General features: G+C 33.8%; 5 protein-coding genes across 7 annotated transcripts; 4 read left to right on the forward strand and 1 right to left on the reverse strand.

The window, feature by feature from the left end:
* Window positions 1-9944: 9944 nt before the first annotated feature.
* On the forward strand, window positions 9945-13487 carry LOC128167792 (uncharacterized). Its single transcript, XM_052833704.1, has 3 exons — window positions 9945-10500; window positions 12155-12307; window positions 12433-13487. The coding sequence occupies exons 1-3, from the start codon at window positions 10278-10280 to the stop codon at window positions 12963-12965; spliced, it is 909 nt and encodes a 302-aa protein (XP_052689664.1). The 5' UTR covers window positions 9945-10277; the 3' UTR covers window positions 12966-13487.
* Window positions 13488-20613: 7126 nt separating this feature from the next.
* LOC128167905 (receptor-type tyrosine-protein phosphatase epsilon-like) lies at window positions 20614-26932 on the forward strand. The gene is made up of 11 exons (XM_052833889.1): window positions 20614-20739; window positions 21041-21119; window positions 23167-23434; window positions 23569-23656; window positions 24282-24358; window positions 24701-24737; window positions 25276-25376; window positions 25811-25930; window positions 26152-26300; window positions 26423-26558; window positions 26650-26932. The coding sequence occupies exons 1-11, from the start codon at window positions 20697-20699 to the stop codon at window positions 26740-26742; spliced, it is 1191 nt and encodes a 396-aa protein (XP_052689849.1). The 5' UTR covers window positions 20614-20696; the 3' UTR covers window positions 26743-26932.
* Window positions 26933-32056: 5124 nt separating this feature from the next.
* LOC128167900 (receptor-type tyrosine-protein phosphatase mu-like) lies at window positions 32057-38158 on the forward strand. Of its 2 annotated transcripts, none has more exons than XM_052833883.1 (12): window positions 32057-32183; window positions 33058-33261; window positions 33473-33664; window positions 34494-35143; window positions 35824-35911; window positions 36051-36127; window positions 36322-36358; window positions 36482-36582; window positions 36740-36856; window positions 37023-37168; window positions 37435-37570; window positions 37728-38158. In XM_052833883.1, the coding sequence occupies exons 2-12, from the start codon at window positions 33246-33248 to the stop codon at window positions 37797-37799; spliced, it is 1632 nt and encodes a 543-aa protein (XP_052689843.1). In that variant the 5' UTR covers window positions 32057-32183; window positions 33058-33245; the 3' UTR covers window positions 37800-38158. The 2 variants fall into 2 exon arrangements, with proteins under 2 accessions (XP_052689843.1, XP_052689842.1); XM_052833882.1 differs by lacking the exon at window positions 32057-32183 and adding an exon at window positions 32603-32885.
* Window positions 38159-39751: 1593 nt separating this feature from the next.
* LOC128167902 (receptor-type tyrosine-protein phosphatase epsilon-like) lies at window positions 39752-44606 on the forward strand. 2 transcript variants are annotated; one of them, XM_052833886.1, is made up of 10 exons: window positions 39755-40551; window positions 40694-41082; window positions 41716-41803; window positions 42313-42389; window positions 42590-42626; window positions 42737-42837; window positions 43281-43397; window positions 43550-43692; window positions 43949-44084; window positions 44308-44602. In XM_052833886.1, the coding sequence occupies exons 1-10, from the start codon at window positions 40449-40451 to the stop codon at window positions 44386-44388; spliced, it is 1272 nt and encodes a 423-aa protein (XP_052689846.1). In that variant the 5' UTR covers window positions 39755-40448; the 3' UTR covers window positions 44389-44602. The 2 variants fall into 2 exon arrangements, with proteins under 2 accessions (XP_052689847.1, XP_052689846.1); XM_052833887.1 differs by lacking the exon at window positions 43281-43397 and having other exon boundaries at window positions 39752-40551; window positions 44308-44606.
* Window positions 44607-57345: 12739 nt separating this feature from the next.
* LOC128166027 (protein NYNRIN-like) lies at window positions 57346-58545 on the reverse strand. Its single transcript, XM_052830941.1, has one exon. The coding sequence runs from the start codon at window positions 58543-58545 to the stop codon at window positions 57346-57348; it is 1200 nt and encodes a 399-aa protein (XP_052686901.1).
* Window positions 58546-65058: the final 6513 nt, after the last annotated feature.

Here is a 65058-nt window from a genome sequence, read left to right on the forward strand (position 1 = left end):
AGCTGAAAGCTCGTGAGCTATTCTGATCACATTTTGTCTGTCGTCCGTCTGTCTGTCCGTCTGTCCGTCTGTAAACTTTTCACATTTTCAACATCTTCTCAAGAACCACTTGGCCAATTTCAACCAAACTTTGCACAAAGCATCCTTAGCCTAAGGGAATTCAAAGTTGTGAAAATTAAGGATCACGCCCTTTTGCAAAAGGAGATAATTAGGAATTTATGAAATTTTTCGAGAAATTTTCAAAAATCTTCTTCTCATGAACCATTAGACCAGGAAAGCTGAAACTTGTGTGAAAGCATCCTCAGCTAGTGTAGATACAAAATTGTGAAAATCATGACCCCCAGTGGTAGGGTGGGGCCACTATGGGGGGTCGAATTTTAACATAGGAATATATAGAGTAAATCTTTAAAAATCTTCTTCTCAGAAACTAATCGGCCAGGAAAGCTGACAATTGTGTGGAAGCATCCTAAGGTAGTGTAGATTTAAAGTTGTAAAAATCATGACCCCCGCGGGTATGGTAGGGCCACAATGGGGGATCGAAGTTTTACATAGGAATATATAGAGTAAATCTTTAAAAATCTTCTTCTCATGAACCATAAGACCATGAAAGCTGAAACTTGTGTGAAAGCATCCTCAGCTAGTGTTGATACAACGTTGTGAAAATCATGACGCCCGCGAGTAGGGTGGGGCCACAATGGGGGGGGGGTCGAATTTTTACATAGGAATATATAGAGTAAATCTTTAAAAATATTCTTCTCAGAAACTAATCAGCCAGTAAAGCTGAAACTTGTGTGAAGGCATCCTCAGGTAGTGTTAATTCAAAGTTGTGAAAATTATGACCCCCGTTGGTAGGGTGATGCCACAATGGGTGATCGAAGTTTTACATAGGAATATATAGAGTAAATCTTTAAAAATCTTCTTCTCAGAAACGAATCAGCCAGCAAAGCTGAAACTTGTGTGAAGGCATCCTCAGGTAGTGTAAATTCAAAGTTGTGAAAATTATGACCCCCGAGGGTAGGGTGGGGCCACAATAGGGGATCGAGGTTTTACATAGGAATATATAGAGTAAATCTTTTAAAATCTTCTTCTCAGAAACTAATCAGCCAGCAAAGCTGAAACTTGTGTGAAAGCATCCTCAGGTAGTGTAAATTCAAAGTTGTGAAAATCATGACGCCCGCGGGTAGGGTGGGGCCACAATGGGGGGTCGAGATTTTACATAGGAATATACAGAGTAAATATATAAAAATCTTCTTCTCATGAACGATAAGAACAGAAAAACTGAAACTTGTGTGACAGCATCCTCAGCTAGTGTAGATACAAAGTTGTGAAAATCATGACGCCCGCGGGTAGGATGGGGCCACAATGGGGGGTCGAAATTTTACATAGGAATATATAGAGTAAATCTTTAAAAATCTTCTTCTCAGAAACTAATCAGCCAGCAAAGCTGAAACTTGTGTGGAAGCATCCCCAGGTAGTGTAGATTCAAAGTTGTGAAAATCATGACCCCCGGGGGTAGGTTTGGGCCACAATGGGGGTTCAAAGTTTAACATAGGAATATATAGAGTAAATCTTTAAAAATCTTTTACTCAGAAACTAATCAGCCAGCAAAGCTGAAACTTGTGTGAAAGCATCCTCAGGTAGTGTAGATTCAAAGTTGTGAAAAACATGATCCCCAGGGGTAGGGTGGGGCCACAATAGGGGATCAAAGTTTAACAAATGAATATATAGGGTAAATCTTTAAAAATCAGAATGATTCTTTATGATTGTAAAGACTTAGGCCCCAGGACAATTCTTTGGCCTCACAAGAAGGTTCAGAGTTTGATGTAGGTTTATATCCCGTATATAAACTATTGTTAAGGATCTTTTTGAGAACTGCAATACTCAACATATGATATGACTATAAAATCATCCTGTTAGAAAAGGGACTAATGATTATAAACATAAGAATATCCAGGGGAAAATGGATTTTATTTATACAGGATCTACATGTATTATTGTACATTGTCCAGATAGTTTGTATTATGACTCCATTAAGCTGATTTATCATACCTATTGTTCATCAGGTGAGCGATGTGGCCCATGGGCCTCTTAATATGTTTCTTATCTGTAGAATACATTTTATGTACCATATAAAAACATTCCCACTCACTGTTTTAAATGTTCAGTGTAAACATGCACCTTACTCAAGATATTAGTATGCCATTATTTGAAATGAAATATAGAACTGAATTCATTATCTCTGAACTTGAAATCCTAATATTGATTCTGTGTAAATGAAAAACAACAAACAAACCAACTAACAACAAACAAACCAAAATTCAATTTATATTTAACGGCACATGTAGTTTCAGGATTTAACATATTCCTGTAAAACGCAGAATGCATAAATTGGTCTCTGTGGCTCCAGTTGTTAAGATATAGCAAATGTAGTAATATATGCATGTACTGTGAAGTCATAAAATACGTCAGAAAATACCAATAATGTTATATAAAATAATGAACTCAATGTCTACCCAAGATATACGAGTATATTTACATTCACCTTCTTTCCCTCTATCAAATTGCATTGGTTGATTTGAGTGATAATTACGCATAACACAGAAGACCTAGTGCGTATGAATAGATTCAGTATTCCTTCAGTATTTCTCGAAGAACATGAACTGACTCTTCTCGCCACTTCAAACCGGATCACGACCTGATATTATACTTCCGCTGATTAATAGTTCATTGATGTAAATATATTTTGACGGTTAAATGAATTCAATTGATTAATTTCTTAGTATACCAAAAGAATATTCATTCAATTACATAAAGAAAAATAAAATTGGGTTATTAGAATTTAAAACGCTGTGCACTATTTTTGTCAGCATAATTCGGCTGTTCCAATGGCTCTTCCGTTAATTTCGTATAACTCGTTGAATAAGACAGAGCTTTTCAAAAATAAATCATATCTTATTATAAACAAATTATCTTAACGCGCTAGCGCGCGTTATTCAATTGGTATGCACACACCGTTGCAGTTATGAGACCACATCTTTCAAAAAATAATGATTCAATGCTTATATTTACTTTTTTTTAACATTTATTTCATTCCCGAAAATATGATTTATTTTTGAAAAGCTCTGTCTTATTCAACGAGTTATACGAAATTAACGGAAGAGCCATTGGAACAGCCGAATTATGCTGACAAAAATAGTGCACAGCGTTTTAAATTTTAGAAAAATAATGATTCAATGCTTAAATAACCTAGATTGGGGCAGTTTACGCTTTATAATCTGCGAAGCATATGCCAATAATGCACTGGTCGACATGTAACATTTCGCGAATAGAAAGGAATGTCGCAATAAAACCAACTGAATTTTATTAATTAAAGTTGTGTTTATATTGCCATATTTTAGGAACCATAAAAGGGTTATGTTATTATCATCCTTATTCACATCATACATAATTTATTAAATATATTAAATAAAAGCTGCTTTGTCCGATTTTCTGGCGATTACAGTATCAAATTTTTCGTACAGAACAATTATCTTAATATAAAAGACTGTCGCTTATTTACACCATTAACAAAGATGAAAATATTCGAAGTAAATTAATATAATTTATGTATGTTACATGTAACACACGAAAACACTGAAAGCTCGCGCGTTATGAGCGTGTTAACAAAAGGGAACTGTTTGGTTTCGTTCCCCGATTGCATGGGTTTATTAAGTCCGTATTTTGCATCGATTATAAACGCAAGCGTTTGTAAATTATAAATAAACTGATATGGTAGGCAGCTATTTGTAATTGCAACCTAATGTTTATGTGATTCTTAAGACGCAAGGAATCAACTTTGATCGACTATGATGCTTTTGAGCATAAAGAATACTATCAAAAGTGAAAAAAATAAAGGAAATGACGAAGAAAGGACATACTGCAAACAAAACAAGAGTTTCTCGAACATCAGAAGAAAATACCCATTGAGTTTCTCTGAAATTAAGAATGTGTTCCTCTTGCAATAATAAACCCTTGTACAATGTAACAAACATTATATATTGTATACATTGTATACTCAGAGCCTTTTTGGTATATTCAGTATCTTGCATACAAACTGTTAATATACGGACAGAAAAAGACAGACATACTCCGTCATTCTATTTAACGTCAATCTGACCAGACCTATAAAACCAATACATGTATATAATGAAAACTTTGGACAGGTTACGTACATATTATCTATGTATGTAATCTGTCCAAGGTTTTCATTACCATCACTTTTTGAAGATTTTTCATACAAAAATATACATACCTGTTCATATAGTACAACTGAAATTGAAAAAACCCACCAAAGATTTGTTCGATAACATTGATCTCATTTGACCTATAAGCAGAAGAAACTATAGCTGTAGATACTGCAGAGGATTTCTTGCAGAGGTGTATAATGGTAAATTCTGACGTCAATCTAATAGGACGTCGACGTTCTCGAACACCCTGCACATTTTTATCAAACTACATGTGTCATTGGACTCTTTAAGACTGTTTGCTATTTGCAATGCAAAATCGCCGCCGACTTTTTGGCTTCTTTTTTCATCCTAACAAAATATTTGTCCGTTTATATAGGAGGTTGGATCATGCGATCAAAAGTCTTAAAGTTGTTCTCTTAAGTATTTTTAGAACAAAAACTTGGCGTCTATATGCTTCTTTTTGTGCTACAGTGCATTTAACATGACCTTTCTGCACGGATGATGCAGCTTGTAGATATCATAAATCGCTTTTTCCTCTATCTTTTTATTATCGGAATGAACCATGGCATCAAATACAGTATATTTTATTTAAAATAAATAAAATGAAAAAAACTATAAAGAAAATGTTCTTAAGTAAAATTTTAGATATGGCATGAAATAAGCTAATTTTAGACAACAATTTAAGCAATTCCCTCTTGACTTTTATGAAATATTAGTAAATATGCCAATATATGTGGTTAGAAATATTAAAAAAAAATTGTTCAAAGATATTTTGGAACAAAATAAAGATATCTTAATGCACAGACTATCTGAGAGTTTGTTCTGCACTAAAAATTAGGAAACTACAACTATGTATTAAAAACATCTTCCCGAAAATTTTCCGCTACAAAATATATATAGTTCCTTAATAAACTCTATATTATGTACTTTTCCCTTAATTTACTGAATAATTTTTTTTTTGGCTTTTTAAAATGTAAAATTATGAGTATAATTAATAAATGATGGAGAATTTTTAGGTTAGATGTGACCCAAACTGCCTACCAGAAAAAGAGGAAATATGTTTTTTTTTTCTTCACTTATTTCCTTTGTCATTGTTGCACCCGAATGTGCATAAGACTGAAGGTAGGCTAAAGGATATTCACTCCTCTTTTTTGAGCTTTTCTACTCCTCTTTTTGAGCTTTTCCACTCACTTTTACTAGGTAATGTAAGTTTCATGTCCTCGAGTCCTTTTTATAAAATGAAGACTGATAACTTAATCTGAACTAATCTAATCTAAACTTAAACTGAAAAAAATTCTGCATGCTAAGTTTAGGAACAAAAAGGTTAAATTCCGTTGACGCCATGACAACAATCGTCTGTTTTACAATTATCTGTAAATGTAAGTAAAACCAAACCAGTAGTATTTAGGATATCTGGAAGGCTAAACCACAAGTCTTTTTTTAAGTGAGTCTCTGAATGATTTTGTTTTCATGAACTTCTAAATATTTCATAACGAGCATCATTGCTGTCTCTGCTTGCATCACATTCTCCCTATCTTCACTGACTGTAGGACCACATTACTTTGCAGCATTAAATGAGATACATGGTTGTACTTTGTATTCTACTTACTCAAGCGTCTTTTCCCTACATTTAATTAAGAATGAACTGTTTAAACTTTGACCTTTTGACATTCGACATTGTTCATCCACATGTCATTTTCAACCAATGTTTTGTGTAAAGCTGAGGTAACTAATAGCTGTTAATTTATATAAATGTTGGGAAATAATAGACACGGATGGAACATTTGTTTATCTTTGACCCTTTGACTCACAAATTGAAACAGGTCATGACAGGTGAACTTTCATATTTAGTGACTCGATGAATTTTATATATAAGACAGTATCTAGTCTATCGATGAATGATGATCGATAGACTTTGCAAAATAAAGAGCGTTAGCCTTTCTCTTTCAAATAAGGTCACAATAACATAGCCACAGGCATCTCTCTCTCTCTCTCTCTCTCTCTCTCTCTCTCAATATTTTCTTAAACTAATTAACCGTTTATCTCATGTTATAAATTGAGCTCGTTTAATTACTTTATCTTTTTATATCATATCAAATGGGCGCATTTTAATCGTGCATAAAGATTTTGAAAGGGCCGATGGTAACAATGTGACTCAATTTCCAGACAAATTGTTAGTCACTGAACATTGAGTTTTTGTGTGTGCTTGCATGCAAAACATGTATACCATTATTGTGAACTGGCATGCGATGGTTTGCATGACTTGATTTTAAATTTTGATTTCTAAAGAAATATCTCGCGTTATTAAGTTACTGAAAAAATACTGAAGGATATTTTTACGCAACAAATAACTTCTGACACTGCTCAATCGTTCACTCTCCATCGTATCTCTACTTGCATTACTTAACTAGTTAATGGTTATGAACGAATCGAACGTAAACATTCTAATTGTAAAAAGTTTGAAAGCATATAATTATAATATAACTCAGGTAGTAGAAATTTGATCTCTCCAGGTTTGTTACCTGGGTGTGTCTGGATTTATGTTCACCGGAATTTGACCTCTATTAGTGCCTTTTCTTCATGACCTCTAAAATCCACCCTTCTTTGTACGGACATCTCAAATACGCTCTTTTTGCTTTGTTTTCATAATCATTTTGTCATGGATGAAAATGTGCATTAAGTGTATCGTAGTGACTCTCCGGTAAAGCAACCGCGTTACATCTCAATTTTAAGAACAATAAAAGAAAGTTTTTAGCGATGATGACGAGCGGATTTTTTTCCGTATTCAATGTTTGAAAACATAATTGGATACATTTGCATGACTTTATCTATAAAAATGTGTATGTTACAAAAGAATAAAATTGCCTGCACTTTTGTTTACAATGAGGGTGGGGTACAAAATGACACATTAATCCACGCATCGCTCTCTATGCATCTTGTAGGTTATCAAGCAAAACTTCAAAATAAAAATTTCTCTTTCTCGCAGTTTCTTGAACAGTCTATGAATCTTTTAATTAAAACCATTAGGAGCTTTGTGACAGTCGGACAGTCAGCCTGGACGTTAATGTGTTGTACGAAGCCCACTAAACGCCATGTGAACACGAATGGTGATGGTCATTATTTAACCGAGCTGTAATGATGGTGCAAAGATGTCCCGAATCCCCGTTATGATAAATGATCAAGGGCGACACCAGAAGAAGGTGTGATCTTTGTATGCAACGAGCTGTCATCTTAATTTGTATATTAGTCTTATATGTGGCAAAATATAGCACCAATTAAAAGCACGCCTCACTGGTTTGGGGAAATGTCAAGAATTTTGAACAAAATTAAAACTAAAAATTTCAGGTGACCCTATTGTCCTTGACCATGGGATAGATAACAATTAAAGACTGGATGTATGTAATAATTATTATACACAAAGACTGGATGTGTGTAATAATTATTATATACAAAGACTGGATGTATGTAATAATTATTATACACAAAGACTGGATGTATGTAATAATTATTATACACAAAGACTGGATGTATGTAATAATTATTATACACAAGCATGAACGCCACGATTTCTGTAATATCTATACAACTATCGACGCAATTTATTCAAAAATACAACTTTAAATAATTTTTAAAAAAATAAAGAAGCACTTTACCTATAATTTAAGTAGAAAAAGTACACTTTATGGATGTTTAAAGTTCAAAAGGCAAATTAGCACGTTTGAACTTTGATTTAAAACTCAAAAGAGAAATCTGACAAAGAAACCAAATTACATGTATATATGTACTTTTTACAGGATAATACAGAAATTCGCCTGTCTAGTCATAGAATAATTATTGCATAATGCTGTTCAATCATTCACCCCTACCCATATATATAATATGCATATATTTGTTTTAAATAACCCGTCTCTTGGTTTATACTCGGAGTTATTTATAAAGCTGACATATTCGTTCCTCAATACGATCTCGGAATTCAGGCTGGTCGAAATAGAATCCAGCCTAGAAATACAATACAAATATGTAAATGAAGCGATAATCACTGGTCTGATACAGTGTTAGTACAGAACGTCTCCATTTGACACCCCGCCCGAGGCACCCCCAGAACTTCGCACCTCTCGCATTCACGACACGAGGCTAAATGGACTGCTTTCTTTCAAAGTTCATGGAGTTTCTTTCAAATTCCACTTCGGTCATAAGTAAATTATTGCATCACTAGATCTAAAATAAACCACTTCAGGCTGATGTCATCTTGCAATGTTAAATCCATTCCGTCTGATTTCTCTCTCTTCTTTGAAATCCCTAATTACAAAGAGAGAAAACGGTGTCAAGTTGTAGGTGTGATTTGGCGTACATGGGGTTACACAGCCTTTTTGTGGCGGACTGTTACAGCGAGTTAGTAAGTTAAATAATGACCGAGGCCAACATCACAAACATATGTCTCCCCCGGGCCCGCCAGGGGTCACCCGCTTATCTCCGATACCGTAGTTAGCGTTTTTTATCACTGCATATATATTAGCTGCTGCGAATCTTCTATAAATTACTTTAATTATATAGAGATCAAACATACATGTAGTTTACATTTCCTCAAATGTCCGAATCTATCGTAAATTTATTTTGAATAAAGTAGATAAGAAAATTATGACTTAAGTAGGAGAATAGAACTACATAGGCCATGTATAAGTGAATGGTCTATGATCAACTTAACTTAATTTGTGTGTAAGTATTTAAGTATCACAGTGTATATTAATATAGACATTTATGGGAGCTGTCCACCTGTGTTATCTTGACATAAGCTCTACTAATAATGTTGTAAAGTTATTAAACATGGAACCCTAATTTCTAACTTATCTTTATGATATTTACTGGCCGTTTATCAACTTACCTTTCTATGGCGGGCTGAGTATTTATGGCTCCAGATAAGCTAGTAATTGGATTAAAGGTTTTATAGAGACAATAAGGTTTTTGTCGTAACAAGATGCGTGAGGGGTAAAAACAAAACTGCTATACATTAAGAGGAGGAACGTCACACACAAATCATTTTCACTATATACATGTAGTTGTTCAGACTTTTTTATGCATGCAATTTTGTAAAAAAAAAAATGAACGTAACCATGTTGGTTTAATTTCTAGTGTTCGGAGTTAATCTGATTCCGGATTAGGTAGATTGCGCAATGTTGAACCAAAAAGGTGATAATTTTGTTAATCCATTCTGTGGGCGATAGATAACATTGACCCACTAATTACAAAGGATTTTCTCTTATATAGTCTGCCTTAAGGCTAATCTGCAGCATGGTTTTTTTTTATCAATTGAATCCTCCAACTGTCATTCCCTAATACAATTTGATGGCATATTATAATATTTCAACAATGTTAAAAATTCAACATAGATATACCCGATCCTTTTCTTTCCTGCTAACACACCTTTTTTCAGTGGCATGTGATATATATGACGGAATTTTTATACATTTTTTACGCAAGTGTGGGAAATATAGCTTCATATAGAATATTTCGAGTATCTAAAAAATGTCATTCAATGAAATATGATATATATGACAAAGTCCCCGTATTTGTTGAGGCATCAACGGAGGGAGGTCGTGGGTGTCGACAGAGGTCCGTACACGTAGTAATAACAATGGATACCATGGTTCATTGAATCCCTTTATAGAATCGAGAGTCAGGTATATCGTAAAGCGACCCGAGTGAAGGATAAAAAAAAAACCGTTCCGGTTGGTGACCATTCAACAAAACTAGATTCGATGTGACGTAGCTCACTAGAGGCCGTTTAATTTATAAACAAGAAGGGCGTGACTTTCACCTGGAGCCAGTGTGTGTACAGAAGATAGTAGGACTGATAGCGAGGCATAGACTGGCCACATTATCTTCTGTCGGACTGCCTAACACAACGTCTGCCGTTTTCGGATAATTATCGTCCGCCATTGCCACATATGATCGGCTAAGGAATTTTAATTCCCAATACTGATCAGATACAGGGCTGGCTTTGTAAATGTGTGCATCCTTGACTTTGAGAAAACCCGTGATCGTTTGAACAAAATGGCTTGGCCAGGTGTGTTGAAAGTGGCATTTGTTCTGACTTTGCTGGCCTTGTTTTTCATTACCGTCGGGTACCTTTTACCGTGGTGGTTCGTGGGAACCAACTTTTACCTGGGAGTGTTTTACGGTCTGGTCTGTAACCCAGGGGATATATCTAGTGGAAACTGTACTGTCTTTTCATACTATGACCTACAACGGGAAAATGCGGATGCAGCTGCTATAAGTAAGTATCAGGTACATGCATGTGTATATTCTAAAGGTAGGCAGAAACGCGAGCATGCCATATAACATGTATTATATATTTTCTCTAATACTGGCTTTTCGTGTATGAAAACATAGCTTTTATTATCATTTTTTTATTTCAAGAAATTATATCGCTCTGCAGGTAAATGTACATAACAAGGAAGAAGTTTCAATAATTTACTCTGTGTTGTTCCTGTAGACCTTTATCATCAATTCAAACTGACGGATACTCTGACTGCAGTGAATACATACAGTGTAAATCATATCTGTAGATGTTTGTTATGATATAACAATATAATATATTCTCCCAGTCTCCTGCCAATTCAGTCTTTTTTGTGATCGCTCCCTGCTGATTTACATACGTTGTCAGTGAATCAGTGGGAGGGCTTGTCTTCTAATGTAAAAAGTGAATTTTGTTGGACAGCACCCAGGTGTGAAATTATATGCAAACTTTCAGTTTCAGTAAAGTTATTCAATGACAAAACTTCTTGACTTTGAAATATTACGTTGGTCGCCACGTTTCCTCTAGCAGTCTTCATACCCCTATGGTACATGTGGCTAGTGGGATTTTACATGTACCTGTGTGTGGACAAGACCCCTCCCCTTACTGCAGTCACCCCTTCCCTCCCTGCAACTATACTACGCGCTATTTTTGAAGATCTGTCATATCGTACCTTAAAGAACGTAGGTGTCATCGACAGGCAATCATATTATAAATATGTAAAGTTTGCTTGATATCAGATCAACAAAAAAATACCATAGCTTTGATGAATATTTAATACCAACACCTAGTCAGTGATAACTCCGAACAGCCCCCCTTCCTCCAGGTCCAGAGAATTAATCCCTATACTAAAGTTAACAATCCTTATTTCTATACTGTGAGACATTTTGATGGACGAATAAGAACAACCTTCCTGTTAGTATGATTTTGTGCATGTATTTAATGAAATTGTAAATTATCTACGTACATTGTATTGCATGTGTGCATGTGTGTGTTTAGGTGGGTTACTATAGCTTATCATAGCGCGAAAGGAAAGCTCTTTTTGCTAAAACAAGGACCTCTGTTTTATATGCACCGACCCGATTTTGCTGAACAAAAATTTTATGATAAGATCGGCCCCATACGTATTTCAATTATTCATGTTTTTGTCAACAAGAGAAACATTTACATACCTGACATGTGTATGAAAACCACACACTAGCCCTTTAACGATAATGAAGTCCTAAAACGACGCTTAAAGCGTTGTTCCAAAACAGTTGTTGATGTGGAAGTTCCTAAATTCTAGACGACAAAATAAATACATGTAGTACCTATATTGATATACCTGACAATGCAATGCATAATGACATTTCATATGCACAGGTTCAATGCATTTGTATACAAAACCTTTGGAGACTTCATAACTGAATGCTTGTACCTAGCATCATTAAACTATTTTTGACAAACGATCTGAAATATGGTTAACATGCAATCTAGATTTTGATAATAATATGAATTGATTAGAAAATGAAAGGATGTGGAAATGTACAAAAACTGTTAATTCGTATATGGTATGTAATAATTAAGTCAATAACATTGCCACATAACATACTAATTTCATTTTTATTTAACTTTGGTTACATTTTTCTTTCAGTTGTCAATAATTTCTTCCTCATCATACAAGTCATCACCTCAGTCGTGGTAGGTCTGACTCTATTTGCCAGCCTCATTCTTATCGTCGGCGCATGCGGGAACGTGAAGAGCAAATGTCCATACGTACTAGCCGCCATCTTTCAATTTTTTGGAGGTATGTAATGTTACGTTTTTTCCTATCCGAAAGATGATTTTCGGTATGATTTCACATTTATTAATGAAACCAATGAGCAGTCGTACAAATAAAGATCTAAAACAAAACTTCATGCTTTTTTGCAGCCCTGGTTGCTGGCTTGACTGCCGGTGCCTTCGCCTATGTCTATGTCGTGATTGTTGTCGTGTCGGAGTCCCACAAGGCGATTGATGGCAAAGTCTTCCCATACTCCATCCTTTCGTTCGGACTCGGTGGGTTTATTCTATTCATCGCTTTCATCTGCCTGGCTATCGCTACATGCACGTGGAGAAACATGGATGACGATGACGACGATGATATGAGTCCGCCCTATCCGATGGCGGAGTACGGGAAGAATGGCTACGGCAACAGTGCCTACACGAGCGACAGTCGGCGCAACGACTATGTAGTCCCCGGAAATGCTCAGAAATATGGCTACGATTCTAGAAACGAATATAGTAGTAACTCTAAAAATGACTACAGCAAATCTAGAAATGACTATTCAGGATCTAGGTATGACTATTCAGGATCAAGGAATGACTATTCAGGATCAAAGAATGGTTACCAATCTAAGCAGGATTATCCATACAGGAATGACAATATGTACAGGCCGTACAATAACTCCGGGTCTCGGTACTGAGACCCAGGGGGCCGGGAGAGACAGAACCCGCGGGAGCGGCGATTGAAATTACCAATTAGCGACATCTGGCGTTAGCGTTCGCAATCTGTACATATATAATAGAACGGGTAAATATAGTATGGAGACTTTCTATACAAGATCAGGAAGTTTTACATATCTGATGTCAACAGCGCATATAAGAAATGAATGCAAGCCAGTCGAACAATAGAATTGAATGTCAGATGAATAGCTGAATAAGAGAGTTGTGTGCTTCTATACCATTTCGATATTGAATATCATTTTACTTATTTGCGAGTGACAAACATACTGTAAACTGTAATCATAAATAGAAATAACACCCAATCACACAGGACAAATTAAATGTTGGCTTGAAAGCGGACGCTAATATAACGCTCTGTGTCCGATGTGTGTTATTTTTGCAACAGAAAAATGACTTAATTTTTTTTATTTTATAATTATATATTTTGAGACGTTTTGTACATTTATTTGATACATACATTTATTAAATGAAATATATTTGAATGGTTAAGAAATATTTTTTACACATTTACATTACAAGGGATTTGAATGTATTTAATTCCCCGTGTATAATCCTTTGCATATAATCACCAAAATACAGCCCACGGGAGCCTGCCTGGTATACCGATACTGAGGAAGCTTTGGCCCCGAGTTATCGTACGTAACACCACACGAACTTATCATTTATCTAGAAAGTACACAAAGAAATATGCAAGTCCCACATCTTATCTGTGACACATTGGACGAAAGTGCCCAAAGTGGGCGGTGTATCTTAAATTCTATCATTTATTTAACCATTTAGATAAATATTACACCCCATCGACCAGAAAAGAATATGGAATGAAAAGGACCGCTCATAAAAGAACCCTAAAGTCTACAATTTTAGCCATGCTTTTTAAAAAAGTAAAGTCCTCACTTAGGACAGGCAATTCGCCAAAGATACTATCATATAAATAGCCCAATTTCGAACCCGAAAACAAACATTTACTAAATAAGAAAACCGAAAGCTATATGACGTCATCAAATATACTGGGATTTTTGCTAGAGGATTTATTTGATTTTGCGAAGAGATATAATTTTTTCATGATTTCCTTTTGACGTTATAATGAAAAGTCTTATTCCAACAAAAATCTAGTACAGTATGTACACACAGATACAGTCCGTCCATCATAAAGTTACATCCAGTACTTTGGTTATGAAATATTAATATTATCATATATGCTTGATTTTGTTGTGTTGCGTATAGAAAGTGTCATATGGTGCATTTTGAATTGATTTGTATATTCATATCTTTATGTTAAGTGAACTTTGTCGAGGTTTGACGGAGACGAGTGTGTAAAAACTTCACCTGTTCCTTTACAACATCCAATATTGATTATCGCACAGACTGTGCATTTTATGAGAGCCCTTTGTTCGTGTGATATTAGCATCAGAAGGAACGGATGTCGTAATGAACAATTGATCCAACTGGCAGAGATAAATGATGGCTTCATCTTTAGATCGAAGCCAATCTTTGCCTAATTAATAAAACATTGTAGACGATATGCTTGACTGTTGATCATCAGGCGAGGTACAACTCCGATGTGTTTTTTTTATCATTAGTTACATGTTCTCATAAATATAATTACATGTAATAAAATCTTTAATGTGAGTCAGTAAGGGAGTTTACGTAAACAAGGCAGTGTGTGGCACTGTCCTCATACAATGCTTTAAAAAACGGTTTCTAAAATATACAAAGTTAATCGAGTAAGGTAACGGGTTCAAATGACTGATTTACAGTTCAATAGCCAAATATGGGGATGGGAGTACAAGAAAAAGAAGGAGCTTTATATTGGCATTTATACTACATTCATGCATACTAAAAACTAGATAATGATGTCCGTATTTTCCGGAGGGGAGTTGATGATTTGGTCTTCTGTGTTAATTAAGGAATAAAGAATCATTCTATAGTATTATGAGGTGATGATTTTGGTCGGGCGTAGTCAAATCCAATAAAGTCTCGTATGACAGATTTTACCACGCTCCGACCGAAATCATCACCTTATAATATTTATAATGATTTCTTCTTACTTATTTTTATATTATTTCCAATTTGTACAGTTTTAAATAACATTTATAAATTACTGTTTTTTTTTTTCATGTAGCACATGCTATGTGTTACTACGCGGTGCAGCCAATACCGCCTATCGGTTATGCTATAATGTGTCGCTCAGCTTTTTATGAAATTATTGGGTTATAGGCTTCAAAATTGATTCGTAATGTTATCCCAAAGACAGTTGAAAATGTAAATATTCGTATATATCACTCAAACCGATCAATGCAATTTAATAAGGGAGAAAGAATGTGAATGTAAATATATGATGGATTTAAAAAATACAACATAACGTTTTAACCTTTGCAGTTTTTAACTCATACACTGATCAACAGTAAAAAGAAATTATTCTCTGCATTTGTAGATTTCAAACAAGCTTTTGATACAGTATGCAGGATGGGCTCTGGTACAAACTTCTTAAAAGTGGAATAAATGGTAAATGTTTTACATACATAAAAATATGTACAAAGGTATAAAATAAAAATATGCATTAATTGTTTCCATCTAATCTTTTTACTTGTAATGTCGGTGTCGACAAGGAGAAAATTTATCTCCATTCTTGTTTTCCTTGTATATTAATGATCTAGAAGATTATTTGTTCAATAAAAACGAAACTGGCCTGTCTACAGTTACTGAGGGAATTGATAATTATGATCCTGGATGAACAGACGGACGGACAGACTGATCACTGTAGGGCGCCCGGAGAGCAGGGTCCTAATAAATGGTACATACAATTGTTTATCCTGTTTTATGCAGACGATACTGTGATTTTAGCTGAGTCTGCAAACGATTTACAGTTTGCCCTTAATAAATTATATAAATATTGTGATATACGGAAACTCACTGTGAATATTAGTAAAACAAAAATTGTTTTATTCTGTAAAGGTCGTCAACCCAAATGTCTTTTCTTATAATGGTTTACCTATTGAAATAGTTAAGAAATTTAATTATCTTAATGTAATTTTTCAAGAACAGGTACATTTAACAAAGCAAAAAAATAAAAAACCAAAAAAAAATACAAACCCCCCCCAAAAAAACCCCACCACCCCCCCCCCCCAAAAAAAAACAAAAAAAAAAAAAAAAAAACCGGCTAAGTGAGCAAGCACAGAAATCAATGTAGGAAGATAAGAACTTTTAATAATTACCTATTGATTGTCAATTAGATTTATTTGATAAAGTTGTTGTAGTACCAGTTTTATTGTATGCATGTGAAGTTTGGGGTTATGACTATATTGAGATTATTGAACGTGTCCATTTAAAATATTTGAAACATATACTTAATCTGAAAAGTTGTACACCTAGTTACATGGTATATGGTGAAACTGGACGATTTCCTCTGTATATAACCATTTTTACTAGAATGATTTCATTCTGGGCCAACATTATCAATAGCAGTGAAAACAAATTAAGCAAAATTACATACATGTATGTATGCGTACTTTTCTGAGAAGGGACAGATGTTATCCGTGGCTATGCTCTTTAAAAAATATTTTAGATTAATGCAGACTTTCAAATGTATGGTGTGATCATGAATCATACCATTATAACTTCAGTTGACTTAAGACAACTATTAACCAGTATGAAGTCGAACACATGTAGTGACTATAAAAGTAATATCTAAGTCAAAGTTTAAAAAAGCTTGCTTTACTGGTGGCTTCAAATGTCAGTACATAATGAACACGATGTTAAGATTATTACAAAATTTTGGAGTAATCAAATTAAAACGCAAATAAATTTTTTTTAGTAATGTCGTCTTCCCAAACCTTTGCATAGAAATCGTAAAAGTAGGGGTCACATCTTAAAAATTTGAGATATAGCAAGAAATAAGCTAATTATGGGCCAAAATTACAGTAAATTTTGTCGTATCTTCGATAAGATATTAGCTAAATATGCCAAAATATATCGATAGAAATATCAAAATATTGTTCAAATATGTTTTTCACACCATCAGGAATATATCGTAATACACAAACTATCTAGAAGTTTGGTCTGCGCTGAAAATTAGGAAGCCAAAGTAACAGTACTCTTAAACTATTGAGTTATGAAAATTGTTCATTTCCTTCTTGAAAACCTTCCGCCACAAAATATAGTCCCTTACTTAACTCTGTAAAAATGTAATTTTATTTAATTTATTTAAACAATTTTATTTAAAAAAGATTATTTGGCATTGTAAAACATAAATATACTAGTAGAATTAATATGTAATGCAGAATTTTCAGATTAGAGGTGATCCAAAATGGCAACCTAAAACCTCTTTAATATTTTTAAGGTTGAGAACTCTACGGAACCATTTGGATTGACGGTCTCATAAACAGGATTTCCCCGTAAATTTATTGTTATAAGATTTCCCACCGGTATTTGTGTTATTTAATAATTGAACTTTGTATTTTAGTTTCACGTGTACTTAAGCTTAATTTTTCTCCTTGACTGAATGACAACACTTTCCTTTATTTAGTGAAAAAAATGTACTTTAGATAAGGGTATTTATAAAAACATATATTTTTATACGAGAATATATAATACTGGGTATTTCTTGTGACTTCATCTTCCAAGATATGTGTATCAGCCTCCTGTGATATGTGCAGACTGTTTACATACAAACAGGAAAAGCCCGGTTTGAGGATAGGACAGTTTGATATACTGAGAAAATGAATTATCAGATTTTCTTTTGCCATGTCAGCTTTTGAGATAGGCAACAAATGAAATTTCCTGTGAATATTCTGTCAAGACAAGAACTAGACTGATTTTATAGATTTTTCCCCTTATAATGTTACATAGCGAGAAGAGTTATAGCCGTGATGCCTTAACTTATGACCGTTTTTGTTCAAGTTATCTAACTATAAAAAACTTCATGTAATTTTAAACTAGTTTACTACATAAAAGAAGTTAGAAAAACACAACATAAATAACCAACGATTCGCGTATGAACGATGTAAAATATTTCATTACTTTAATTTAATCTTCATTCACCGTTACCATTCAACTAGATCTAGTCCAACTATTATGACCAGCAGCAGAGACGATTTTTATTTAAGCCTGTCTCACACAGAACACGGTTGGGCACACGGTTCCAATACGGTAAACTCGGTTATACACGGGTTGACTGGTACGAGTATTGAGCTCCAGCCGTGCCTGGGGATGAGTTGGTACGATTTAGACTCGAATGTAGCACGAGTATGTACGAACAAAGCACGGATATACTCGGTCAAGCAAGGTTTGTCTCGGTTTGAACACAATTTGCAAACGATTTTCATACAATTGTTGTACGGTTCCAAGTACGGTCTAGTACGGTCTGTTACGGCCTAATACAATTGCACACGACTTTTACTCGATTAACTGGACATTTACAGGGTTTACATACGGTCCCATCGACTTTTGTTCGAGTTATGCTCGAATTATCACACATTTGTGTATGTTTTGATATAAATTGACTCGTTTTGATGGCTTGGCTTCATAAATTTTCGAATTTTCAACAGAGATGTTATAAAAATGGCAGATGACAGAATAAGGGAATAAGAAATCATGATGAGACTGATAGACATTGAGATTATTTTGGCCAGAAGGCGCGAGGGGAGACAAGAACAAGCCAACAAAAGGAGAAGAAGAAGGAGGCAAGTTTGGACAAGAGAATGACTCAACAGAAGGGTCTTGGTGGCCCTTTTTGTATTCTCTCTGGGAGAATCTTCCATGGTGGGGATTCTTTTGGGGACCTTCTTCTTCTTTGGAGGCATTATGCAGCAAGTACTCTGTTGTTTCAAGGTGTCAGCAGGTAGTTGTGTTTTCTGTTGTGTTCGAGTGCTGTATGATCATACACGAGCTTTGTACAGATGTAGAGACCGTGTCTGGTCGTACTTGACCATGTATAATTCGTACTTGAACCGTATTGGTCGTATGGCGATCGTATGAAACTGTATTGGTCGTATGAAACCGTGTGTACACTCGTGTGAATCGTACGGTTGTATATACGGTCTCGTACGGTCTCACACGGTCTTGTACGATCGCTAATATGATCATACACGGACATGGCCAACCGTATAAGCCGTGTGTTCTGTGTGAGACAGGCTTTACCGAGTTACTAGTAATCCATGTTCACTAGATCTATGCATGTATTACCAACAGAGTCCCTCCCTAATATCAAACTCCTGCCCCTGAGGCAATAAGTTTCCCAATTTTGGTAGAGGTCTCTTAGCTTGTCCTGACCATGCACTTAAGCCTGCTAGATGCAAAGTTGAAAAAAAAAGACTTTTAAAGAATACACATGTGTCTTTTATAAAGTCGTTCGGGTTTTATTGGATTTGAACACGTGTCCGACTGTAATGATCACCCCATAAAAGTCAAAGAATGATTATTTATTCCTTAAATATTTACATTCAAATCGTTATTTCTGGGCCCCATTGTGCAATAACCATGTTGTTTTCATACTCAATATTATGCAGCTTAATTGAAACACCATCTTTTACTTGCTCATTTAATAGTACAGACAACAAAACAAGTTTGACGCGGATGACTTTGAAATATTTTTAAACTCGTATTTGGATTTGAACATCAATTTTCATTTGACTCATCTGCTTCGGTAACCTCTCTGATCTTTAGTTTAAACAATATTTATTCATTATAGATTCAAATACATAAACATGATGTTAATTACAATTGTAAGATCGGGAAACAAGCCACGGGCTTATATTAATCCCTCTCTTGCATACACTGCAGAAATGTGAGGTGTAAAATGAGATGTGAGTACAAGGAACAAAATAGGAAAATGTGTCAAAAATCAAAGTTGGAAACTTTTATGAGGTATGGAAAAAGTCAACAAAATAAAATATCACATGAAAAAAATATTTACAATATATTGGTTGGTTGAACATCAGAACAGAAATCTAGTATACATAATCACGTGTGAATGTGTCCACATGCATCTGCAAAGATTCTCTGTAAAATATAGATATATTTATTACTACATAATTCGATACATCGTTATTTTTTTATACACTAAGTTATTTTTTTCCAATTCAAAACAGCATAAACGGGAAATAACACCAAACAATCACAAATTAATTGTTAATTCAAACAGAAGAAAATTTACACATGTTTATTTACGCTCTCCCCATTTAAAAAACAACAAAACTCATAAATCGATCAAATTGGAAATAAGCAAAATTAAATTATCAACTTACATGCAAAACTTATTTATATCTCAAAAAGGCAAGAGTACTACATCTTAAATGTTGAAAGAGCACACACTTGTGAATCATGTATGGTGTATAGTATTCATGCAACATAACATGTTTTCAAAGTTGGGTTAATAACTGCACGAGGATCTCTTGTTGTTTGGTTAATTACATACAGTGTGTAGTTTAATTACTATTATTATAGACTGTTTTTAACTGGGTTTGTTTTAATAAACTCTCGCCTCAACCATCTTGTGATGCATGATACTCAACATTCGTGAATACATATAATAAACAAAAATATTATGCCACATTATGTTCCCTGATTTGAAAACAGGAAATAAATATAACATTTTATTGCTCACTTCCCATTCCCAACATTTAGATCAGAAAAATTCCAAATCTTCCTGTTTCGTTGCTTTAGGAGCTGTGTGCATTGTCTTTACGGAGCAAATGGGTGACACGGGTACTAAGCAGCCAGACGCTAAAGCTCAAGGTAATGACAAAAGAATTTTTACTCTTCTGAATCTGTAATTTATTAAGACCGTGAACACGGCGACAGCTTGTGTCGGAATACATACCGATAGACACATTGTGCACAAGTGTAAAAAATTAAAGCAGCTCAAAAACATTGTTTACATTTTCTTTCTTGTAAATTATTGGTTTTTTCATAAAACATGGATTTAATTGTTCGCTTCTATACCAAAAACATATACATGTATGTGCCAACTGAATTATCCTTTTATTTCCTTTCAAAACAAAACAAGCTTTCCAAGATAATTATTTTGTTCTTAAAGAAGATCAACCCATGCTCCTGGCCGCGCTGTTTGCCGTCATCATCCTGCTGTTGATTCTGATCATACTGTTCATCAGAAGGTAGGTCTAATAATTACTGTACTTGTTGATTCTGATCATACTGTTCATCAGAAGGTAAGTCTAATAATTACTGTACTTGTTGATTCTGATCATACTGTTCATCAGAAGGTAAGTCTAATAATTACTGTACTTGTTGATTCTGATCGCACTGTTCATCAGAAGGTAAGTCTAAAACTAACTGTACTTGTTGATTCTGATCATACCGTTCATAAGAAAGGTAAGTCTAATAATTACTGTACTTGTTGATTCTGATCATACCGTTCATAAGAAAGGTAAGTCTAATAATTACTGTACTTGTTGATTCTGATCATACTGTTCATCACAAGGTAAGTCTAAAAATAACTGTACTTGTTGATTCTGATCATACATGTACAGTTCATCAGAAGGTAAGTCCAATAATTACTGTACTTGTTGATTCTGATCATACTGTTAATCAGAAGGTAAGTCTAGTAAAAACCGTATTCATTGATTCTGATCATACTTGTAAAAATAGATAAGTCCAATAATTGCTCGCTCTATTGATTGTAATAATAGTTTCATCAGAGGGTAAGTCTAGTAATGAATTAAACTGTTGGTTCTGATCACATTGTTCATCAGAAGGTAAGCGGAAACTTTACCCGTACTATTTATTCTGAGCATTCTGTTCATCAGAAAGTCTTGTAGTTAGTCTAGCAGTTCACTGTGACAAGTCTTAACCGTGTAATGTTGATCTGATCAGGATCAGAATATTTACCAAAGTTGGCTTTGTTGTGTATAAGAGATGGAAAAACAAAATTTTCTACTATTGTTACTGATTATTCTATTATATCATATGGACTCGATGATATATAATAGATATATAATTACATGTACTTTGGTATATCGGTTTATGAGAACTTCTTATTTTGCTACTTGTTGACAAACCAATTGATATTTAATTTTAAAATATTGTGAAACACTATCTATACTACTATATTAAAATAATAGACTCGAAGTTTTGGTCTTTAATACCGAGAAATAGGAAGAATACTGTCTTTTGGTTTATATATTTTAAACATCATTGGTACTTGAAGATTACCAGTTTGTTTTTATTTTTTCTCAATCAAGCTTCGCCAATAAATAATCAACGAAAATTCCTTTAAAAAATCCGGAAATCATCAGGATTTTTTGGATTTTACATTCTTGCGCATATGCTTTACATTCACGCTAAATCACGGGAGGCTCTTTAGTTTATGTTTCCACAGTATCACATTTGCATGGATAAACTCAGAAACGATAAAACAAAATTAATACGTTTACATTTTCATTGAAAATTTGCTATATCCCGAGAGTTCCGAAGTTCAACATGTGTGTAAATTCAAAGCGAGTAAAAACGTTGGTGAAAAAGTGTCGAATCCTTCATTAATATGGATTAAATTTTTAGATGAAAGGTATTTACTGCCTCAGAATGGTTTGTTATGTATATTTTGACTGTTATTTGCAATGCAGCCTCATTAATTTTCTCCAAAATCGTTTCGGGGCGAATCTGCAGTTTTCTGCTACATATATATGGTATATATATGGTATATGGGAGACATTTTATCTCTGGTGGCCTGTTCCGAGACAGTTAGATTATTCTAACTAATCAGAGTGTAGTGAAATTAACATTATAGCATTATTGTAGGCTTAAAGCTTGGTTATGTAGATCAACAATGCGGTGTGTCGATGTATCTATTCCGTGAATGTCCGATATCAGATTCAATGTGTCAACCCGCGCATGCACGGGTCAAAGTCTAGTGTCAATGAAAATGACTTTGATATCGACCTCGAAACTTGACCAAGCATTCTCTAGCTTACCTATAACGTCCGAGTTTTTTGACCTACTGACCTAATTTTGTTTTTTAAAAAACTTTAAAAAAACATTAAACATAAACTTTTCCAAGCATTTTCTGATAGAGAAAGCCAAAACATTTTTTAGAACCCCTCCTCCCCTCCCACCCCCCAAAATCAAACAATCAAAGAAAACCGAAAGGTTATAATTAAAACGCTGGCATGATTAAAATGTTTTCATAGATTTTGAATTTTACAGATGCATAAAATGCCACAAGAAGAGAGCAGCGGCTGTTCGATACGTAAATCCAGCTCTGTCTTCTTCCGACACACAGAATCCTCTCATTGATGAGCGCGTCACCATAGTGCTCGAAGAAATCGACCACAACAATGTGACTCCGCAGGATGAAACACCGGAAGTGGTTGTTGAATACAGTAATCTTAAGTCGTACCGTGTATCCCTCGACCAGTTTATCAGAGAGGTGGACAATAAACGTGAGAAAGATGGATTCCGAGAGGAGTTCAAGGTATTAAATGCTGATCAGTCATTTCTTTTTTACACCTACAATGAATATCTTTATTTTCGATAACTGCTAACATTGAATTTTTATATTTTCAAGATAATGATGCTAGTTTTCGCTTTCAATTGTTAATTTCATAGGAAATTCCAAATGGATTGTTGGAACTTCACTTTGCTGCTTTGAAAAAAGAAAACAAATCAAGAAATCGGTACAAAAAGGTGTACCCTTGTAAGTGTAGGATATGACGTTTACATAAGTGAGTAATTTTAAAGGCTCTGGCGACGGCACTTGATAATTCAAAATGGAGATAGGAGACGGTAATTAGTCTCATACCAGTAGAATCGGAGGAAACTATAGTCTTTATATGTCCTAACTAGGTTTCCAGACTTTCTTTTGGTTATGGTTTGATGATAATTTGGATTTGTTTGAAATTGATGTGGACTGTTCCAAAGGTCAAAAGTCTAAAAAAATATATCTTAATTTCAACGTTAAATAAATGTTGCTAATAATAAAAGTTAATTGTGATAACTCAAACTCTATTTTAATATTGGGAAGAGCTGGTCATTTATCATTTGTGCGAGTATAGCGGTTATTTATTTAAAAAAAAACCCACAGATACACGCTTAACTGAAAGTGCAATGTTAAAAAGTATTAGGTTTGTTTAAGTTACAACAACAAAAAACTTATTTACTTTAAATTAAGCACGTACTAGTCATTTTACGATTAAACTTTTAAAAAATTTAACATAGTATCAGTTACAATGCGTAAACATTTTCACATCTGTCAGTCCTAAAACTTCCTTGATTTTTCAAAAATTATTCCCTGGCCTTATTGAACCTTTCCTATTTGGCAGACGACTATTGCCGTGTTGTCTTGGATACCGATGATAACACCGGAGGGACTGACTACGTCAACGCCTGTTTTGTGCACGTGAGTACTACGTACCGAATAAGTTCCTTGTATACTCTCATAGAAAACAGGAAATAAAAGGCTCATTATAAAACCTGTGTACAAACATAATGACTGCTATTAATTAGCGTTAGTGGAAAATAAGTAAACAAGGAAACCCTTGAATAGTTCAAAGAGCACGTGCATATACAGAGTGAAACAAAAGAGAGTAGCAACAAAGGAATGAAAACAGAAAAAAACCATGATAATAGCAAAAGTAACGCACTTCAGCGCCATTAAAACGATTCTAATATCTGAGATTTAAAAAAATAGAAAATAAATGCAAACATTATTCTAAGTTTCGATTGTTTTCACATTTTTAAGGGCTTCAATTTTGACAAAGAGTACATTGCTGCACAAGGTATCGTAACTTATACCCCCTTTAACCACTAACAAAGTCAAACTATAGTCATATAAACGTTTGATTAAATATCAAATAACATAGACCGTAACAACAAACAACTCAATTTTGCATGGCACCAAATAACAACTACTGATATTGTGCTCATACACTTAAAGATACTTATAATATTTTAGAATCATCATAAGATGCTTGTTGTAAATAAGTACCCCGTTTAGTTAACAAAAACAAAAACGTGTAAGAGAGTATCTTTTGTTTTTACTTATTATCTTCTTAAAATAGCATCTCTTATGATTATATACCCAATCATAATGTCAGAAAAAGATGAACAATGTATTTAAAAACAGATGTTAATTTGTTGTAGAAAACTTGGCAATTATTCATCATTTACATTTTTTATAATTTTAAGATCACTATCAGTATAAATTATGTTTGATGAATTGAAATAAACAAATTGGCAAAACTGATACAAAATGTCTGATGCTGTGGAAAAATTCTTATGTAATTTGAAACTTTATGGAGATTTTCTCATGATTAGGTCCATTCACGAACGAAACTCTCCTGGACTTTTGGCGACTGATCTGGCAGAATAGATGTACACGTGTTGTCATGCTAACGAATCTGTTTGAAGGGGATCGGGTTCGTTTTGCTTTGTAGAATTTTATTCATACTAAAAGTTTACGTTTTAGCTAAGGGCACTCAGTGCAATTTAACCATTTTTCTCACAGAAAACAGTTGATATGAATACATTGACGTACACATTTTGACACAGTACACATGGAAATTATGCAACGTTTTAGATATTATCAGAGAATTGGTTAAAAGAGGCCAGTGATTATCGACACTTTCTCGCATTTTGAAAAGAGAAAGAAAATTAGTTGTTATTACGTTTCAAATTTAGCTAAATCTCTGCTATATCTAGTTTCTACATCGAGTTTATCTAAAAATAAAATTATTTTAAAAAGGAAATTGAATATATTTCACTATAGTAAAACATTGATTCAAGAAGTGATACATGTATTTCTGATTCAAGTCCATATATTAACCGAAAGTTTTTCGACCACATTTGGTAGATGAAGTGTCTCCAGTACTGGCCTGAAAACGAAGACATGCGCTTTGGACCTTTCCTGGTCAGACCAGAAATGCAGGACGTGTTTGAACAGTACACTGTCAGAAGACTCGTGGTGGAGAAGGTAAAGTGACCATCTTTATTCCGCTTTTGAACTAAAAAGGTGAATCTTGAATGTGTTTCTTGTGAATGTCTGCAAGTGTGTTGACATCGTTTTAATTGTCTCCAATTAGACTAACCAACCCTGTGTGTTGTTATTACTGCACTAATGAACAGTAAGTTAAATATTGTAGGCATCACGTATGTACATGTAGATAAGTGATTCAAAATGTATCTGCATTTCAGGGAGACGAGAAAAAACGGGTGACCCAGTATCACTTTACAGCCTGGCCGGACTGTCGGGTTCCGGAAGATATGGACACGCTGTTGGAGTTCCGGAATATTGTCATCAAAGACATCGCACCGGAAGAAGGACCGATCGTTGTCCACTGCAGGTGACCTATTATGAAAACACCATCCGAAAAAAAAAATCAAAAAAGAAATAAGAAAAATATTCATATATGACTTATTAAAGAGAAAAAGATAATACAGTGGTATAATTGTATTTTTGTTCTAGTGCCGGAATTGGTCGCACCGGGACATTTATTGCTCTAGACTACCTGCTGAAGGAAGTGATGACAAAAGATAGTATTGACGTCATCAATTGTGTATCAAAACTGCGTCAGCAGAGGGCGTTTTCGATTCAGACAGACGTAAGAGAGTCGTTTTTAGTTTCCAATATCTTATTTTTGCTCTTTACTATGTTTATTTTGGTTTAATTAATTAAATACTTTTTTCCAACAGATGCAGTATGCGTTCCTACAAGAAGCGATTGTTCACGCTCTCACCCACCATGATTATCTTACTGGGCCCTTCCTTGAGGTGGATGGAATGTGACTAACGAGAATAATCTAGGTCTAACTCTTAATTTTCAAACGGGAATGATACCAACTACCAAAGGGTTCTCCCGATCATTAAGAAGATATTAATTAATCAGATCAACACTTATTGATTAAAATTAAAAGATATGATATTTTTGCCTGCTAATGAGCGTTAAAAAGGCAGAAAAAATGCAGATTAAAAGGTAAACATCAGGCTCCATCGTCACCAAAATTGTCAAATTCCTCAACTCATTCCTCAACTCAAATCCTTTAAAGAAAAGTGCATAAATTTGAGGTCAAACCTCAGATTTGAGGCTGAGTATTGACTTGAGGAAAGTTGGTGACGGTGGGGCCTGATCTTTATAATAAAAATCCAAATCATAAATTTATACAAACGTCACTGACATGTTCGGATCCGGGATAACCGCTGGCCAGTATTCTGATACTTTAATTAAAGTTATATAACAAACATGTTCTGCCGTACAGTGCCATATAAAAGTCAAAGTCTAAAGTGTAGAGAATCAGTGGAATCAAATGCGACACCCTACAAGCACCTTACTGAACAAGTATAATGATAACTGTAAGATCGTTTGTATATTAGACGACATTGTACATAATTACGCTTTTTTATACATGTATATTTTTGCTATATGTTGCACTTTGTTGGTTTTTTGTTGTTGTGAAAATATACATTGTTTCTCGCTTCATTATGTTGTAATATAGTTATTTTTTCTTAAATTTAACTTTCTTTTGTGCAAAATGTTTTATCTAATAAGTCAAGTCATATTTTGTTGTAATTTGATTTGTGTTAAAGTAGGTTATTATCTTCGTTAGAAAATGATATATTTAGCATTTGTGTTGTAGATAGTGTAAATAATGATTTTATTTTGTACTTGTGGGTTAAGGTTTTCATAATTCATAGCTGTTACGATCATGAAACCATACAATAGAAGAATGCTGGAACGGACTGGAATTTGTAGTTGTGTGCATACATGTATATAACTTTCAAGTTATTTTTTTAATTTTGTTAAGAATATATTGTTTTATTTTTTTAAGCAAGAAAACTAATATTATCTTACATGAAATGAAGAATTTTGAATAATAATATGGAATACTCAGTATTAAAAATATGTTTTAAACACTATCCCATAACTGCCTCCAGCCCTCTTCCCCAGTTTTGCGCATTTCAAGTTTACATTTTGTTTCATAATTATGCATATATCGTATAAGATATATCATGATTGCTAAAATGAAAAAGAAAGAAAGAAAAAGCTGCTAAATCTGACACTTTCTGTGTTATTCTAAATGCTGCTAGTAATTACGGATCAAATCTTCTGTTTTCTTAATAAAAACTAATTTTTGAAAATTCTTTTTGTCATTTTCTAATCTTATATGCATACTATACCATGTAGAGATAATAATTTATAGCATAGTGGGGAAACTCAGCACCTTGGTCCTAAGATAGCTTCGTGAACATGCCTGCAGATGGTTAATTATATCACAGTCGTATATATGTCATTTATATGAAATTACAGTACTACAATCTTATAATTTTATGTGTAAAATTAATTTTACATTTAATCAAAATGTTAGTTTATCAGATTTAGCTGGGGATAGCACAACTCCGATTGATATATGTAATTTAAAAAAAAATATTAATCATATTAATAACTCTGAAATAAGTCTGACAATGATGAATACAGATCAGACTATGGGATAAACCATCTATTCATTATACTTTTATTAAAAGCATATAAATGGTAAAAGAAGTGTATAATTATTAAAATCAAAATTAATATAGAGTCAGTTTGAAGTAGCAAAAGTTATTTGGACTGAGTGGAAAAAAAATTAATCTTTGTATAAATTTTGAACTTTTTCTGAAGAATTCAAAATTGCTTTGTCATTTGGTTTATCATGAACATATTTCGAATTAAAAAAAGTGCGATATATTCCAATAAGGAAGTGAAGTTAATTTCAAATTTAATTAATTAACGTTCATTTTGGTTCATATAATTCAATTCAATTTATTCTCTCAAACCATATAGTACAATGGTACATGAGGCTTAATTTTTTCAATGTTTTGATGTTCGTTGTCATCAGCAATTCCCTAAATTTTAATGTACTTGGTTTTTGAAAATACCTAGTACGTAGAAATTGCTTATGAAAAGTTAAGAAAAATTTGCACCAAGAATAAAATGATATTCGCCCGCTTTTCCACTATAACAGAGTTTGCAGCTTGTTATTTACAGGAATTCCATACCATCTACTGGTTTCAATCGGTAAACGGTGATTTGCTGTTCTGAATTTAATAAGTGGTTTCCAAATTTTTTTAGAAAGAATGCTTAAGGATGATGTTTACTCAGAATGAAAAAAAATCCACTGATGATAATGAAAAACCATCTATTGTGTGTTATAGACCTTTGCTTGTATTGTTATTTTTCACTTTCAGAAAAGTAGGTCAATGACCTACTTTTTGAGTTAATGGCCATTGACAATTTATTGAAAAATCAAGAAAAATCCCATAAAATTTTACACTTCGATTGAGATTTTCTTTATTATAAAAATATTACAAATAATGAAACACTTTAAAAAATAAGATACAGTTTACGAATGGTAGTGGCACTAAATAAATAAATACACAACATTAAGATTTCAGCATCAATTAAAAAAAATAATTCAGTCCGAATTTCCTCTATCAGTTTTCAAATCCCAACCCATTTTTGATTCAATTTTACAAAAAATTGAATGATGATAATACAAAAACATTTATGATATTGAACTACTTATATTGACCTCATTCTGTTGGCATAAAATTTATATGAGGTAAATGATCAAAATTTTGAGTTATGATGTCTTTTATCGTTTTTAAGCATTTTTCAATATTATTATTATTCGTGCCATAAGATTTTTTAAATGAATAAGTGAGGTAAAACCAACGGAAAATATGCAAAATTACGTAGACTTAAATATGAAATCCTAACTTTTAATATGAGACTTCTGCCAAAAAACTTTTAGCCGAAAACAAAATCTGCAAAATTTAGTCCGAATTTCCTCTGTTTGGCTAAAAGTCAATTTTTGTTTGAGCATAATTCCATAATAAAGTAAAACTATTGAATGATTTGTCAATAATAATTCATTTCATAAATACTTTTTGTGTTTAGAACAAATTTTACTCATTACATTGAACTTTTTAACAATCGGAATTTGAGAACTCAAACCCTGAGTAAATAACATCCTTAAGTATTTTTCAAAACCAAACTTTTGTTTATAGATTTTATATATTTGACCTTTAGATGAAATATCAATATCTTTTGCCCATTTCTGAATAAAATTGTCCTGCAATCTTTGTTTGATGGCGGCAGAAATCCACTTATCACTAAATATTGCAGTACATTGTTCTGTCCAGATATTAGAGAAACCACATGAGTCTACAATATGTCGTATAAAATCAGTCCATGGATTTACACAGTCATTATTATACATATATTGGTTTGCTAAATATTTGTAAACAGTAAACACAATTCCTTCTACCAAGCGCTATTGATATGATATGAGTCCATGGCTAATTAACTAAGGACTTATTGACAATTTAAAATTGTTAATTGAAGTAGACACCTTTTTCAGGTGCGTAGTGAAACTGTATAAATTTTGTGAAACTTTTGTCGTAGTGAACTTTATCCTCATAACTGAAGTAACAATGTAGAAAAAAAATGTATGTACAGTATGTACAAACGATATATAATATACGAAAATTATTAATACACGCATGATAGAGGGATAATAGATAATTATTACAAGTTAACCAATGAAGCTAACTATCTCAAATATAGTATCTAATAGTTTACAAATATATCTGTTTGTGACATTCAACAGTGTTTCAAGTTTAAACATATTTTGGATTTGATATGGAATATGAATAATGAATAATTTGTTAAATATATAATCTTGAATTTGATATACATACAGATATTATGTGCAGACGTCATTTGATGACATAAACACGTTTTGATTACAAAATATTTGCTAATGATAACGATTATCTTCTGTTAAGTCGACACAACGTTGAAGCCTTTCTAATTTATACACCTTTATTGAATAAATTCAACAAAGAATGGAAAACAGACACAGCCTTAATATAACCTCTCCTTTTATAACCAGGTTAAGTTACAGGTATATAGCAATTGATGAGAACATTCATTAGGTATTTGTACACATGTAACTAATTAAATACATAGTAAATATGTTTAATGAAATGAAGAGTTCAGTAATAAGTATTTTCCAGAAATATGATTAATAACACCAAGATGTAATGACCATCCAAAGGAGTAAACAACAGCAAAAATATACATGTACACATTGAGTCATTGAATTCTTATTCTGACGGGTTGTACTGGGAAAGCTACATAAGAAATCATTGTATTTATAAAATGCTCTAATAAAAGTCATATAACGACAGGACTTGTATAAATATAATCGATTGGTTTTTACTAGTCATTATCTATGCCAGACCTACAAGGATTTTAAAATTTATAGTTTCCTTAAAATAAGGAAATTTAGTGAAAATAGACATCAATGAATTACCTTGCATTTATTCGAGGGGAATCTTCCGATTAATATTTCAGAATTAGAATTCTCTTTCATCTAGATACACAATTGGACAAGCTCGTTAAATTGAGATTTTAATTAATTGGGATCAATACATAGAAAGTCTAAATTGAAAAAGAAGTGGTAATTTATTATTTTGTTTCACACCTAAATCTCAAAATTACTGTTTACCTATCCCTCTTAGCAGGCAGAAAAAAGAGCACAAAAAAAATATAAATTTAGTCTAGCATTAAAATAAATACTAAGTGCGTGATGCAAACTACAAAGGCAATTGACATCGACTTCAATTGAAATTTATTGCGGTACATGTAGGAGTTAAGACACTTTGTAAGACATCTTGAATAATTTATTAATAATTTGAATAATATTTCGCTGAACGCAAACGAAACACAAATAAAACACAAACAAACTTATAAGCTACCAACGGTTCTAAGTGCATTAAAAAGGACCACGTTTGCACCTCGTCAAATCAATTAATATATGACAAGCCATAAACATCCAAAGATGAACCATTTGTGCAAGATACTTCGCTCTTTGTCAAGTGCAGGATATACATGTATAGCTTTACACTACAATTATACCGTCTACAAAGTGAAATTCCACGATAAGAGATTCGTTTTAAGGAAGTTGTACATATTTTTCCTTTCTGTTATATGTTAAATTTTTATTTAAGTATAATTACAAAAATGTGTCATAAGGAACTAAAAAATGTCAACGGATATATTATTTAAACAAGAGTTTAAATTGAAAAAAAAAATCAACATAGTTTGCAGACGCCAAAAAGACACACAAGCTAACACATCAAGTGAAGAGGCTAATTACCAAACTTATCAGTCTGAGGGATTGGAATAAGTATAAACTATTTTTTTTCATTTTTTTTTTTATATCAAATAGTTTTGAACTATTACATAGTTGTAAAATCAGGTATTATATGAAATATTTGGTAAATCTTTGTCCGACAAAAAAACAAAAACCAAAAAAAAAAAAAACCCAATTCCGTCAAAATAATTGTCATACCTTTTGACAGACAAGACGCCAAATTTTAAACCATCTTAAATACCTTCTATACAGTATATGTCTATGAATTTAAAGCAAACGTGTTATTTTAAGCAAATTTTGATAATTTGCAAATGTACGGAGAAAACTTTTAATCGGAAACAATACATTTCCTTTTGTCAAGCCCTGTAGAGACTCAGAATAATGATAATCATATTGCCTTTTTCCGAAGAGAAAAATAGAAATTAATGAAAATATAGAAGTAGAAATATCCTGATGACTAATTTCACGTAGCTGTAAGAAAGATTTATTCGATGAAATATGATACTCGTATGAGGGTTTTGGTTGTGTAATTGCTATATTCAGCTAGTCCTGGGAATATGAACAGTACTGCGAACGTTGGTTTCAACGTTGAAAAAATATTAATTCCTAAATTGGACTCCACTGATTTGAGACTATTGCTGTTATATTAGATTATACGATTCAAAACAACGGTCATAATGTATCAAAACGGATGTTCACTTACAATTCTTTTTATACTTATGTTATGCTATAAAGGTACGTATTATTGTTGTCAATTTTGTAACATTATAATGCGCACCTGGTATATCATAATCATTATCATTTAAATATGAAATATGATAATACATTTTCAATTTTAATTTGTTGAGCATACGAACAATCGCTTTAAACGAAACACACCAATTTGTTGATAAAATTCTTATTTCAGATATTACATGCATAACTTACAAAAATGTGTCTCAATCGTCATACCCCGATGGCATTCCTGTTTCCGAACAGGAGTACGCAGCCCGGGCAATTGACGGGGATCAGTTTGTGTTTACCCAGACAAAACATGAAAACCAGAGCTACTGGACAATCACTTTCCAGAGACCCACCATCATCTCATGTTTTTCAATGTTTATATATGGAGGTAGGGTATCGGATTGGGTATTTGTCAATTTTATCAGTTGCATCATATAAAGTTTGTAAAGTAGATTTTGGCAAATCTGTCAAATTAATGCTGCTGATTAATATATAACATGCCTTTGGTGTGTCTTAAACTTGAATGTCAAACGAATGTATGTTAACATCTGTATACGTAGTCTTAATTTCCATATTTTTCTCTAATTTTCATATCCTAGGATTATATAATGTTAGCGTCAATTTAAGCCACCCTTACTTGAGAGAAGAACTATGTGAGCAACTGCAGGCAGTATCTCCAACCACAAGGTACAGAATCGGCGTCTGTTGCAAACACCAGATGATAGCTGACTCGTTCACAGTTTTACAAACAGACCCCGGAGCATTGAAAATCAACGAAATTTACCTTGACGGTAAGGGCATGTGAAATCTTCTATACTATACAATTGAAATGAAGAGAATGGCCGTTATTATTTTTTTTTATGTAACAAAAAGTCTAATCCCCAAATAAGGCGAGGCGAAAAAAAATTGACGAGGGTTTGGGGGTAAGGCCTCCAAAGTTCTTTCATAAATTGTGCTTTATCTTCCATTCCAGTCTTTCCCTGGCATATTCTTACCCGTTGGTAGCAATGCTTTTTTATGACTTGATTTTATCTTTTTCTGCCGAATCCGCCAATCCTTTGTATTTTGGAATTTATAAACGTTTAACCTAGAATTAAAAAAAAAATTAAACGGAGTATGTGTTACTGGAACATTATGATAAAATGCAATTCAGATTCACCGCCATGTTACCTTCAACCATCAAAAGACAATTTTATATAGAAATACTAAAAGAAAAAATATTCCATCAAAATACATAAACCCTCCTTTAGTGTAAATTGTTGTAATTCAAAATAATTTCTACCGCTCCACATTTCATATATACGTGAAAAGTGTATCATAATAATTTAGCAGAATTTAGAATCTGTTTAAATAGTTAAGACTTAAGCCTGGGTAATGTAAAAAAAATAATTAGATTTTGAAACTATATATATATATATATATATATATATATATATATATATATATATACACACACTTATTATTTATTTTATTGTTTTTTTGGGGGGGGGGGATGAGGGAGTGAGGTTCGATATAAGGCATTTACATTTATATGTAATTACGGAACTGCAGACGACTTGTAGTTACACTTTATGGTCCTAAAATTTGAAATGATTGTAGTTTTTATCTCGTATTTTGAAGGATGTTGCCGGGGTTTTTATGGTCTTTCTTGCATGGAGTGTAATAAATCGTGTTCCACATGTGACGCAGCCAATGGAGAATGTTTATACTGCACCAAATCTCTGTATGGAGAAAAATGTGATAAACGCTGCCCCTACAACTGCTCAGATGGCCAGTGTGACAGAAACACGGGGAACTGCAGAGGATGTGACTCTGGATTTGATGGACCAAACTGCCAACCATGCGAAAACGGAAAGTTTGGAAGCAACTGCTCTGAACTTTGTAGCAATCATTGTCTAGAGCATTGTGATGCTCGCACAGGGGCGTGCCATGAGTCCAGATATGAGGCATTCAGACAGAAATTACTAAATGAAAAAACAGCCATTATCTTCGGTGCCCTTATTTTGTTCCTATTGTTAGCGGCAATTGTCATTTTGGTCAAAAGAACCCATTGTTTACAAGAAGTATTAACCTGTAGCAAATGTGAAGGACAAGATGTATATCAAATCATAGAGTTACAGGAATCGGTTGGGGATTCTACGAATGAGTACGATGATCTCTATGAAAATACTGTACCTTATGTGAACATTATCAAAGAGGGCGTTCCTGTCGCCGATTTTGTCGAAATGGTCAAGAAAAAGACATTAAGCGTTCTGAAGAGTGAATTCAAGGTAATGTACACGTAGGAGATTTAGATAAAAAAAGAAGTTTAAAAGCAGTATGTAATTTGACTGCTCTATTTCTAAAAAGCAACACAAAAATATTCGACACATGTAAAAGTTAATGTATGGCAGAAATTAACAAATTTAAAAAGAATCGCTTTCAAGACCGTAAATTCTAGTCAGCATTTTTAGTAAGAATTACTTATAGAATACCTATGAAGATATTGTAAACTATTTATCATTGGTTTGAGTTTTTAAATAAGGGCGATTTCACTATGCATTGGACACCCTTGGATTTTTCTTTTCGATGACGCATAAACTTTGTATAAAAGTTGCCCAAGGTATGTGTCCGGTGCATGGGGAACTCGCCCAATACATTTTTTTGAACGTGTTTGTAAAATAATCAATATTTTCAAAATAAATATTGTCCTTATTCATTTTATGGTTATACATGTAACACCAAAAATAGGATATAAATGAACTACACCAAACACACTAAATCCATTTAACCTGGTAAACTATGTTTAATGAAAAATTCTATATCCCATTTGTTTAGCACGAGCATGTTTTCTTCACTTTTATATTATTACAAATACAGTTTAAGGGGTCATCTTTTCTCTAATTGTCAATAAATTAAGACTAATTATGGCTACTTAAAACTACTTACGAAACAATTTGTTTGATTTCAGGACATTTCATGTGCAGTCACAGATACGTTTCAGAATGCCCTCCAAGACGAGAACCGACGGAAAAATCGATATAAAAGGATCTATCCATGTATACATCAGTAACTTTTCCATTCCTTCTACTTCTTTTAAAAAAGATGATCAGTAACAAAAGCAAAAGATCTGTTCATATTTTTTTAATCTTATAATATTTATAATATATTATAATATTTATATGTTTGTCGATTTAGATGATTACAACAGAGTGAAGTTAGACATGGTACATATGCCAGAGTATACTGATTACGTCAACGCTTCCTACATCCACGTAACTTCTGTCATTTTGATTTTCTTATTGCTTAAATTAGTAAACAGATACGCAGCATTACCTATGAATTTAATTTTACATATAAATGTTTGTTAGAAAAAAGTGGAGAAACGTCGTAAATTAAAAAAAATATTCACGCCATTTTTGAAGGGATTTTATATTCTAATTGATTGATGAGTGTTCTCTGATCCCAGGGTTTCATCAGAGAAAACAAATACATAGCAGCGCAAGGTAACAGTAGAAACAAATTCATTTAATGCTTATATGTAAAGAAAATAATATACTCTCTACATTTTAATCTACGACAATGAGTATAAATATTTATTATTCAATGGTAAGAAAAAACATTTTTAGGTCCATTTAATCACGAAACGACTTTATTATTCTGGGAGATGGTTTGGCAGTCAGATTGTAGTAAAATCGTTATGTTAACGAACACGAGGAAGCAACACAGAGTGAGTACATTATTATTATCATCATTATTATAAATTGCATTAAAAGCATAAAACAATGTGAGTATAGTTTTTATATCTTCCTTTACTCTTTTTTTGTTACTTACTTACTACTACTACATGTGTAAGTATAATTATTTCTCAACTTTATTTATATCAGACGCTTTGTGTAGAATACTGGCCCGAAAACGAAGACAGAATTGGAAGGATAAAAATAAAACTGGAGAAATACCGCAGATTACCACTGATAATTATTAGAACGTTTGTTCTGCAAAAGGTAAGCCCCTAACGTTCGTGAAAGAATTGTACTGGGTATTAATTGTCGGCTGTATTAATGATGTCTTACAGAAGATGCATATATAATTATATACTGATAAATATTCCTTTTGAAAGCTTTTGTTCTGCCACACAGCAGGAAACTAAATGGCCATCTCTTATTCCAGGGGAATGAATTGCGAAAAATAAAACACTACCAATTTACTGGATGGTTACAAAAAAGTGGACCAAGCAACGCCAATGCATTTTTGCAATTGTACAATTTGACACAAGGTAGAGAAGAGGATACCAGGCTTATTATAGTGCATTGCAGGTATATATATATATATATATATATATATATATATATATATATATATATATATATATATATATATATATATATATATATTTATATATAAAACTACGTAATATCTATCTTCATAAAGAAAGTTGTCGTAGGAAAAGCATATGCAGCATGTTCTGTGTTGATTTAAGAATCAGCGCAGTGACACGTATATGTTTTCTTGTATTCTTTAATAGAATATGATATTGATGCTCTGAAAACGATTAAATGTTCAAGCTTTTGCCTTTACTTAGTGCTGGTATTGGTAGAACCGGTACATACATTGCGTTTGATTGTCTGATGGACGAGGCTAATGAAACAGGACAACTTAGTGTTGTAAACTGCATCTTAAAATTACGACAACAAAGACCCTTAATGGTGCAGACGTCGGTAAGGCTGAGTTTATTAATAATTGAGAAGTAAATTCTATGCATTTTATTTATTATAAAACATTTTGACAATAAATTTAGTATTTCATTTAAACTAATATGACTGTTGTGGTTCACTGTATTGTGACGTCAATGTAATTGTTGATCATGTCTTGTAGGATGAGTACCATTTTCTACACAAAGCGTTAGCAGAAAATCTCACCCATGTGTATGCAGAAGTTGTGGCATAATTTGTTAATGTTTATATCTGAAGAATTTTTAGCATAAAATCATTTATGAAAATAGAAAAAAATCTTTTGTTTTTATTTTTCAAACCCATGGATAAAATCTATTAAATTATTAATGATACTAAATTATTAAACCCTCGGCAGATATTTTTTCTTGGAAACACCAATGCAAACAAATTTGGTTTCGTTTTCAAACTTAGATGACTTGAGTTGAAACTTGTTATTCAGCTTTGTGATGGGAAACTACAGATCATGTTTGAATATTTTTTGAAATTGCTAAATAGGTTCCTCATAAACAACATCTCTCTCTGAATGTTGTCTAGACCTATTTAGCACATAACACTGTAATTGGGGTGCCTATATGGGACGTATTACTTATCAAAATGCCTGCTCTTTTTTTCTGATAACAAAAGTATTGTTGCTACTTTGTTGGAATATGAGATTGATCAATCTACCATATTCAGCTGGTTTTTCAATATTACACTTTAAAATGGTAATTTTTGAAATATTGTAATTGACCCTTTCTCAAAATAGCTGTAAGTTTGCTTGGAATCTTATGCTTTATTTACTCTCATGAAAAAAACCCAGTATGTTTGTTGAAAATCATAGTACAGACGTAAAGTAAATGTGATTGATTCAAGATGGTCGATATATTTTATGCCTTTTTTTAAAAACAGAAACAGTGGTTGTCTACTCCTAAGACGGTTAACAATGTGCCTCTGTTCATCGACTCTGAAATATATGTTTGAATGAGCACACACGTCTTTTCTGTTAAAATGTGTAGAGTATTTTTTCACATAGCGAGATAAGGCTGTGTCCGCGTTGACTCAAATATTTGAACTTTGACTTTTCCTAACGATCACTCTGTTACGTGACAAAACGATTGATAGATTTATTCAGTACTTCTGAGAAAAAAGTAATTTCCCCATAGTTTTCAAATTTCCGAACAATACTTGTACTAATAAAACCTTTAAAATACAAGAGCCAATCACATAGTAGATAGACAACGTCTTTGATTGTCATATTTTTTTTCATTTAAGTCACAACTAACATTAAATTATGCAGCATTATTTTTGTTGATATAAAAATGTGTTCTTCCATTTTTGGAAAAAGGTAAATTTTCTACCAAAGTATAAAATTAGTCTATTTTGTTTGCCACGAAGCACAGTAGTGTCTCAAACACGACAGTAGGATAAAACATGCACAGTTAATCAAAATGCCACATCTAATTTTCACATTAATAAAATCCCTTGTGCATTTCCTCCTTGTATATGAAAACCATTCTTAATCACTTGAAATCTTTTTTCCCACAACTGTTCGATGGTTTATGTATTCCGTGTAACACTTTTCCTTCTGTTTAAAGTAGGAAAAACGTCGAAAGTCAGATGACGTTATTAAACATTACTAAATATTACGACCAAATATTCCCTGATAATCTATATTGTTTCGGATTGTTTGATGTCCAAATCACTGTTTTTCCACCCTAAAAATTTATAACATGTAAGCATATATGTAAGAGTAGCTTTTTGCATATATCATCGGGCAGTGTTTTTTCTGAGTTAAGCTCTAAATGTTTCACATCTCACTGCTTCATGACTTCCGGTAACTTCATCTTACTTATTCAGTTTCCATTAGGAATATCTGTATAAATAAATCATTTAAATGATTTATGTTTAATGAATCATACATCCGATTATAATGTTTGGTGTAGATTATCATCATAATTTTCATTTGAATAAATTAAAAATATTACTGGAATTTAAGGCTCAATTTGAAGATATATGACATTCGACTTTTCACGTACATGTATCATCGTTCGCATAGCACACAAATTTGTCATGCTCCATGACCTCTGATTTGTATTGAAAAAATTAAATTGAATTTTTTTTTAATTCATTATTTGAAATCATTGTTAAATTTTGTTTATAAGATTTGATGATACTATGACATTCAGTGAAAAGACTATGGCCAAGGTATTAAATTCGATACAGATTTTTTTAAGGAGCACTGAGAAAAGTGCACATTGCGGGTCTGTATCCACAGTTTTCGGTGTAATCTCTATACTCTTCCTCAATTGACCATTTTATAAACTGTTTCATTAATTGTCGGCTATAAGAATGAATGCGCTCCATTACTAAACAAAGGATAAAATTGACAAACCACTTCAATATATAACTGATAATATGAACGATTTATGAAAGCAAGTAAAAAGAATGAATTAACATCATAAATCATTATCAATAAATGTATAGAAAAAAATAAAATCAACGATAACCTGTTGGATACGTTTAACTACATGAGAGTTGGAAACCAGTAATTGTATCGGAACAGCTTAAGGTGGTTTTCTTTCAAACCGTAGAAAAATTCAATTACCTATTCTTCCATTCAAAAATTCAACCAAGACCATCGGAAAATATGTTTTTATTGCAGGTGGATTTGTAATGAAAAATATTTCAACTATACATCAATATAAAATTCTTTGAAAGATTTACATAATTGAAATTATATCACAGGCATGCCTTGTCTGTTTTCGTATACATGATATCGTAAATGCCTTTTTGATCATAATCGCATTAATTAGCATTAGAAAATAGTTATAGATACGGAAGTTTGATACACGATTTGAAACTAGTTTTGACACAGGACACATATATGCGAGATCGTTTATTTACGATACAAGGAGAAACATTTGACACCATGTACAAAATAGGATACAAACTTCTTATTCTCTATTTGGTAATATTATGTTTAAAAAGTAAGTATAATTCTTAATGATTAATAACACTTTTTTTGTCAATTGTTATTACTATAACTTTATTCATATACATGTATCTATAACCATTAAGTAATTATTTCGTTATCTTTACCTGCCATCTAAATCTAATTCTATATTGCAGACATTTTATGCGTAAACTACAAAAATGAAACACAACCCTCAGTCGCTAATGGAAGTTCCTTTTCCAAAGCATTAAGCCAGAATCTACTTAGAGGTGAAGTTGTCATCATCATAGGTGCCATAATTTGGTTGTTACTGCTGGGTACAATGGCTGTTGGAGTCAAACAAACACACTGTTTACAGGGATTATTCTCATCAAGGAAAAGCGAACGCGACCTGTATCAAGTCATAGAGCTACAAGAATCCCGAGAAAATTTTGAGAATGAGATTAATGAAATTTATGAACAAATTTTGCCACATGTAAATGCTATCAAAGGGAGTTTCCCTGTTGATGTTTTCGTTAAAATGGTAAAGAAAACGACAAGCAGTGATTTGAAAAGCGAATTTAAGGTAATGTACATGCAAATCTATTGTACCGAATTCTTGAGCATCAATGAAGCAACATCCCATTTTGTATTTAGCTTAGACGAGAATTAAAAACATTTGATAAATAATCGAATGAATTGGTTTATTTGATAAAAATTGGAATGTTAAATAACAACAATTTCAACTAGACGACCGTCATTGAGGGTTATATTTATCTTAAAAATTGTTTGAGGAAAAAGGAACCGTCCTTCGAGTAATATGAGTATTATGAAGCGATAATTTCGGTCGAAGCACGGTCAAATCTAATAAAGTTCCAATGGCTTTATGATTGATTTGATCTCGCCCTGCCCGAAATTATCACTTAATAATATTTCAAAATTGATTCCTTTTTACCTATATTTATATAATTTTCAGCAATTGTACAATTAAATACTAGAATATTGACATATTCATGTGAGTTTCATTTCTTTTGGATTTACGAATCCTCTTATGCCTCCAACAATACGTCATTTGAATTAATTTAACTGTTCATTACATGTATAAAGTCGATCAGTTGTGTTATCACAGACAAAAAAATACTAAAATGTAAATATTTTTGAATAAAAAAATATATACCAATCATTTAAGAACTATTAAAAAACATAATTTTAATTTCAGGAAATTCCAAGTGCAGTTACAAATGCGTGCCAGCACGCCTATCTAGAAGAAAATCGTCGGAAAAATAGATACAAACGGATATGCCCATGTATGGCAATTTTATTGTTTTAAATTCAACCTATACATATCCAACGATGAGCACTAATATAGTCGTTTTTATAGTTTGAATGTAGATGTTATAGTATTTTTTGTTGTTATTAGAAAATAATCTTTTATTTCAATGTAAATCCACCCAAAAAGAAGATATAAGGATAAATATGATATGGTTTTGTTCTTGTAAAGCACTATTCGTTGCGTGTATATGTAGATTAACTTTTTATAGACATAGCGCTTTAAAAATATTATAGCTGGTAAATCTTAATAAACTATATTAATTTTACTTATTCTATAAAATGGAGATTTCTTTAAAAGAATAAAAAATTTAACTTAAACGTACGGATATAATTTCTGTGTATTAGATATGCGATATAAAGTTTATGCGGAAAAAGCGAAAATTATCGGATATACGATATTTGCATTTAACAGAATTTTATAAAAAGGCTCTGAGAGTGTTAAATAATTATCTTTCATAAATTAGATGCATTCTTGTCGTTTTAGATGATTATAACAGAGTGAAACTTAGTATGACGGATATGCCAGATTACACAGATTACATCAATGCCTCCTACATTCATGTAACATATATTTTATAGTTCTTTGATCGCCTTGTATCTGTGATAAAATATGCAAACAAAATATAATTTTTTTACTTTGCATGATAAAGTTAACACAGGGAGAAAAGGTAAATGACGTTAATTTAAATTTGAGACAAGAAAAGAAGTGTAAAATATAATGAATATACATCAAGTAATAATAATCTTCTGTTTTATCCCAGGGTTTTAAGAATGAAAACAAATTTATTGCAGCCCAAGGTAGTATGTCTCTCCTATTTAGTTTTATTTTCGATAATGATAAAATCTATGAAATATATCTATAATATATACATTCAAAGCAAATTCAAAAAAGATGTTTCATCCATCAGGTCCATTTAATCACGAAACAACTCTATTATTCTGGGAGATGGTTTGGCAGTCGGATTGTAGTACAATCGTTATGTTTACGAACACGAGGGAGCAACAGAGAGTGAGTAGTTCATCAATCGCGACCTGAAAACCCAAACTGGTTTTTTTCGTTAATGAAATGACTAAAGCTGATCTAAAGAAAGGAATCTACATTCCTTTATATATCATAAAGATCTCAAAACAAACCAAAGAAAGATTGATTTCTTACGCAATAGCCACTCAAAACTAAAAAAAAATATATTGTTACAAAAATGTTAGGGTTTCGAAGAAAATCAAAATGTAAAAAAAATATACAAAATACAAAGATGGGAAAAGGCATGCACAATATGAGCATTATATAGAATATGAAATGTATATAAAATGGATTTTTTTCAGGAAAAAGCACAACAAAAATTTACGTGAAGATTTCTGATGGCCATAATCTTTATAAAAGAAAAGTATTCACTTTATTTACGCACAAAATTATCTACTAGTTTATCTTCTAGTTTTCTTTTATCTCTCTAGACACGATGTGGGGAATACTGGCCCGAAAATGAAGAACGAATTGGAAGGATTAAAATAAAGTCAATTAAATGTAGCAGATCTGCATTTATCATTGCGAGAACATTTGTACTTGAAAAGGTAAACTTTATCCATTTTTACCATTTGGCAACAACGCTCTGTTATACAACCTTTATACACTATTTCTGATTTCGTTTGTAATCATTTATTTCTCTTTGTAGCAATAATTTACTGCATTAGCAGAGTAACATATGGCGGTTTATTCTCTTTAGAGTGACGAAACCCATCATGTCAAACATTATCAATTTACTGGTTGGGTGCAGAAGGAATCCCACAGTGTCTCAAATGCGTTTTTACAGCTGTACAACTTGACGCATAGTAAAGAAGAGTCAAGTCCCATCATAGTCCATTGCAGGTAAATATAGTTAGAAAAGAGACAACAGCTGTTTACTTATGTTTCTATTAAAAATGAACCACGCAACGACTTTGCAGTTTCTAAAATGACTATGCAAGTGTGATTTCGAGCAAGAACAACAAAATGTGATAATGTAGTTTTAGACTTCACGCTCTCATCCAGCTAAATGCATTTGCAACACATTTCAGAATTTTATTGAAATGACAGTTTGGATGTATTGATAACCATATCATTGAAACATGCTTCCTTCTCTCAGCTCTGGAATTGGTAGAACAGGTACATACATTGCATTTGATCATCTAATGGATGAAGCACATGAGACCGGGCAGCTCAGCGTCCAAGACTGTATCATGAAATTACGAAATCAAAGACCACGAATGGTGCAGACCTCTGTAAGTTTATGTCCAGCATAAAGAAATAAATTTATTAATGAAGTATTTTTCTGTTTCTTTCTCTGATAAATGAATATTGATATTACACACAACATACTACTTTAGTTTAAAATTGCATCTTTATTGACCTTTTCTACAAAATTTTCGACATATCAAGAACTTGAATAAAATTATAACAGATATCTCAGATAAAGCTACGTGATTTCTTAATTATATATTTAAGGATGATTACCAATTTCTGCTCAGAATGCTGGCGGGAAACATCACGCATGTGTATGATGAGGCTGTTACATTAGACTTGTAAATGGAAGATGTATGTGGGGGTCTTGAGATTCATTCATACCATAAAAACTTTTGACCAAAGTTATGTTTTTGCAAAAGTATTTCAGTCAAATATATTTGTATTTGAAGGTATATTTTGAATGCATCTGATTAGCTTTGTTCATTAAGCTATTGTATCTTTTGTAATAAATCTTGAATAGAAAGAATATTGTACTAGATATTGGAACAATATTTTTTTCATATTAAAAACATGCAGGAATGGTGTTTAATTATTATGAAAACACTTAATATATAAATTATCTTAAACTCTGCCCCATACGAATAGAAACAAGAGGCCAATTGGCCTTAACGGTCACCTGAGTAGCATATATCCAATACACAAACTTGTCATGGAGTCTCATATATGCATCTAATTAATTAGGTTTCATACTGGAGTAGAAAAATTATAAATTTGTAATGACAACTACATTTAATTCAAAAAGAACTGTGAAACCTATAATTTTGGTGAAAAACTAAAAGATCTGGTCTACAAAATAATGAATTTAGTTTTCCTTTCAGGTGTGTGGGAGTAAAGAAGATAATTTTTTAACGTTATATGCATTAACATCTATACATCCATTTTGGCCCTGCCCTAGAGTCAAAACCCATACCCCAGGGGACATGAAAATTAAAATTTCAGTAGAGGACTTCCTGGTAAACATAATTATTAGTCGTTTTTTTTTTATACAGATGTGTGAGAATAGAGAAGAAGATTTTTAAACATTATATGCATTTACACTTTATTGCCATATTGCCCCCCCACCCCCCCCCCCCCATGTCCTGAACCCCTGACCCAGGGGCCATGAATTTCACAATTTAGGTAAAGGAGATTGTGGATATCATAACCATGTATTCAGTTTTTTGCCCACATGTGTGGGAGTACAGAAGAAGATTTTCTTAGATTTAATACATTTTTACTATTTAGCCATATTGGCCCCACCCTAGAGCATGAACACCTAACAAAGGGGTCATGAATTTCACAATTTTAGTAGAGAGCCTCATGGACATCATAATCATGCATTTAGTTTTTAACAAATATATATAGGAGTAGAGAAGAAGATTTTCTAAGATCTAATACATTTTTACTATTTGGCCATATCGGCCCCACTCTAGAGCCTGAACCCCTGACCGAGGGGTCGTGAATTTCACAATTAAGGTAGAGAGCCTCATGGACATCATAAACATGCATTTAGTTTTTAACAAACATATATGGGAGTAGAGAAGAAGATTTTCTAAGATTTAATATATTTTTACTATTTGGCCATATTGGCCCCACCCTAGAGCATGAACACCTAACATAGGGGTCATGAATTTCACAATTTAGGTTGAGGGCTTCATGGACATCATTATCATGCATTTAGTTTTTAACAAATATATATGATAGTAGAGAAGAAGATTTTCTAAGATTTAATACATTTTTACTATTTGGCCATATTGGCCCCACCCTAGAGCCTGAACCCCTGACCCAGGGGTCATGAATTTCACAATTAAGGTAGAGGGCTTCATGGACATCATAACTTTCCATTAGGTTTTTACAAATATATATGGGAGTAGAGAAGAAGATTTTCTAAGATTTTAATACATTTTTACTATATGGCCATATTGGCCCCACCCTAGAGCCAGAACCCCTGACCCAGGGGCCATAAATTTCACAATTTTGGTAGAGGGCCTCATGGACATCATAACCATGCATTCAGTTTTTTCCTCACATGTGTGGAAGTAGAGAAGAAGATTTTTGAAAATTTGGCTTTTTTTGCATATTTGGCCCCGCCCGTGGCACCCCAGGGGTGGTAGAGCCATAAATTTCACAATTTACATTCTTCTTACCATAGAGATGCTTCACACCAAAAATGGTAACGATTGGCCTGGTAGTTTCCAAGAAGAAGTTAAAAATGTAAAATTGTTAACGCACGACGCACGACGCACGACGCACAACGCACGACGACGGACGAAGACCAATTGCAATAGGTCACCTGAGTGACTCAGGTGACCTAAAAAACCCTATAAAAACGTATCGGATAATGGCAAAAGATGATGTAATTAGAATGTTTCATCCTTTTAACAATTGTTTTTGTTTTAGGACGTTTTTTTTTCTCATTTTGTTTTTAAAAAGTCCCAGCTGACAATGATGATTACGAAATTCAAACTTTTGCTGAGATAAAAACTTCTGAGCAGTTGTTGATGTGTTAAAATCAAATAGGGAAACAAATAACACTTAACAATGGATACGTTAAAATTGCTACATTCATAAGTTCAAATTATGTGTTTTTTCCAAGAATTGCGGAATTATCTACTTATATAATCTTAGTAATTGTCAATTGTATCCACTCGTTAAAGCAATTAGAATAGATCGGAAACAAGGAAATTAGTCTAAAATAATAGTGTATTGCTTAGACTGTTAAACATTGCATATCGATTTTTCTCTCCCAAATTAAACTGTAAATTGAAGCCGAAATTTTGAACTGTATCAAAATGATTAAATATCACTTTACATGTAAAAATAATAGTGGAACATTGTTATAAAGCAGACCAAAGCTTAATCATATCCAATTGGTTATTATTAACTACTTTAAAATGCGTATCTTAAACATCATTACAACTTGGTTGATTCATAGAAAGACACTGTCTTTGCCAAAGCCAACCAAAGATTCACTAGCTTTTTTCCCCCAAGATTTTCCCCCAGTTTATACTCTACAACAATAATTTAATTTTGTATGTATGAATTTCAGTAGATACTGAACATAATATTGTTTGTGTGCAGATTATGACTCTCAAAGGATAAGTTAATGTAAAAAACACCTTTCACTTGTATATATTAATTATAAAATTAGAAAATATTCATAAAGACTCAAAATACTTTGTTTACACGAAGAGCGTAGCTTTTCATGCAGATATAAGAAATAAACTATACAACATGCAGTAAAGGCAGCATTATTTTTATATTTTTAAATTCATATTATTGTTAGATAAGAAATATTCTAGTCATTGACTGTTTTGTTGTCATATTTATTGTCAAAATAAATCGAATTCACTTGCCGTTAAAACAGTTCAAAGTTCAATATCTGTGATATGAAATAAGAGTCATTTCCCACGTGAGTGGTATTTCCCTTTTTTCAAAAATTAACCCTATTGATGTTAATAATAAACTACCTTAAATTAATTCTCGAAAATTAACGACTAAACAATGTAGAAACTTGTTTACCGGATTTCCATTGCCTATATTGTGTTCGTCAGTTTGTTCAACAAATAACACAATTTTATTTTTTTAGCTAGAAGAAATCCGGGAAAATTCGGTTTAATTGTTATATGACATTGTGCGCCATTTTAAGACACTTTAGTCACTCAGGTGATCACCTGCAATCTGTTATCGACCGTCGTCAATGTCAATGAAACTTTCTGTCGTAATTGGGAAATTCATTGCATCTGCAGCAGGGGTTATGACCCTGAGGTGTGGTCAATATGGCCATATAATAAAAATATTTTAAATCATAAAAAGACCACTTTTCTCTACTACTATATATCTTTGAGAAAAACTAAATTAATGATTATGGTGTCCATGAAGCCTTCTACCAAAATTGTGAAACTCATTGCCCCTGAGTCAGGGGTTCTAGCCCTTAAGGGCGAGGCCAACATCGCCTTCTAATAAAATTGCAATGAATCTTAGAAAATATTGTTCTCTACTTCCACAGTAGTGAAAGATAAACATAATGGTTGATAATAATGTCCATAAAGCTTTCTACAGGTGTACTAAAATTGTAAGATTCATGGCCGTATTTGGGAAAAACTTAATGCATGATTATGGTGTCCATGAAGCCCTATACCTTATTTGTAAAATTCATGGCCCTTTGGACATCATGCTGGAAGTATGCAGTAGGGCAGGGTCAATATGGCCATGTAGAAAAAAAATTGAAACTTTATTACGATTTTTTTGTACATTTACAGATAATTTTGATTAACTGTATGCATTTGTTATTATGTTCCAAATGTCCCCTTTCTAAATTGTGAAATAAGATTAACATTATTTTATGTTATTGTCATCTGAACTTTTACAGTCAAGTGAGATAAACTAAATATCATAATGTCCTTTTTTAGGAGTTGATTTTAATCAACTCTCGAATGCAGTTACTCTGGCAAACCGGAAGTAAAAGTGTGATTGGAGCATAGCACAAATCATCAATACTTAGTGCATGAAAGTAATCGATAAATTCGATGTAATGTATTCTGAAGCATGCATTGCTGTAAAAGGAAACTCAGATTTTAAATGGTACAAAATTTAGATATTTTTTTGTAGTCGTATTTATTCCTTCGCCAGAGTTCAGTAAGACTGGTTTTTAAAGTGCCATTTCTATATCGATAGCGTTTGGAATCAAGAGCAGACTATCCTATCTAATCTCAAGGTAGAACCAGTCAGGGTTGGCAAAATAGCGGGAAATACTCGTATTTCCCAGGACGATGGCAATTCCCGGGAATTACTGGTATTTCCCGAGAAATACTGGGAAATAAAGTATAACTACATATTATAGTACCTCATACTTATCAAATCTGTAGGGATGTAGACAATAGTACACCTTGTCAGCAATGAAATGTTATAATTGTCTTGAATTTAACAAGTTTTGACTGGCAAGTAATGAAATGGTTATCTTCTTATAAATATTCCAAGCATGGTTCATTCATACACCATTGATTTTTTTTTGAAGAGGGTATAGGTGCATTTATACAGTTACCATGATTATGATATCAAAAGTTCAATTTTCTGGTTATTTGGAGTATGTGAAAATGGGCCAAGAAAATTATGAAAAATAAAGTGTGACTTGTGTCACTACCACATTATGTAACACTGACACACTTCAGGTGCCAATTAGCCCAACTCATAATATATATTTCCCCAAAACAGGAGCACACAACTGTCAAGAGTCAATTATTTATTAAAATAACATGTGTGATTTTTTAATTTTTACCTGTAACAATTATAATAATTATAATAGTTTATTTTGTGCTTTGACAGTGAAATGGTATAGTATGCTAAATTGTGTTTTAATGTTTATTTTTAATATCTTATATCCACACATACATTTTACATTGAGCAAATTAAAGAATTGAAGATTGTAAATTTGTGTTTCCCAGTATTTCCCAGTTTAGTGAAAATCAGTAGTATTTACCAGGACGGGAAATACCGGTATTTACCACCGGTATTCCCACCACTGGTATTTCCCGGCGGTCAACCCTGGAACCATTACTGGCCTAGACTAGACTTTATTATTATTTGTTTGTTAAATAATGCTTGTATACACTTATCCAGGAATATTTTGATTCGATCTTATGATATAAAACAACATGATAAATATGGGGGTAAACACAACTTCTTTCAGTACTTTGTTTGAATTATGAAGTAACCTGCCAATTGGGTGGTGTTTCAGGATTTCTATGGTGGGATAGGGGATATGGCCGACCATATAGTAAACATGTATGTTTTAGTGTCATTTTAGTTACTCGGGTAACCTACTGCTGTTGGTCAAGCATTGTCCGTTAACACTTTTACATGGAGATATGGTACTCAGGTGACCGTCAAGGCCTGTCGGCCTCCTGTATATAAGAAACATTACTGCTGCCGTCGCTGACTGTGTTTAAGAAAGCGACAATTCGCATATAAGGAGGAGAAATGGGGATTATTTTTAACAGGCTTTCGAGCAAAGAAAAATTCAAAAGGTTTAGTATAATTCTACCTAGAGCCTTTAGATATAATGTAGAGCTTTAATACATTTAAATTAAAGAAAAATAATGAAAATAATGTGCTAGAATTAGGAAAATATTTCAGAAATAGTGACAAACATTATTTGTATATACAATTAGAGTTGACTATCGCATTACCCAACCCCCACTGCACCTCCTCCCGCCACTTTTTCTATAATTAAAATATGGCTTTCGAATAAGAAAAATATTTTATGGATCATGGCTAAGAGATAGATTCATACCGCTCTTTATCAAAAATATATAGACGATTTAAAGCTGATTCAACTACTTAAATATTACTTACCATATTGTGAATGGAAAGTTACAAGCAGAATCTAATTTTTTTTAATTATGATGGTTTTTATAAAAATTTAAGGTTTACAATAAATTAAATTGTTTTACCCTTATAAATATTCTTCCATATAAGTCTTACTACTACAAAGTCCGATAAAACGAATGTTATTTCAACCGCTCTGACAATTATCGATGTAAACCCGTCCACCGATCCACTATTGAAATTGTTTGACAGCTAAGTCACACCTTATTAATTTTCGACCAAACTTCATTTGAGAAAGACCTGTTTTCTTCAAGAGAAGTTTAGATTATTTATTTATTTGTATTTATTTCTCTGGAAGAAGTCAGTCATTGTAAGTGTTCTATTTTGGTATTCGTGAACTTTAATAAATACTGTTGATTTTTTTGGTTACATTTGGCTTTTTTTTTAGGATATGGTATCTTATTTATGAAAGAATGTATTTAATGAAAAAAATCCAAGTAATTCATAGTTTTGATATCTAAGGTATAATTTTTTAATTTATTATATATATAAAAGGTTAGTTATTGTTACCACATTTAATGCTTGTAGTTAGAGAGTACCATAATCTGAATAATCGGCAGCTAAGCATGTGAAACCTTGTTCCATAAACAAGTGATCTCTACAAAGTTGTATTATATTTTTATTTATTTACATATATATTTTGAAATAATGTAATTTAGAAAGGAGCTACATTGAAAGTTTGGTTTTATTTAATGAAACATTGATATTGATAATGATATAAAGCATATTTCTAAGTAAACTCAGGTGACCTATTGCTATCCGTTTTCGTCCGTTGTCGTGCGACGATCGTCGTGCGTCGTCCGTCTTGCATTAACACTTTTACATTTTTAACTTCTTCTTAAAAACTACAAGGCTAATTGTTACCATTTTTGGTATGCGGCATCTCTATGGTTAGAGGAATCTAAATTGTGAAATTCGTGGCTCTACCACCCCCGGGGCACCACAAGTGGGTCCATATATGCAAAAAAAGCAGCAAAATTTTCAAAAATCTTCTTCTCTGCTCCCACACATGTGGGGAATAAACTGTTTGCATGGTTATGATGTCCATAAAGCCCTTTACCAAACTTGTGAAATTCATGGCCCCTGGGTCAGGGATTCTGGTTCTAGGGTGGGGCTAATATGTCCATATAGTAAAAATGTATTAAATCTTAGAAAATCTTCTTCTGTACTCCCATATATACTTGTTAAAAACTAAATGCATGATTATGATGTTTATGAAGCCCTCTACCAAAATTGTGAAATTCATGACCCTTGGGTCTGGGTTTCAGGCTCTAAGGTGGGACCAATATGGCCATATATTAAAAATGTATGAAGTCTTAAAAAATCTTTTTCTTTACTCCCAAACTTGTGGGCAAAAAACTGAATACATGGTTATGATGAACACTAACTCCCCTACCTTAATTTTGAAATTCATGGCCCCTGGGTTAGGGGGTTAAAGACATTGAGGGGGGGGGGGATATGGCAATATAGTGTAAATGCATATAATGTTTTAAAATCTTCTTCTCCATTCTCACACATCTGTTTGAAAAACTGACTTCATAATTATGTTTTCCAGGAAGTCCTCTACTAAAGTTTTAAATTTCATGTCCCCTGGAGTATGGGTTTTGACTCTAGGACAGGGCAAAAATGGATGTATAGGTGTAAATGCTTATAATGTTTAAAAACTATCTTCTTTACTACCACACACCTGAAAGGAAAACTGAATTCATGATTTTGTAGACCAGATCTTTCAGTTTTTCGCCAAAATTATAGGTCTCATAGATCTTTTTGAAAGACTTCCGGCAGGGAGGTGGTGGTCATTACAAATTTATAATTTTTCTACTCCAGAATGAAACCCAATTAAATGAATATATGAGACTCATCGACAAGTTTGTGTATGGGTTATATGCTACTCAGGAGACCGTTAAGGCCTATTGGCCTTTTGTTACAAATAGATCGTTGAATTTGATCATTTTTATGCTGACATCTTTTAATTACATTACAGGGCTTAATCCTTTTATCCCTATATCTCATCTGAATAAATGAAGAACACTTAAGCGGACTTGTATCTTTGGGACAACCCACTTTCACAGTACGAATAGTGACATCGGCCGTATAATGGGGCTGTGAAGCGATTAGCGTAAGAATAGAAATGTTAAACTAACATGGCGAAAGTAAACGGAAATTAATGCGTATTTATGAATTAATGTCAGCTTTAATTGGGCAAGTGTCGGCAGACAAACGATTCTGTGGAAAATGTGTTAATAAAAATATACAACAAATCGAAAATTTAACTATGCTTATAGTAAAGCACTACATCTATATCAATATCATAAAAAGTGAAATAATTTATGCACTATGCAATAAATGTCACCAACGAAAAAATGGCAGTGGATAATTATTAAGTATTGAAAAACTGCAGGTATATGTGTACATATGTGGAGTCTGAAGAACACATCACAGGCATTAAAAAAAAATTTCATGCATAATTCAGGGAATTTTTCATGTAATATATAATATCATATTTTTCATTTCCCCTTCAATTTTTCTTGTATAATTAATATTACCTTTTAAGCGGAAAACATTGATTTTAACGCAACACGTTATTTGAGCCATTCATTCAAATAATGTGAATGTAGAAATAGAAAAAAATTATTGTATAAATAGTGCCTGTTTGGGAGGGTAACAGTTGAAATTGACACCCCGAGAAAACCATTGTCAACCGACGCGAAGCGGAGGTTGACAATGGTTTTCGAGGGGTGTCAATTTCAACTGTTATCCTCCCAAACAGGCACTATTTATTTTGTTATACTGAATGTCTTTTTTAAAATTTTTAAGAAAATTTTACTGCTTTTATATAGGAATAACGTGAATTCTACAGCGAACCGTACGCGCATAATTTTCGCGCATGTAACATTTTTTAATGTTACCCGTTGCCAAGTGCGTTGCTAACGCTGAGGGTAATAGTAAATATTATTAACTGCGTCTTAACCAATCAGATTTCAGTATTTAACATGAAAGTATAACAATATCAAATATACATTTGGCCTTATGCGAGTAACGAGTTAACGCGTTTATGATGAAATCATTTAATATTTATTCATTTGATGAGATATCGGCGCTTCTGATTGGTCGAAAAATTTCTTTGATACCTGCATCAATAAAATTTTTGCCGGATCTACTTTTCTCAACTGTTCTGATCTAACACTATTTATAGAACGGGAATTTCCAAGATAAACACTGTCAAGAAAATGTAAAGTTGTGTCTGTTTTATTGTCAGCAAACAAAATGCAACCTTGTGAATATAAAAAATTGAAAGTTTAACCTTCAACAATTAACAAAACACATTATTTGATTCACGAAATAGAAAATTAAGCGTCTTCTCACGATTTCGTCTGCTTGAGACCAATCAACATCTACAGCGAGGCTGGCTGTTCCTTTTCCAGGAATATTATAACGAACATATAGGCCTATAAACTTTCACGGTAACACTGCTGTTCAAATTTGGTAACGATAATGTTTAAATTTACACACGTACATGATCGGTCATCAGAATAAGCGTCGTAACGAAAAGCTATGAGTGATGCCTCAACTCCTTCTGCGTATTCCAAGCGGCTGACATATCATTTAAGTACATCACTGGCCATCTAGTTACCACAACGTTTACAAAAGTCGCTTATACATAATATTCTCTGTCGACATATCAGCTATTTTCATCCACGATCGCCTTTCCTTGGATGGTTATGTCCAGTTGCATATCCCAGCGATCTCACATGAAAACTAGTTTTATTACGAGTTTTTCTGCACAGGGAATAATATCACAAGCTATCGCATGTATTTCCCTTTCGTTTTCAGTTCAGCCGGTTCAGATTTTAACTCACTATTTGTGTTTAATCCTTTAATTCAGCTCAATAGCTCTGCATCAGCTGAAGGCGCATCCATTTTGAATATTGTTGCTGTTGTTGTTTTATATTCATACGCGCCGCTTCATTTACATTATTTACATTTTTGATCAATGACACATCACATTTTTTTATTTGAAAACGTTTTATTAAATGATAAGAAATGAAGATAATAATTTTTCTATTGATCGACGTATGAAAGAAAAAATTAACCGGAAAACTTTTTCATCAATGCGCTACGCGCATTGATGAAGTTTTCCGGTCAATTTTTTCTTTCATACGTCGATCAATAGAAAAATTATTATCTTCATTTCTTAAATAATTGATTTCTGAGTTTATCTTTCATTTTTTTATTTATTATTTTTTCATAAATTCATATGCATACAAACATTTTAATAATATAATTAAAAGCTATTTTTTATTCATCCACTCACGCATTCGTGCTCACATTCACCCAGATTTGGCAGTGGTTGCTTGTTTAACAATGACAAACGGCCAATATTAATAATTAACAAAGAAGAAACAAAAAACGAAAAATTACTGAATTGTATCAAATATATGTTTCCATACATGCAAGTTGTTTGTAAACTTTTGCTTTTGAAATTTCTGACATGAAAGAACTGGGTACGCTTAGCATAACATATCTGCCCTGTCGAAATGTGAACAATCAAACAATCTTATATCTGATATCTTTAATATGTTCGCCGGAATAATTCATGTAAGACACCCCCTGTATGAAAATAACTTCCGTTTGCTAAAATTCACGTGCGTTTGGTAATTGTAAACTCCGAAACCAGACAATGTATACGGATTTTGTATACGGATTATACGGATGTAAAATATATAGATTTTTGTAATGTTTGATCTGAAATTTCTGCAAGGCCGCATTCGAGTACATACACCAAAATTTCAGAATAGCACAATATTAGACTGCTTATTAACATGAAAACGAAAAAAATATGTACAAGACTGCGACCACTTTCGTTTTTGATTTTTTTCTTTTTTCAAGTTGAACAAAAAAATGGATGTTTTCATTAGTCAGCTAAGACGCAAGATGAATTTCTTGATTATGACCATGCCTTAATAAATACTTCAATGTAAAAATCGACTTATGTTGATAATAGACTTAAATTAAGGAAAAATAAAACGATTCCACGGAAAAATTGGAGTATTTTAGTTAGTTTATTAGTCCTTATAGACACAGTGTATTTGAATTACTCACAATTACATACCGTGAATTGCAGATAAAATGATCAACGTTGTTGTGTAGTAAAAACAAATATATAATATTGATATAAGAAGAAATATCATTTTGAAAAATCTAAACATTTCTTATAATTTGCTTTTTAATTAATGAATATGAAGAAATCTGTGTGCCTTTGTACTCTATATAAATGGCGTAGCAAGTGTAAACAAATGACGTCATAAAGAAGCTGAGAGAGAGAGAGAGAGAGAGAGAGAGAGAGAGAGAGAGAGAGAGAGAGAAGTTGTACAGATACGTTTTTAAAGAATTTCAAAACAGTTTTAATATCGAATCAGAAGTTAGATTCAAGACTCGGTATTTGTGTAGATCTATATACATTGTATTTGGTACAAAGTTATATTAAATATATAATTATAAGTAAATCAGACACTGAACGTTTGCCGATTCTGTTGAAGTAATTTAAAAATCAAACTTAAAGACTATTTTCACGAGAAAAAGTAAAAGTGATCATATTCCTATGTGCATACATTCAAAGCGCCCAGTATATTTACTAGTATATGGATGTCATTAGTCTCTGTAACGGGACTGTCTAGGGGTTAGTCGCGTATATATATTATATAATATTTACATTTTTCAGTGTGAAAAGTGTAATTTTGTACTTTACAGTCCAGTAAAGTCAAAAGACGTATAGTTGGAGCGCGAGTAGGGTTTGCTTATATAAATTAAATTTTTAATCATACAAAACCTGAAAATTATATAAATATAATTAAACAGAAATCATTCTTTGAATATCATAAGGTGATAATTACGGTCGAGTCGTGATTAAATCTATCATAAAGCTCTTCGAGCTTTATTAAATTTGATTACCCGACCAAACGTACCACCTCATAATATTCAAAGTACTTAAAAAACAACAAATCCTGGCAGGGTACTATAGACCCGGGCGCGGCTAACCCGGACGGGTGATAATTAAAGGGGGAAAACTCCATACGACAAGAAAACACAAATAGGGGAAGTATGGATAAAGCATGGACACATATAGATAAATAAATACACATAATTAAATACACACAAAATCACCACACCAGTTTTTGAAACTTAGCTGAAGAAAGTATTACAAGGTAAAATTCAATTCTACAGTACTATAAAAAAATACAACATTTTGCGTAAGAATGTAGGGATTCAAAAATAATGATAGATCTAGCTGTTTAGTTTTTTAAATGACAATAGAAGTATAAATAATACAATAGAAAATACATTAAATACTGATTTACATCGTTCATGGATGTCTCATTATTACTTGCGTTAATTATTTCTTGATCGATCTAAACTATCTATTACCGTAGACTGTATGTGATAATTGGTGTTGGATTATCATTATTGTAGTGACCTATAAGTCTGCGAGCTCAGCTACAGGCCAATACAGGGCTCGGGAACCACGAGGGATCGATAAGCAAGTATCCGGTTGCAAACTCATTTATAGTTAGATCGTACCAAATTGTTTCGTACCACACTCCTCCCCCTCATAATTTTTAAGAGATGTACAGTGCGTATTATATTTATGAAATAGTCAGCTGGGCCAGAAAAATCAAGCCACTTTGACTATATGCAAGTAAAACAGCACAAGAAGGGAATAAAAGTTCATTTGGAACACATCCTGGAAGAAAAAGCATAATCATACAAATATATATAAAAAAACATATAAATTTTACAGAGGGAGGAGTGGATAAGAAGGAAAAGATATTCAAATACATATAATTCGAATTAAAATTTCCAATGGCATAATGATTAATCGTCCAAAAGACAAAAATCCTTCATCCATTTAGGTGCCTGTCGTTTCCGATCGGGTCTTTGGCGGATCTCCAGATCATCTGATGGTTCATTCTCAGGTCCTTCATTTGTGAGGCCTACGGCACCATCTTCGTAAGAACTGGACTGCGGTAATTCCTCCTGTACTCGATTTTGCAGTTTGGATTCCTTGTCATTGGGTTCTGGGTGAAGAACTAAATGTCGTAGCCTTTTAAGCCATAAGGGTAGATCTCTGTCTTGACAAAGTTTTAATCTGTCATGGTGGACCACCTTGTTTACCTTTTTCCCTTGGATTCTGTATAGCACATGATTAAACTTATAAACAATGACAAAAGGGCCTATCCATGGCTTCCTCAATTTCTTCGATTGGCCTACTTTGGAAGAGGTATCCACCATATATACCACATCACCCACCTCATAGCTTCTTGTGTTTGATTTTATGTCATAGGTCCTCTTCTGACGGAGTTGTGCTTCCTCCAAGTTGTCCCTCGCAGCTTGATGACACACTGAAAGAGCCTCCTCCAAATTTTCCACATATCCTGCTGGTTTTTGTCCTGGTGTCTTCCTTCCTAACATTATATCTAAAGGTTGAGAGACTTCTCTCCCCAGCATCATTCTGTTTGGTGTGAATCCCGTTTGTCGATTGATAGTGGCACGGATTGCCCCAGCTATTTGTTGGAGGTGTAGGTCCCAATCTTTCTGCTGCGAGATGTTTTCCATATAACATTGGATGGCTTGGAGAACAAGACGATTGTATCTTTCGACCTGTTCATTCGAGCAGGGCCTGTACGGGATGGTTCTCGTCTTTGTTATCTGGAGTAGTTTACACACGTCCTGAAATAAGCAGCTCTCGAAATTCCTACCCTGGTCAGAGTGAACCTGGAGAGGGCACCCCAATCGAGATACAAAACCTTCCACAAATGATGTTGCTACTGTTTCCGCTTCTTGATCAGGCAGTGCATAACACTCTAACCACTTGGTGAATTGGTCAACTATCATTAAAATGTACTTGTTCCCTTTGCTGGACTCCACAAATGGACCCATCAGGTCAATATGCACTCTTTCTAAGGGTGCTCCAGCATGGTATTGGCCAAGGCTTGCTTTGACATGTATATTGGCTTTCTTGTTGACATTACATACTGGGCACGTTCGGACATAAGACTCGCAATCTGAACTCATTCCAAACCAGATATACTTTGATTTCACCTTCTGTAGGGTTTTCTACTGTCCCATATGGCCTGCTAATTTGTTGTCATGAGATCCTTCCAGAACACAGTTTTGTAATGACTTTGGGACCACAAGCAAAGGTCGGGACATAGAGCTATCTAACCACTCATAGAAAAGGATACCATTCAAAATTCGTAGTTGCGATGAGCAGTTCCAAAAGTATTTGACAGCTCTACTGGAAAGGGACAGGTCCAGTTCAGTTGGGACATAGTTTTCTGTCTTCCATTTCATTAGGGTCCTTGTGTTTAAATCTTGCATTTGTGCATCTCTGATTTCTTCATCTGGTAAGGCAGAAGCCCAGTTACATGCATCCTTGTCTATGGTGTTAGGTGTTTTCTTTGGTTTATCAGTTTCTTGAAGGGTCCTAACTGCTAGGGGGATTACATCATAAACATCCTCCTGGAAGCGTTCCCATTGAGCATGCATCCGTCGACAGTAACTGCAGCCCCCACAAGGTAGTCTACCGACATCACAACCAGCATTGTAACAGTCACAGGACAGGTCATTTGTTGACATTCTGGAGAGGCCATCAGCGTTCTGGTGTTTCTTTCCACTTCGGTGCTGGATGGTAACATCATATTGTGATAACTCTTCTAGCCAGCGAGCTAGTTGCCCCTCAATATTTTTGAACCCCATTAACCATGCCAGACTGTTGTGGTCTGTCCGCAAAATGAAAGGTCTGCCCAGTAGATAGTATCGGTAGTGACGAGTAAATGCTACAACAGCTAGCAACTCCCTCCTAGTAACGCAGTACTTCCGTTGAGTAGATGTCAAGGTCTTGCTGTTAAAATTGATTAAGACTTCCGTACCACACTGAATTTGGGACAGTTCTGCTCCAATAGCCATGTCCGAAGCATCCGTGTCCAATATGAACATGCCATCATCAGTGGGATATCCAAGAACTGCAGGGTTAGTCATTGCCTCTTTAAGGGAAATAAATGCTGTGTCCTTCTCTTTATTCCAGATAAACTTTGTCTTTGGCCCTGTGAGAGTGTACAGAGGTGCTGCTATCTCCGCAAAACTCTTTAAATGCTCTCTATGGTAGTTAACATACCCAAGAAATGCTTCAAGGTCCTTCTTGCATTTGGGTGTCGGCCATTCTGCCATACATTTCACACTCTCGGTAGTGATGCTGACCCCTTTTTCTGTCACCAAGCAACCAAGGAACTGAAGCTCCTTCCTGAAGAGATGACATTTTTTTGGTTTTAGTTTGAGGTTATGGGTCCGAAATCTTTCAAATACCGCTCTTAGATTTATTAAATGTTCCTCAAAATTCTGACCTAAGACTATGACATCGTCTTGGTAAGCAAGACATTCTTTCCAGTTAAGACCTTGTAAAACTAACCGTATCACCCGTTGAAAGGTTGCAGGGCTATTGCATGTTCCAAATGGCATTCGTACAAATTCAAATAGGCCATATTTTGTGATGAATGCCAACTTGTGTCTATCATCAGGGTCTATCTCTATCTGATAATATCCCTGTGCCATGTCAAGCGTGCTCATAAAGTTGTTTTTTCCAAGAGTGTCTAGGCATTCCTCCATGTTCGGGAGTGGGAAAGCATCTTTCTTGGTGACTTTATTAACTCCCCTAAAATCAATACAATACCTAACAGTCCCATCTTTTTTCCGCACCAGGACCGGTGCTGATGACCACACAGAAACTGATGGAACGATGATACCTTTGCCCAGCATACTTTTCAGATGCTCCTCTTCCTCTGATTGGAATCCTAGTGGTGTGCGCCTCAATTTGGATTTCACCGGGTGGGCATTTCCAGTGTTTATCTTGTGTTGGATCCCCTTAAACAGTCCCAAGTCAAAGTCTCCTTTAGAAAAAATGTCTTGGAATTCCAGAAGAAGGTATTGAACACTTTGACTTTGCTCAGAGGTTAGATCTCTTGTTGATCTATCTGCTAGGTCTATCAAGTGGTCTGGTAATTCGACAGGAAAACGTTCATTTGTCTTGTCGTGGTCTTGTAGTTTTCCACCATTGGCGACTTGGTCCACTTCAGAAACAGTTCCAATCACTACATCTTTCTGAAGTTTAACTGGTCTTGTTGACAAGTTGCGCAAGAGGACTGGCACTTGATCGCTGTTATCAACTAAAGCATGTGGTGAAAGCAATCCCTAAACATTATGACATGGGTTGAAAACCAAGGTACCAGCTATGTGTTGGTCCAAATGGCCAAGAACCTGCACTGATGAAAATGGTTCAACTCTCACTTTTTGACTTAATTTCACTCTAGCTATTTCAACTTGTTTACCTCCTGCATCTAGTAGAGTTGCATTCATCCGTTTGCCACCAAGGACTATCTGTATTTCATTAAGGTCAATGGTAGCGTTTTGTGCCTTAAGGAAATCCAGACCTAAGATGACAGGATCAGATATGTCAGCTATAAGAGCAGTCCAGGTGATGGGGTCTTCTTGTGTGTTCCCAATACAAATCTGAATGTTTTTACAGTAGTTAGCTTCAAGAAAGTCAGAATTTCCTGCACCCTTCATGGTTACTTTTTCTCCACGAACTAAGGGTGGGGTGAAGGTGTTGGCGAAAGCTTGGCTGATAACTGTTATCTGGGCTGCCGTGTCAACAATAGCTTGAACAGGTTTTCCGTTAATAGAGATCCCTAGCATCAAGTTGTATGGATGTGTTTGACTGTTGTCATACATTCGTTTGTCATAACTGGTTGGACTAGTCCTGGTTTCTCTCCTCGGTGATCTAGGGGATGGGGAACGGGACCTGTGTGGCCTTTGGCATTCTCTAGCAAAGTGACCTGGTTGTCCACAGTTGAAACACTGTGCTGCTTTGAGTGGTGAAGAGTTGGAAACAGCACTAGAAGTACTGTCTGTTTTCCGTGGTGGAGATTGTGACCTTGTGGAAAGTTGTTTATTCATTAGGGTGATGATTTTATCCACTTTAGCATTGGTCGCCTCCAGCCCACTTTTGAGTTCAGCTATTTCTTCTGAAAGTTTGTCTACTCTGCTTTGGGGTCGTATTGGTCTAACTTCAAATTCATTCAACAAGCCCAAGTCACTATCGAAGTCATCCTTTTCAAAACGAACCTTCCTCACCTCCGGCTTCTTAGCGCCTAAGATTAATCTCTGATTGTTGAGTGCAGCCTTAACCAGTTGTAAGGCTGTCTCAAGGTCAGGAGGATCTTTGTCCATTGTTGTAAGTGCTGCTCTTTTATTTTCGAGGCCCTTCAGGAAAGTGTCAGTAGCTATCGTTTCTTTTACACAGTCTGGAGCCTGCGGGTAACCTTCACTTACCATCTCCTGGATTTTTTCTGCAAATTCATCAACAGATTGGTCACCTTCCTTGATATCCTGGAGATCTCTCCTAATTGTGTGAGGGAGATCTCGCTGGCCAAATCTTGTTTTCATCTTTGCACAAAGTGATGAGAAACTGCTCTGTACTTGGGCTGAACATGTACAGTAATACTTTAATGCTTTGTCACGCAAAGATTCAACTAGGCGTTCCAGTCGTTGGTCATTGGTCCAGTTATATCTTGTCGCTATCATGTTGAACTGCACAATGTATGGATTCCATTCCGATTTTCCATCGAAGGTAGCCATCTTTGGTGGGGGAGGACCAATAGTTTGAATACTGGTCATGAAATTAGGTTTCTGTCCACTTTTCACTTTTTGTGAATTTCCATCTGTGGTTACCTTAGCAGCAGTGTTCCCACTGGTCGGGCCAGACAAAAGCCAGCCACAATTAGCAGTAGCACTGTCACTAGGTAACGAGGTGTTTTCCCTTTTGACGTCCATTTTAGGTTTCATCCATGGATTACCACCACCATAAACACCATGTGGAGCCAAATTACCGACAGCATTTTCATTTATTTTCAGTAACTTTTCTTCATATGTTTTCCTCAAACTGTGTTTGCATGAGTTCGTAGTGTTCTTGTGAAGCCTTCATTTGCTCCTTAAAATCGCTCGACATTTTGTCAATTCGGTCATCCCATTCCTTTTTAAGTGCCTGGAGTAACTGTGGTGGTGTGTCTAGAGAAACTTTTTCTTCATCCAATAGAGTTCTTATGGTACTATAGGTGCCCTGTAGGAATTGGCGTAAGTCATCCTCTGTAATAAAGCCCTTTTCCTCCCGTACTTTAAGGATAGCTGTGGCTCTGTGCTGACCAATTCCTTCGAGTTCAATTAGGTCCTCATAAGACGCAGTATTCAAGTTTATAGCAGGCATTATTCTATTGATTGTAAATCCTCCTCAGGTACATGTATGTCCAAAATGTCTGCTGGCAAAACTCTGAAACAACTTCTGTTAATGTCCTCAGTCAACCTTCTGCTCCAGATCAAGGCCAATTCTGTGCCTGGATGAATGCCGTCGTAAAAAGCAGAAAATTCGTAAGAAATCCTTACATCGTTGTTCTTCTTCTTGCGATTGTCTGTGTCCTTGCGTCTGCGTGTTATGTCCTTATTAAATCGCAAAGTAGATTGTCAAATTTCTGAATTTATTGCACGAATATTTGCATTTAGAGCTTCCACTTGCCTGCAAATTTCAATGTCTTGGTTTTTGAATAAATCGGGATTGGAATGACCTTTGTGCCGATTATATGCCACAATTGAGAAGCACGGTATTTCAATGAATTTCACTTTGATGTCTTGGAACTTGGATACAATTGTTATGGCTCTTCGGTATTGTGCCGTAATGGTATCTACGATGGTATTGTCCCAGCAGCGAACTTGAGTAATTTTCCCCTCTTTTCTCGTAATGTCACAAGTCCCCAGCCAAATATAAATCAGTGCCGAACCAAAATCTCTGGATTCCAATCTTTGTTCAAGTTGATCTATGGCCTTTTCAGTTTGCAGGCCACTTTGGCACCAAAACTCGACCAATCTCAGGGGGGTCTTATTTTTAAGAGCAAAACCTTTGCTGTCTGACAGAAGAATTGGTGTGTGACACAGTGACCCTTGAGGTGTTGTTGGTGGCTTGCTGAGAAAAGCTTGTATTTTTGGTCCAGACAATGACATGAACAAAATAATATGCAATATGATTATATGAAGATTGAAGGGTTGAATACAAAAATAATATGACGTATGAAATTAGAAATTCAAACAAGAACTCCAAAATAAAATATCTATCGCAATCGAATGATATCGCAAAAATTTGTATGTAATGAAAAATAAAATTTCGAATTGTGACAGCTATGGGTTTCCGTAACCAAGTTTACAAATTAAAAATCAACACTGGCGCTAAATGGAGAATGAGATAGAATTATAAAATTTTAAAAATTATAGTCAAATAGTAGCGTAGCAATATTGTCACACTTGATAAAATAATTTCTCCTATACTGCGAGAAACCAAGTTTGACAAAACGCGGGAATGTCCGAGTTTCCTCGACACTATTGCCTTACGCTAATCAAAATACAAGGAAAAAAAAGGATATGTATAATTTTCAACTGGACGTAGAATCGGTCACTTCTGACACCAGTTGTAGTGACCTATAAGTCTGCGAGCTCAGCTACAGGCCAATACAGGGCTCGGGAACCACGAGGGATCGATAAGCCAGTATCCGGTTGCAAACTCATTTATTGTTAGATCGTACCAAATTGTTTCGTACCACATTATTAACAAACAATAACAGTTCAGATTAAAACATTGTCAAATATATATTCATGTCGCCGGAAGGCGTGTGTCCCGATTTTTGATCAATCATCTTGATAAGATATAACTCGCGTGTCCTACTAAATGTACTTTAATCAATTAGTAATCAAGTGTGCATGGTGTTTCTTCGATAAATTTCTTCTAAAACATTCAATCTAAAGTATAATATATACCAGACTTTGACCCGTGCGTGCACGGGTTGACATTATATATGATATCGGATATTTACCATGTAGATATATCGACACACCATATTGTTGACATTTATATAACCCAGCTTTAAGCCTAAAAATATGCTATTAATTTCACTACACTCTGGTTAGTTAGAATAATTTAACTGTGTTTCGAGACAGGCCTTTACCAAACTTAAAGCTAAGCTTCCCGTATACCCGTAATGTAGCAAAAATTTGCAGAATCGCTCCGAAACGATTTTGGAGAAAACTAATGAAGCTGCATTACTTTCTTATACTTTCATCCAAAAGAATTTATTCGAATTCAACACTTATTCATCAACGTTTTTACTCCATTCAATATTTATTTGGTTACTCTTACAAGGCATTCAATTACATCACTGAGTACATACGATACACTCTGCCGAGAAATGTTATGGTTGTCACCAGCTACAGCCTGAAAACTTCCAGTGGCGAAAAATCTCAATGCTACCATGATTTGTAAAGAAACTGTGAGTGCACATGACCTCAATGTAGGTCGTTGGAGTTCGTGTTCGAACTGTTGACACAACTGAATGATTATATGTCTCGGCAGCCTATATTTGCTAACAATAGCTTCTTTTGTCTCGTAGTCTAACGGATTGTCTCGGTCTCTGAATATCCTGTTTCGCCATCTAC

This window comes from Crassostrea angulata, chromosome 10, assembly GCF_025612915.1.
Source record: "Crassostrea angulata isolate pt1a10 chromosome 10, ASM2561291v2, whole genome shotgun sequence".
Taxonomy (NCBI): domain Eukaryota; kingdom Metazoa; phylum Mollusca; class Bivalvia; order Ostreida; family Ostreidae; genus Magallana; species Magallana angulata.

Coding starts and splice junctions, on each gene's coding strand:
- LOC128167792 (XM_052833704.1), top strand. CDS start 10,278: ATGGCTTGGCCAGGTGTGTTGAAAGTGGCATTTGTTCTGACTTTGCTG. Junction 10,501..12,154: donor TGCGGATGCAGCTGCTATAA/GTAAGTATCAGG, acceptor TTTTTCTTTCAG/TTGTCAATAATTTCTTCCTC. Junction 12,308..12,432: donor CATCTTTCAATTTTTTGGAG/GTATGTAATGTT, acceptor GCTTTTTTGCAG/CCCTGGTTGCTGGCTTGACT.
- LOC128167905 (XM_052833889.1), top strand. CDS start 20,697: ATGGGTGACACGGGTACTAAGCAGCCAGACGCTAAAGCTCAAG. Junction 24,359..24,700: donor TCAACGCCTGTTTTGTGCAC/GTGAGTACTACG, acceptor CACATTTTTAAG/GGCTTCAATTTTGACAAAGA. Junction 26,301..26,422: donor CCGATCGTTGTCCACTGCAG/GTGACCTATTAT, acceptor TTTTTGTTCTAG/TGCCGGAATTGGTCGCACCG.
- LOC128167900 (XM_052833882.1), top strand. CDS start 32,828: ATGTATCAAAACGGATGTTCACTTACAATTCTTTTTATACTTATGTTA. Junction 33,665..34,493: donor CAACGAAATTTACCTTGACG/GTAAGGGCATGT, acceptor CGTATTTTGAAG/GATGTTGCCGGGGTTTTTAT. Junction 36,359..36,481: donor CAAATACATAGCAGCGCAAG/GTAACAGTAGAA, acceptor AAACATTTTTAG/GTCCATTTAATCACGAAACG.
- LOC128167902 (XM_052833886.1), top strand. CDS start 40,449: ATGCGAGATCGTTTATTTACGATACAAGGAGAAACATTTGACACCATG. Junction 40,552..40,693: donor GGTAATATTATGTTTAAAAA/GTAAGTATAATT, acceptor TCTATATTGCAG/ACATTTTATGCGTAAACTAC. Junction 43,398..43,549: donor GAACATTTGTACTTGAAAAG/GTAAACTTTATC, acceptor TATTCTCTTTAG/AGTGACGAAACCCATCATGT.
- LOC128166027 (XM_052830941.1), bottom strand. CDS start 58,545: ATGAGTTCAGATTGCGAGTCTTATGTCCGAACGTGCCCAGTATGTAAT.